Below are 72089 nucleotides of genomic sequence, written 5' to 3' on the forward strand. Positions count from 1 at the left end.
TCTATATAATTTTCTCTTCATAGCTTTTGTAGCTGATTGGAAAAGGTCTATATGATGCCAGCATTTCCATATCTCAGTATGACAGATTTTTTTCCTGCACACATTCTACAGTGAATCCTTTTGAGACATAGCAAAGACTTGTGAAAATGTGAAGATGTTGTAGCCACTGGTCTTCTCTCTTATGACAAATAATTTTCCACTTCTTCCATGGTGAGAAATTCTAATACTCCATTGTCTGTATCCCTTTGAGAAAAATCAGTGGCTGGCTTTCTGAGGCCAGATTAGAATAATGATAATTATTAAATTATCTCAAATATGTTCAACAATGCAGTAAGGAAAAATGTATCTAAAGGGGTAAAGGTGAAACATTCAGAAATAAAAACATTGCATTGGGGAAAAGCGGGGGGGAGGGGATGGATTCGGAGATTGGGACTGACATATATACACTAATATGTATAAATAGATAACTAATAATAACCTGCTGTATAAAAAATAAATAAAATAAAATTCAAATGAAAAAATAAAATAAAATAAAAACATTGTATTTTGTATCCAGGGACCAGAGCCGAGTCCCATCTGTGACATTAATGCTGGTTTTTGGACATAGTCACCTAAAACTTCTGAAAAATTGAGTTGAACTGGTTCTGTAAACTATAGAATGTTAGAACTTATTATATGAGTATATATACATATATGTATATATGTGTGTATATAAAAGTATGTGTGTATATATGTGTATATATAGTGGGTGTTATGTATATAATTTGCCATCAAAAAGCCCAAACTTTATATATGATTTCTTTGTAAGCTCAGGCTCTTTCTTTGGAAGACCCATGACTATGTGCTAAGGACTTTAAAACTCAGGCCTCAGTCAATGTCCATTAATCCATCCATCCATCTGTCTACCTATTCAGTCTCCCCTGAACTTTAAGATCTTAGATAGTGACATGGTGTGGTCTGATATCTGAGGTGAGAGGAAATAAGAAATCATTCCAGTTCTATTTTGTTGTTATTTGCTCCTCATTTTAAGTCCTGGTTTTCATTTTATGGAAGGGATGTTAGGTAATGTGTCCCTTAGAGGCAGTAGCATGTATCATTATCTATCCCCAGGAACTAATGGGGTACTCAAAAGTATTTGACGGCATGAATGCATGAACATATTTATGAATGTACTTCAGAGACTAAAATTCTGAAAGCTTCTCTATGATCCACAGCCTTTGAAAAGCTCCTGTCCAAGGTTTATTATGAAAGATAAAACCAGGGACTTGAAGAGTGGAATATTTTATATTCCTCTTTTGTTTAAACTTCACTATGTTTGAGCAGTGAAGGACAATGAAAAGAGGAGAAAGGAAAAGATGGAGGAATTGGGTAAAACACTCTGGAATGCTGCATGCATGGTAAAAAGAGGAAAAAAGTTCAAGACTCCAGATGGTCATCGGAGTGGCATTACCACTAGCTCTCTCAAGGCTTCCATCACTTCAAATCCAAATCTCTTCTCTTTTAAGAATAATGACAATGTTGTACTGATGACATGGATGAAGACTAACCCAGTTTAAATATCAATTTTGCAAAGAAATTTTAAATTAAAAACAATTCTATCCAAATTCCTCATTCCCATGGCTAGGTAAACATTTCCTAATTCTAAATTATAGCACAGGAGAGAGCAATATTTATAGCTGACTTTGTCATTGTGGGAACACATGTAACCTCAGCCTCAGTGAATGCTGGGACTTGAAAGGCAAGCTGGCATAAGGGAACTGGAGGGAAATGTGAACCAGGCTACTTGTGGTTGTCTTTGCAAAGGCATTTAGCTTTTAGGTCGTTTTTATTGCAACTAGCATCCAGTTACAGTGATGTGACCATGGGGAGCTTAAGAACTGAGCATTGCCATTTGATTCCAGAAATAAAAACATTGCACTGGGGGGCTTCCCTGGTGGCGCAGTGGTTGAGAGTCCGCCTGCCGATGCAGGGGACACGGGTTCGTGCCCCGGTCCAGGAAGATCCCACATGCCGCAGAACCGCTGGGCGTGTGAGCCATGGCCGCTGAGCCTGCGCGTCCGGAGCCTGTGCTCCGCAACGGGAGAGGCCACAACAGTGAGAGGCCCGCGTACCGCAAAACAAAAACAAAAACAAAAAAAATTGCACTGGGGAAAAGTGGGGGCCGGGGGGAGAGGATGAATTCGGAGATTGGGATTGACATATATACACTTAATATGAATAAATAGATAACTAATAATAATCTGCTGTATAAAAAATAAATAAAATAAAATTCAAATGAAAAAATAAAATAAAATAAAAACATTGTATTTTGTATCCAGGGACCAGAGCCGAGTCTTATTGTTGCCTATATGTTGTAAAATGGATGAGTTTGATGCCTAGACCTTTCAGTACATGATTTCTTTCAGAGGCATGATAGTCTCAGATCCTTTCATAAATGCCATCTAGTCATCCTCATTCAGCCATTTGGTGGAAGTCTATAAAATTATAAGAGATGGAGTTAAATGAAATACACATTGGATTTTAAAAGCTGCACCTAATTACCCATGAATATCTCCCCAGAGGTCTCTTTTTAGTAGCAAAAGAAATATCTCTTTTAGGCTTCTGGACAATAGTAGCCATTACAGTCCCTTATAGGGTAAAATTAGAACTTAGGTAAAATTTGGCCATTTTATAGGATCCTAAGGAGACTATGATGTTTCTGGTTATCAAAGAAGATTCTGAAAATCATCTATGCTGTTGACACCATGACATTTTAGATCCTGAAATGTAGCTAGACTCACTGCTGTTATAAACCTAGCAAACTAAAATCTTTTCATAGGTAGAAAGTACAAGAAGAAGAAATAGTTTCCAAATCTAAAAGTAACACAATTTGACAATTTCTACCAAGAGAAAATTAAGAAAATAAATGAGACTTTTTGTTTGATCTTGATCATAACATGAAGAATGCTGCCCCTGAGAAAAAGTGGCTTGAATTCCCCTCTTTAATGGCTCAGCAAATAGAAAATATTTGTGAGCAGTCAAGGAATAATAGCAATTAAAAATTAATCCTAGCATTTAAATAAGACCTGATCAAAACCTGCTACTGGAAATCCAGGACTTCCCTTTTAAAATCCTTCTTTTCAAAGGTTAATTTCAACAGAGGGTTGGATTCTTAGCGTTCCTTTGTAGAAATATTTCAATTAAAGTTAGGAATTTGTGCCTTTGGCTGAATTACCCCTGACATTTCTAAATTAAATCCATAGTAACAGGAATAGCTCTTTCTACGCTGGAACATATCGAACCTGGAGTCAAATCCTGCTTTAAATCTAACACCCTCTAGTAATCCCAAAACTTTCCCAAGCCATCTCTTTGAGAGACACATGGAGGCAAAAATAAGAATGCATTTTAGACAATAACTTGCCAAAAGTTCAGCAAGTTGGAAAGATCTTGAAACCTAGATGAAAAATTTCTGAAATAGAGCCCTGTGCCACTAAAACGTCTAGATGCCCGGTTAGACACATTAGCTATTGCAGTTGAGTCAGCAGTAGTGGTTCCTAAAAATGCAATTGCAAAAGAGTTTTGTTAGGCCGCGTGAATCTAAGATACTATTAAAGTCTGTCCAATTTGTTGTGCTCAAGGGGTACCAAAGTACTACACTGTTAATTTGCCTTCACCTTTTTGTAACTTGAGGAGCAATTTGGTTTGTTTTCATTCATCAGAATCCCAGCAAACCCTAAATGACAAAATGTTACAGAGGCCAGGTCAAATCTGGCAGGTTTAGAGCACGATGATAAATGAGAGATACCTTCTAGCTACCCAATGAGTGCGTGTATCTGTGAAAACTGTATCATACGAACCTTTGAGGTCACTGAGCCCAATTCACGGCCAAATCCCGGGATTCCCTCGACAGCAGCCCTTGACCTATTGTTTCGAAGTCTCTGCTTAGATACCTCAAGTGATTCATTGTACCTTGGCAGAGCAGAGAATATTAATATTAATTAATAAAGGTAAATTTCATTTGCTCATTTATGTTGAGCTGAAATCTTCCTCCTGCTAACTTCCATCCTGTAAATGGAAGAAAATAAATGGTGTATAGTTTTCAAAAATACAAGCAATGTTCTTTTGTGCTTGCTCCCTCTCAGACTTCTTACAGAATTGCTTAATTTGCATATTTACAGAATCCATTAAAAGCAATGCCAGGTGTTGATAGGAAGAGCAGCATGGCAATGCATCTCAAAGCTAGAGAGTGATAAATTTTGGCAATATGCATGGTGCTTGGAAGCATAGCAAGTGGGGCAAGACCAGCCCATTTTGAATCCCAGCACCGCCCCTTACTAGCTGTGTATGCTCTGATGAGTTACTTAACCTCACTGTGCTTCAATAAAATGGAGCTATTACTATCTACCTCATAGTGTTGGGAGGATCCAAAGAGCCATCTCTAAACTATTTAGAATCCACACCTTGCTTATAAAAGTAATACTTTGGCTCAATGTGAGGAAAAGTGGTAACCATCAAAAAAGAAAAGTAGATTTCCTGGCACAGATAGAAATATGAACAAAAGTGGGATATTTGCTTTTTAGGATTGAGTGTGTAGTCCTGCATCATGTACCTGTTTGAATTAAGATTGAATTAAGGCATCTCCCAAATTTAAGATCTCAATCTAGCTATAATAATTCAAAGCAAATTCATGGAAGATCAGGCTTATAACACTTGTCCTGCAAAGATTTAAAATATGTAAGGATTGGCAACAATGATACCTTATATAGATAATGCTTCACCTCATGCTTTAGGCCTTCTTTATTTGGACTTTGTGACCATTCAGACATTGAAAAATCCCTGTTGATAGGGAAGAATGGCTTGCAGAGCCAATGAAGAGTCACAATGCACGTACTTCATGAGCTTCTCATTAGGAAGCTCATGGTGCCTTCATCTGGGAATGGTATACGGCCACATCTGTTCACACCAGCAAGTCTGGCAGCTATAAAATTAAATGTTCTGAAAGAAATAAAGCTTTGTTTCTTTAAGCATATACTATAATTCATCAACTTTGCCACTAATTTTGGCTTTTTTTCCTTCCCAGCATACAAAAATAGTAATAATATTATTAATAAAGATATTCCAAACTGTCCTTTATTTTTCATGCCACTTTGGCAGAATCTGTGGACATCCTCTTTCAACAACTTGTCTAGAACTCTCAGCATTTTCAACTGATTTAACACTCCCACACTGGGCCTTTGTGGTGTCATCAGGCTGATTTCTTTTCCTTGCAGCTGCATTTCCAAATAATTCCATCCATTCACTGGATTCCACATGTGGCTTCTGATTTCTCAGGTTTGGAAATAGGCCTCCCATGAATGACATAATGAAGGCTCCCATGACTGGCTGTGAGGTTCCCTTTTAACAGTGGATTCTTAAGACTCTAAAATACTCTTCAGTATTTGGCATAGCAGACAGTCTACAGCAGCTATCTGGCTTTCTAAGAAGCAGAACAGGTTGTTTCAGTGCAAGAAGGAGCTGTGGTCTGAGGATGGGTGTGAAGTTTATTTTCCATCTGTTACTGAGAAATATGTGAGTACCTGAATGGGAATGAAAAGTTATGTCCTGCAGCTTTTCTATTGAATTACCAGTCAGTAACCTTTTTCTAGTGAAAGGTCTTAAAAATTAGGAATGTGTTCTTAATTTTCTATGGTTTATTTTCTTCTCTTATGCCTGTCAAGACAGAATTTTGGAGCTTATAAATTGTCTAGTATCATTAGAGGAGATACAAATGATGAAGATTCCAGATTACTCCCTCTTCTTAGAAACCAGACAGAAGGAAGGCAACCTCAGTTTCTAGACAAAATGAAGTTCATCTGAATTCTTATTCGCCAAATGGCTGCAATTAGCAGTACAATAAGACATGCCTGTGGTACCCACAGCTACATCCCTTTAGAATCATGGCTGCAATTTATATTCACCAAAAGGCACTCAAGGATGCTATATGGGGTCCTGTTTTTAACAAGGCCAAGGTTAATACTACCAAGATTAAAGGTCATGAAAAAGAAACACTGGATGTTGAAAAGCCACACACAACCCAAGATCCCTGGTCTGAGGGAGTTTGATGTAAGTCTGTTTAGCAGTGCAGTTTTATGTTTTGGTTTGTCTTCAAATTTAGCATAATGCTCCATGTGAGTAGAATAATCTTTCACCAAATAATGCCCAGTAATTTTCTTGATTCTCATTAGTTCCTCTGTTGTCACTTGTTCATCCTTTTTGTCTTTATACTGCAGGTCTGTCCCTGGGCTCAGGTGAAGATTATGAAATAACAAAATTTCCCCTGTGAAAATCCCCCAAGCAAATCTGAGAAAATATTTAAAAGAAAAATGAGTCATATTATGAAAATTGGTTAGTTATAACTGGGAAAATAATTCATTTAGAGAAATAATGTTGTGATGGTTGGTTGGTCAGTAGCTAGCCCCATCCACAAAAGCCTACCTTTTATATTTCCAAACTATCAATACTTCAGCAATTCATTCAATCAACAACTACTTATTGAGTACTTGTGGTGGGCCAGGCACTGTGCTGAGCTCTGAGGACTCTATAATGAGTAAAACACTGCCACTGTCCTCAAAGAATTTACAGTTTACTGGGGAGACCACAAGCACCAGACAACTGGGGAATAATAAGGTAAACTATGTCTCAGAGGCAGATTCAAAATCTGAATCTTTATGGCATGGTTAATCAAAATTGAGTCTTTACTTCCTGGCCCAAGCTCATTGCTTTTTAGAGAAAATGGAGAACAAACTTGTGAGACTGTTAGCCTTGCTGGTGACCTTCAAGGATCATTGAGAATGGGAATATTATTAGAAGACTCAGGACAGGGAAATATCTTCAGGTTTTCAAAAAGATCAAGATGTCATTTCTATAAAATATTAACTAGTAAGGTGATGTCAATCTCAATTAAGCTTTTAGGAAGCATTATTGAAGAAATAGTTGGTGAGCACCTAGAAGTAAAAGCAGAGATTACTAGGGATTCACCAAAAAGTGATGAATTCCTATTTTGATAGGGTTACTTGGTTAACAGAACAGAGAAAAGCAATTGATGGAAATCTAAATTTTAACAAGACAGTTGACAAAATCTATCATTATAACATTGCGTAAAAATAAACAATGGGATAATATGGTACTGTTTAAAGTACAATTAATTCAATTGAATCAACTTTTTTAAAAAATCAAAGTCTCTAAGCTTATAACAGGGTTCTGTCCTAGCCAATGTTTATCATGACTTGGAGAAGATATAGAAGGTATGCTCATCCAATTTGAGGATGAAGAAAATCAAATATGGAGGGTTAGAGAGTATCAAATGACAGACTCAGGAGCTCCAAAGATTTTCACAGGCTGTAAGGAAACAGATCAAAGCTATTAGAAAGAAGATGAACGATGTGGATAACAGATTAAAATTATCTAACATAAGGATAATGTTATTCTCAAAGTAGAAGCTGTAATAAGTGTAAAAAGAAATATGTGTAGAGCTAAATTTTATATCTCATTTTTTGAAACAGGGAGCTAAACTTTTCTTTACATTGTGTGCCAGGAAAAACTGAAGCAGAAAGTTGGACACTGAAACACATTTTAATTACTGAACGTCAAGGTTAATTTCAAAAGAATTTTAGATATCAAAACATATTCTAGTTACTGAATTTCAAAAAAGTAAGTCATCTTCAAGTGGGAAGAATCAGGCTGGCTCAGTTTTCTCTCTAGTGATGCTCACATCTCAAAGACAAAGGATACTTGTCCCCAAATTTGAGAAAATGATAGTGACCCAAGAATCTTAATGTCAGCCAAATTGCTGAGAAAGAATAAAGGCAGTAGCTTCATTCTGAGACATGATGTTAAGAAAACTCACACCTCTGAGTTCTCCTTGAAAATAAAATATTCACCTAAAGGATAATTTAAAATAAAGAACTCTACTTGGGAATGTATGAAGAAAGGACTGAGTTTGAGCATTGAATTCATTTAAACATAAAACCCACGAATAATACATTGGTGGATGAAGAATAGAATATAAATGTTATAAACTCTTTAGATTTTAAAAAATAGTTTATAAACATTTAGAATTAGGGAAAAGATACATAATTGTAAATTGAATAATCTATTTTATTTTAAAAATGTTTTAGATCTATTTTTGTTAGTTTTTTTTTTTTTTTTTTGCGGTACACGGGCCTCTCACTGTTGTGGCCTCTCCCGTTGCGGAGCACAGGCTCCGGACGCGCAGGCTCAGCGGCCATGGCTCACGGGCCCAGCCACTTAGTGGCATGTGGGATCCTCCCGGACCGGGACACGAACTCGTGTCCCCTGCATCGGCAGGCAGACTCTCAACCACTGCGCCACCAGGGAAGCCCTTTTGTTAGTTTTTGTTTTTAATTAATGGCCTTTAAAAAAAAAAGTAGTTTTAAGTTTACAGAAACATTGAGCAGAAAGTACAGAGTGTTCTCATATACCCCTCCCCTTAAACACAGTTTCCTCTATTTTTAACATCTTGTGTTAGTGTGGTTCATTTGTGACAACTGAGCCAATATTGATAGATTATTATTAAATAAAGTCTGTAATTTACATACCACTTCACTCTTGGTGTACATTCTATGGGTTTTGACAAATGTCTAATGACATGTATTGACCATTACAGGATCATATAGAATAGTTTTATTGCCCTTAAAATCTCCTGTGCTCCATCTATTCTTTCCTCCCCGCTCCATCCCCTGGCTCACTTTACAAATACTGATCTTTTTAATGTTCCATAGTTTTGCCTTTTCACGTAATTTAAAGCAGCAATTTAATTGATACTGTCTAAAATTGAAACATATAGTAAAAAATTCATATGACTCCATCCCTAAGAGTTTTCATTTCTTTTTCTTAACTTTAGAAAAAATTGTCTCCCAACTGAACCAAGATGGTGGAGTAGAAGGATGTGCTCTCACTCCTCTGGTGGGAACACCAGAATCACAACTAGCTGCTGGACAGTCATAGACAGGAAGACACTGGAACCCACCAAAAAAGATGACCCATGTCAAAAGACAAAGGAGAAGCCACAATGAGATGGTAGGAGGGCTGCAATCACAGTAAAATCAAATCCCATAACTGCTGGGTGGGTGACTCACAAACTGGACAACACTTATACCACAGAAGTCCACCCACCGGAGTGAAGGTTCTGAGCCCCACATCAGGCTTCCCAACCTGGGGGTCCGGCAAAGGGAGGAGGAAATCCTAGAGAATCAGATTTTGAAGGCTAGTGGGATTTGATTGCAGGACTGAGGGAAACAGAGACTCCACTCTTGGAGGACACACACAAAGTAGTGTGCGCATAGGGACCCAGGGGAAGGAGCAGTGACCCCAGGGGAGACTGAACCAGACCTACTTGTCGGAGGGTCTCCTGCAGAGGCAGGGGGTGGCTGTGGCTCACCGTGGGGACAAAGACACTGGCAGCAGAAGTTCTGCGAAGTACTCCTTGGTGTGAGCCCTCCTGGAGTCAGTCATTAGCCCCACCAAAGAGCTGGGTAGGCTCCAGTGCCTCAGGCCAAACAACCAACAGGGAGAGAACCCAGCCGACAAGGGGATTAAAGTTTTACTGACCTCTGCCCAGCAGAGAAACAGTCAGCTCTACCTACCACCAGTCCCTCCCATCAGGAAACTTGCACAAGCCTCTTAGATAGCCTCATCCACCAGAGGGCAGACAGCAGAAGCAAGAAGAACTACAATCCTGCAGCCTGTGGAACAAAAACCACATTCACAGAAACATAGACAAGATGAAAAGGCAGAGGGCTATGTATCAGATGAAGGAACAAGATAAAACCCCAGAAAAACAACTAAATGAAGTGGAGATAGGCAACTTTCTTGAAAAGGAATTCAGAATAAAAATAGTGAAGATGATCCAGGACCTCAGAAAATGAATGGAGGCAAAGATTGAGAAGATGCAAGAAATGTTTAAAAAAGACCTAGAAGAATTAAAGAACAAACAAACAGAGATGAAAAATATAATAACTGAAATGAAAACTACACTAGGAGGAATCAATAGCAGAATAACTGAGGCAGAATGGAAAAGTGACCTGGAAGACAGAATGGTGGAATTCACTGCTGCGGAACAGAATAAAGAAAAAAGAATGAAAAGAAATGAAGACAGCCTAAGAGACCTCTGGGACAACGTTAAACACAACAACATTCACATTATAGGGGTCTCAGAAGGAGAAGAGAGAGAGAAAGGACCAGAGAAAATATTTGAAGAGATAATAGTCAAAAACTTCCCTAACATGGGAAAGGAAATAGCTACCCAAGTCCAGGAAGAACAGAGTCCTAAACAGGATAAACCCAAGGAGAAACATGCCGAGACACATAGTAATCAAATTGGCAAAAATTAAAGACAAAGAAAAATTACTGAAAGCAGCAAGGGAAAAACAACAAATAACATACAAGGGAACTCCCATAAGGTTAACAGCTGATTTCTCAATAGAAACTAAAGGCAGAAGGGAGTGGCATATACTTAAAGTGATGAAGGGGAATAAGAACCTACAACCAAGATTACTCTACCCGGCAAGGATCTCATTCAGATTCGATGGAGAAATTAAAAGCTTACAGACAAGCAAAAGCTGAGAGAATTCAGCACCATCAAACCAGCTCTACAACAAATGCTAAAGGAACTTCTCTAAGTGGGAAACACAAGAGAAGAAAAGGACCTACAGAAACAAACCCAAAACAATTAAGAAAATGGTCATAGGAACATACATATCGATAATTACCTTAAATAAAAATGGATTAAATGCTCCAACCAAAAGACACAGGCTTGCTGAATGGATACAAAAACAAACCCATATATATGCTGTCTACAAGAGACCCACTTCAAACCTAGGGACACATACAGACTGAAAGTGAGGGGATGGAAAAAGATATTCCATGCAAATGGAAATCAAAAGAAAGATGGAATAGCAATACTCATATCAGATAAAATAGACTTTAAAATAAAGGATGTTATAAGAGACAAGGAAGGACATTACACAATGATCAAGGGATCAATCCAAGAAGAAGATATAACAATTATAAATATATATGTACCCAACATAGGAGCACCTCAATACATAAGGCAACTGCTAACAGCTATAAAAGGGGAAATCGACAGTAACACAATAATAGTGGGGGACTTTAACACCTCACTTACACCAAAGGACAGATCATCCAAAATGAAAATAAATAAGGAAACAGGAGCTTTAAATGACACAATAGACCAGATAGATTTAATTGATATTTATAGGACATTCCATCCAAAAACAGCAGATTACAATTTCTTCTCAAGTGCGCACAGAACATTCTGTAGGATACATCACATCTTGGGTCACAAATCAAGCCTCAGTAAATTTAAGAAAATTGAAATCATATCAAGCATCTTTTCTGACCACAATGTTATGAGATTAGAAGTGAATTACAAGGGAAAAAACACAAACACACAGACACTAAACAATACGTTACTAAATAACCAAGAGATCATTGAAGAAATCAAAGATGAAATCAAAAAATACTTAGAGGGCTTCCCTGGTGGCGCAGTGGTTGAGAGTCCACCTGCCGATGCAGGGGACACGAGTTCATGTCCCGGTCCAGGAAGATCCCACATGCCACGGAGCAGCTAGGCCCGTGAGCAATGGCTGCTGAGCCTCCGCGTCCGGAGCCTGTGCTCTGCAACAGGAGAGACCACAACAATGAGAGGCCCGCCTACTGCAAAACAACAACAACAACAACAAAAAAAACCTAGAGACAAATGAAAATGAAAATATGACGTTCCAAAACCTATGGGATGTGGCAAAAGCAGTTCTAAGAGGGAAGTTCATAGCTACACAAGCCTACCACAAGAAAAAAGGAAAATCTCAAATAAACAATCTAAACTTACACCTAAAGGAACTAGAGAAAAAAGACAAAAAAAACCCAAAGTTAGCAGAAGGAAAGAAATCATAAAGATCAGAGCAGAAATCTGATACAAAGAAACAAAGAAAACAATAACAAAGATCAGTAAAACTAAAAGCTGGTTCTTTAAGAAGATAAAAAAATTCATAAACCATTAGCCAGACTCATCATGAAAAAGAGAGAGAGGACTCAAATCAATAAAATTAGAAGTGAAGAAGGAGAAGTTACAACAGACACCACAGAAATAGAAAGCATCCTAAGAGACTACTACAAGCAACTCTATGCCAATAAAATGGACAACCTGGAAGAAATGGACAAATTGTTAAAAGGTGTAACCTTCCAAGACTGAACCAGGAAGAAATAGAAAATATGAACAGACCAATCACAAGTAATGAAATTGAAACTGTGATTAAAAATCTTCCAACAAACAAAAGTCCAGGACCAGATAGCTTCACAGGTGAATTCTATCAAACATTTAGAGAAGAGCTAACACCCATCCTTCTCAAACTCTTCCAAAAAATTGCAGAGGAAGGAACACTCCCAAACTCATTCTAAGGCCACCATCACCCTGATACTTAAACCAGACAAACATACTACAAAAAAAGAAAATTACAGACCAATATCACTGATGAATATAGATGCAAAAATCCTCAACAAAATACTAGCAAACAGAATCCGACAACACAATAAAAGGATCATACACCATGATCAAGTGGGATTTCTCCCAGGGATGCAAGGATTCTTCAATATACGCAAAACAATCAATGTGATACACCATATTAAGAAATTGAAGAATAAAAACCATATGATCATCTCAATAGATGCAGAAAAGCTTTTGACAAAATTCAACACCCATTTATGATAAAAACTCTCCAGAAAGTAGGCATAGTGGGAACCTACCTCAACATAATAAAGGCCATATACGACAAACCCACAGCAAACATCATTCTCAATGGAGAAAAACTGAAAGCATTTCCACTAAGATCAGGAACAAGAGAAGGATGTCCACTCTCACCACTATTATTCAACATAGTTTTGGAAGTCTTAGCCATGGCAATCAGAGAAGAAAAAGAAGTAAAAGGAATACAAACTGGAAAAGAAGAAGTAAAAGTGTCACTGTTTGCAGATGACATGATACTATATATAGAGATTCCTAAAGATGCCACCAGAAAACTATTAGAGCAAATCAATGAATTTGGTAAAGTTGCAGGATACCAAATGAATGCACAGAAATATCTTGCATTCCTATACACTAATGATGAAAAATCTGAAAGAGAAATTAAGGAAACACTCCCATTTACCATTGCAAAAAAAAGAATAAAATACCTAGGAATAAACCTTCCTAGGGAGAAAAAAGACCTGTTTGCAGAAAACTATAAGAAACTGATGAAAGAAATTAACGATGATACCAACAGATGGAGAGATATACCATGTTCTTGGATTGGAAGAATCAATATTGTGAAAATGACTGTACTACCCAAAGCAATCTACAGAGTCAATGCAATCCCTATCAAATTACCAATGGGATTTTTTATGGAACTAGACTAAAAAATCTTCAAATTTGTATGGACAAACAAAAGACCCCAAATAGCCAAAGCAGTCTTGAGGGGAAAAAAACGGAGCTGGAGGAATCAGACTCCCTAACTTCAGACTATGCTACAAAGCTACAGCAATCAAGACGATATGGTACCGGCACAAAAACAGAAACATAGATCAATGGAACAAGGTAGAAAGCCCAGAGGTAAACCCATCCACCTATGGTCAACTAATCTATGACAAAGGAGGCAAGGATATACAATGGAGAAAAGACACTCTCTTCAGTAAGTGGTGCTGGGAAAACTGGACAGCTACATGTAAAAGAATGAAATTAGAACGCTTCTCAACACCATACACAAAAATAAACTCAAAATGGATTACAGATCTAAACATAAGACCAGAAACTATAAAACTCTTAGAGGAAAACATAGGAAGAACACTCTCTGACATAAATCACAGCAAGATCTTTATTGATCCACCTCCTAGAGTAATGGAAATAAAAACAAAAATAAACAAATGGGACCTAATGAAACTTCAAAGCTTTTGCACAGCAAAGGAAACCATAAACAAGATGAAAAGACAACCCTCAGAATGGGAGAAAATATTTGCAAATGAATCAACAGACAAAGGATTAATCTCCAAAATATATAAACAGCTCATGCAGCTCAATATCAAAAAAACAAACAACCCAATCCAAAAATGGGCAGAAGACCTAAATAGACATTTCTCCAAAGAAGACATACAGATGGTCAAGAAGCACTTGAAAGCTGCTCAACATCACTAATTATTAGAGAAATGCAAATCAAAACTACAATGAGGTATCACCTCACACCAGTTAGAATGGGCATCATCAGAAAATCTACAAACAACAAATGCTGGAGAGGGTGTGGAGAAAAGATAACCCTCTTGCACTGTTGGTGGGAATGTAGATTGATACAGCCACTATGGAGAACAGTATGGAGGTTCCTTAAAAAACTAAAAATAGAATTACCGTATGATCCAGCAACCCCACTATTGGGCATATACCCAGTGAAAACCATAATTCAAAAAGACACATGCACCCCAATGTTCATTGCAGCACTATTTACAATAGCCAGCTCATGGAAGCAACCTAAATGCCCATCTACAGATAAATGGATAAAGAAGATGTGGGGGGGGGACCTTGAAGATGGCGGAAGAGTAAGACGCGGAGATCGCCTTCCTCCCCACGGATACACCAGAAATACATCCACACGTGGAACAACTCCTACAGAACTCCTACTGAAGGCTGGCAGAAGACCTCAGACCTCCCAAAAGGCAAGAAACTCCCCACGTAACTGGGTAGGGCAAAAGAAAAAACAGAGACAAAAGAATAAGGACGGCACCTGCACCAGTGGGAGGGAGCTGTGAAGGAGGAAAAGTTTCCACACACTAGGAAGCCCCTCCGCGGGCGGAGACTGCGGGAGGCAGAGGGGGGAGTTTCGGGACCGCGGAGTAGTGCACAGCGACGGGTGCGGAGGGCAAAGCGGGGAGATTCCTGCACAGACGATCGGTGCTGACCGGCACTCACCAGCCCGAGTGGCTTGTCTGCTCACCCGCCGGGGCGGGCGGGGCTGCGAGCTGAGGCTCGGGTTTTGGTTTTGGACGGAGCTCAGGGAGAGGACTGGGGTTGGCGGCTTGAACATAGCCTGAAGGGGTTAGTGCACCACGACTAGCCGGGAGGGAGTTCGGGGAAAAGCCTGCACCGGCCGAAGAGGCAAGAGACTTTTTCTTCCCTCTTTGTTTCCTGGTGCGCGAGGAGAGGGGTTTAAGAGCGCTGCTTAAAGGAACTCCAGAGACGGGCGCGAGCCGCGGCTAAAAGCGCGAACCCCAGAAACGGGCGCGAGCCGCGGCTGAAGGCGCGAGCCCCCGAGACGGGCGCGAGCCGCGGCTGAAAGCGCAAACCCCAGAGACGGGCACGAGCCGCAGCTAAAACCGCGGACCCCAGAGACGGGCGGGAGACGCTAAGGCTGCTGCTGCCGCCACCAAGGGGCCTGTGTGCGAGCACAGGTCACTCTCCACACCCCTCTTCCGCGGAGCCTGTGCAGCCCACCACTGCCAGGTTCCCGGGATCCAGGGACAACTTCCCCGGGAGTACGCACGGCGGGTCTCAGGCTGGTGCAACATCACGCCGGCCTCTGCCGCAACGTCACGCTGCCTCTGCAGCCGCAGGCCCGCCCCGCACGTAGTGCCCCTCCTACCCCCATCCCCCAACCCCCGGCCTGAGTGAGCCGGAGGCCCCGAATCAGCGGCTCCTTTAACCCCGTCCTGTCTGAGCGAAAAAACAGACGCCCTCCAGCGACCTACACGCAGAGGCAGGGCCAAATCCAAAGCTGAGCTCCTGTGAGCTGTGAGAACAAAGAAGAGAAAGGGAAATCTCTCCCAGCAGCCACAGAAGCAGTGGATTAAAGCTCCACAATCAACTTGATATACCCTGCATCTGTGGAATACCTGAATAGACAAGGAATGATCCCAAATTGAAGAGGTGGAATTTAGGAGCGAGATCTATGATTTTTTTCCCTTTTCCTCTTTTTGTGAATGTGTACGTGTATGCTTCTGTGTGAGATCCTGTCTGTATACTCTTGCTTCCACCATCTGTCCTAGGGCTCTATCCGTCCATGACTTTTTTTTAAAAATTCTTTTTCTTAATAATTAAGTTTAATTGTAATAACTTTATTATACTTTACCTTCGTTCTTTCTTTCTTTCCTTCCTTCCTTCCCTCCTTTAGACAACGAATCACCCCAAATTGAGGAGGTGGTCTCAGGGAGCAGGATTTATGATTTATCCCCCTTTACCTCTTTTTGTGAAGGTGTATGTGTATGCTTCTGTGTAAGATTTTCTCTGTATAGCTTTGCTTCCAACATTTGTCCTAAGGTTCTATCCGTCCCTTTTTTTTTTTCTAAATATTTTTTAATTCAATAACTATATTATACTTTATTTTATTTTTACTGTATCATCTTTCTTTCTGTCTTTTTTCCTTCTTTCCCTCCTTCCTTCCTTCCTCCCTCCCTCCCTCCCTCCCTCCTTTCTTTCCTTCTTTGCTTCTTTCTTCCTTCCTTCCTTTCCTCCTTTCCTTCTTTCTTTACTCATACTTCTACTAATTCTCCCTACTTTTCCTCCCTTTTATTCTGAGCTGTGTGGATGAAAGGCTCTTGGTGCTCCAGCCAGGAGTCAGGGCTCTGCCTCTGAGGTAGGAGAGCCAACTTCAGGACACTGGTCAACAAGAGACCTCCCAGCTCCACATAATATTAAACGGTGGAAATATCCCAGAGACCTCCATCTTAACACCAGCACCCAGCTTCACTCAACGACCAGCAAGCCACAGTGCTGGACAACCTATGCCAAACAACTAGCAAAACAGGAACACAACCCCACCCATTAGCAGAGAGGCTGCCTAAAATCATAATAAGGCCACAGACACCCCAAAACACACCACCAGACGTGAACCTGCCCACTAGAGAGACAAGATCCAGCCTCATCCAGCACAACACAGGCACTAGTCCCCTCCACCAGGAAGCCTACACAACCCACTGAAACAACCTTAGCCACTGGAGACAGACATCAGAAACAACGGGAACTACGAACGTGCAGCCTGCAAAAAGGAGACCCCAAACACAGTAAGATAAGCAAAATGAGAAGACAGAAAAACACACAGCAGATGAAGGAGCAAGATAAAAACTCACCAGACCTAACAAATAAAGAGGAAATAGGCAATCTACCTGAAAAAGAATTCAGAATAATGATAGTAAGGATGATCCGAAATCTTGGAAGTAGAATGGACAAAATGCAAGAAACAGTTAACAAGGACCTACAAGAACTAAAGATGAAACAAGCAACGATGAACAATGCAATAAATGAAATTAAAATCACTCTAGATAGGATCAATAGCAGAATAACTGAGGCAGAAGAACGGATAAGTGACCTGGAAGATAAAGTAGTGGAAATAACTACTGCAGAGCAGAATAAAGAAAAAAGAATGAAAAGAACTGAGGACAGTCTCAGAGACCTCTGGGACAACATGAAACGCACCAACATTCGAATTATAGGGGTTCCAGAAGAAGAAGAAAGAAAGAAAGGGACTGAGAAAATATTTGAAGAGATTATAGTTGAAAACTTCCCTAATATGGGAAAGGAAATAGTTAATCAAGTCCAGGAAGCACAGAGGGTCCCATACAGGATAAATACAAGGAGAAACACGCCAAGACACATATTAATCAAACTGTCAAAAATTAAATACAAAGAAAGCATATTAAAAGCAGCAAGGGAAAAACAACAAATAACACACAAGGGAATCCCCATAAGGTTAACAGCTGATCTCTCAGCAGAAACCCTACAAGCCAGAAGGGAGTGGCAGGACATACTGAAAGTGCTGAAGGAGAATAGCCTGCAACCAAGATTACTCTACCCAGCAAGGATCTCATTCACATTTGATGGAGAAATTAAAACCTTTACAGACAAGCAAAAGCTGAGAGAGTTCAGCACCACCAAACCAGCTTTACAACAAATGCTAAAGGAACTTCTCTAGACACGAAACACAAGAGAAGGAAATGACCTATAGTAGCGAACCCAAAACAATATATAAATTGGAAATAGGAACATACATATCGATAATTACCTTAAATGTAAATGGACTAAATGCTCCCACCAAAAGACACAGATTGGCTGAATGGATACAAAAACAAGACCCTTATATATGCTGTCTACAAGAGACCCACTTCAGAACTAGAGACACATACAGACTGAAAGTAAGGGGATGGAAAAAGATATTCCATGCAAATGGAAACCAAAAGAAAGCTGGAGTAGCAATTCTCATATCAGACAAAATAGACTTTAAAATAAGGACTATTAAAAGGGACAAAGAAGGACACTACATAATGATCAAGGGAACGATCCAAGAAGAAGATATAACAATTGTAAGTATTTATGCACCCAACATAGGAGCACCTCAATACATAAGGCAAATACTAACAACCATAAAAGGGGAGATCAACAGTAACACATTCATAGTAGGGGACTTTAACACCCCACTTTCACCCATGGACAGATCATCCAAAATGAAAATAAATAAGGAAACACAAGCTTTAAATGATACATTAAACAAGATGGACTTAATTGATATTTATAGGACACTCCATCCAAAAACAACAGAATACACATTTTTCTCAAGTGCTCATGGAACATTCTCCAGGATAGATCATATCTTGGGTCACAAATCAAGCCTTGGTAAATTTAAGAAAACTGAAATTGTATCAAGTATCTTTTCCGACCACAACGCCATGAGACTAGATATCAATTACAGGAAAAGATCTTTAAAAAATACAAACACATGGAGGCTAAACAATACACTACTTAATAATGAAGTGATCACTGAAGAAATCAAAGAGGAAATAAAAAAATACCTAGAAACAAATGACAATGGAGACACAACGACCCAAAACCTATGGGATGCAGCAAAAGCAGTTCTAAGGGGGAAGTTTATAGCAATACAAGCCCACCTTAAGAAGCAGGAAACATCTCGAATAAACAACCTAACCTTGCACCTCAAGCAATTAGAGAAAGAAGAACAAAAAAACCCCAAAGCTAGCAGAAGGAAAGAAATCATAAAAATCAGATCAGAAATAAATGAAAAAGAAATGAAGGAAACAATAGCAAAGATCAATAAAACTAAAAGCTGGTTCTTTGAGAAGATAAACAAAATAGATAAACCACTAGCCAGACTCATCAAGAAAAAAAGGGAGAAGACTCAAATCAATAGAATTAGAAATGAAAAAGGAGAAGTAACAACTGACACTGCAGAAATAAAAAAAATCATGAGAGATTACTACAAGCAACTCTATGCCAATAAAATGGACAATCTGGAAGAAATGGACAAATTCTTAGAAATGCACAACCTGCCAAGACTGAATCAGGAAGAAATAGAAAATATGAACAGACCAATCACAAGCACTGAAATTGAAACTGTGATTAAAAACCTTCCAACAAACAAAAGCCCAGGACCAGATGGCTTCACAGGTGAATTCTATCAAACGTTTAGAGAAGAGCTAACACCTATCCTTCTCAAACTCTTCCAAAATATAGCAGAGGGAGGAACACTCCCAAATTCCTTCTACGAAGCCACCATCACCTTGATACCAAAACCAGACAAGGATGTCACAAAGGAAGAAAACTACAGGCCAATATCACTGATGAACATAGATGCAAAAATCCTCAACAAAATACTAGCAAACAGAATCCAACAGCACATTAAAAGGATCATACACCATGATCAAGTGGGGTTTATTCCAGGAATGCAAGGATTCTTCAATATACGCAAATCTATCAATGTGATAAACCATATTAACAAATTGAAGGAGAAAAACCATATGATCATCTCAATAGATGCAGAGAAAGCTTTCGACAAAATTCAACACCCATTTATGATAAAAACCCTCCAGAAAGTAGGCATAGAGGGAACTTTCCTAAACATAATAAAAGCCATATATGACAAGCCCACAGCAAACATCATCCTCAATGGTGAAAAACTGAAAGCATTTCCACTAAGATCAGGAACAAGACAAGGTTGCCCACTCTCACCACTCTTATTCAACATAGTTTTGGAAGTTTTAGCCACAGCAATCAGAGAAGAAAAGGAAATAAAAGGAATCCAAATCGGAAAAGAAGAAGTAAAGCTGTCACTGTTTGCAGATGACATGATACTATACATAGAGAATCCTAAAGATGCTACCAGAAAACTACTAGAGCTAATCAATGAATTTGGTAAAGTAGCAGGATACAAAATTAATGCACAGAAATCTGTGGCATTCCTATATACTAATGATGAAAAATCTGAAAGTGAAATCAAGAAAACACTCCCATTTACCATTGCAACAAAAAGAATAAAATATCTAGGAATAAACCTACCTAAGGATACGAAAGACCTGTATGCAGAAAATTATAAGACACTGATGAAAGAAATTAAAGATGATACAAATAGATGGAGAGATATACCATGTTCTTGGATGGGAAGAATCAACATTGTGAAAATGACTCTACTACCCAAAGCAATCTACAGATTCAATGCAATCCCTATCAAACTACCACTGGCATTTTTCACAGAACTAGAACAAAAAATTTCGCAATTTGTATGGAAACACAAAAGACCCCGAATAGCCAAAGCAATCTTGAGAACGAAAAAAGGAGCTGGAGGAATAAGGCTCCCTGACTTCAGACTATATTACAAAGCAACAGTAATCAAGACAGTATGGTACTGGCACAAAAACAGAAAGATAGATCAGTGGAACAGGATAGAAAGCCCAGAGACAAACCCACGCACATATGGACACCTTATCTTTGATAAAGGAGGCAGGAATGTACAGTGGAGAAAGGACAGCCTCTTCAATAAATGGTGCTGGGAAAACTGGACAGGTACATGTAAAAGTATGAGATTAGATCACTCCCTAACACCATACACAAAAATAAGCTCAAAATGGATTAAAGACCTAAATGTAAGGCCAGAAACTATCAAACTCTTAGAAGAAAACATAGGAAGAACACTCTATGACATAAATCACAGCAAGATCCTTTCTGACCCACCTCCTAGAGTAATGGAAATAAAAACAAAAATAAACAAATGGGACCTAATGAAACTTCAAAGCTTTTGCACAGCAAAGGAAACCATAACCAAGACCAAAAGACAACCCTCAGAATGGGAGAAAACATTTGCAAATGAAGCAACTGACAAAGGATTAATCTCCAAAATTTACAAGCAGCTCATGCAGCTCAATAACAAAAAAACAAACAACCCCATCCAAAAATGGGCAGAAGACCTAAATAGACATTTCTCCAAAGAAGATATACAGAATGCCAACAAACACATGAAAGAATGCTCAACATCATTAATCATTAGAGAAATGCAAATCAAAACTACAATGAGATATCATCTCACACCAGTCAGAATGGCCATCATCAAAAAATCTAGAAACAATAAATGCTGGAGAGGGTGTGGAGAAAAGGGGACACTCTTGCACTGCTGGTGGGAATGTGAATTGGTTCAGCCACTGTGGAGAACAGTATGGAGGTTCCTTAAAAAACTACAGATAGAATTACCATATGACCCAGCAATCCCACTACTTGGCATATACCCTGAGAAAACCAAAATTCAAAAAGAGTCATGTACCAAAATGTTCATTGCAGCTCTATTTACAATAGCCAGGACATGGAAACAACCTAAGCGCCCATCATCGGATGAATGGATAAAGAAGATGTGGCACATATACACAATGGAATATTACTCAGCCTTAAAAAGAAATGAAATTGAGCTATTTGTAATGAGATGGATAGACCTAGAGTCTGTCATACAGAGTGAAGTAAGTCAGAAAGAAAAAGACAAATACCGTATGCTAACACATATATATGGAATTTAAGGGAAAAAAATGTCATGAAGAACCTAGGGGTAAGATAGGAATAAAGACGCAGACCTACTGGAGAACGGACTTGAGGGTATGGGGAGGGGGAGGGGTGAGTTTTGATAGGGCGAGAGAGAGTCATGGACATATACACACTAACAAACGTAGTAAGGTAGATAGCTGGGGGGAAGCAGCCGCAAGGCACAGGGATATTAGCTCGGTGCTTTGTGACAGCCTGGAAGGGTGGGATGGGGAGAGTGGGAGGGAGGGAGACGCAAGAGGGAAGACATATGGGAACATATGTATATGTATAGCTGATTCACTTTGTTATAAAGCAGAAACTAACACACCATAGTAAAGCAATTATACCCCAATAAAGATGTTTAAAAAAAAAAATAAATAAATAAATAAATAAATAAATAAATAAATAAATAAAAAAGAAGATGTGGTACATATATACAATGGAATATTACTCAGCCATAAAAATGAACGAAATTGGGTCATTTGTTGAGACATGGATGGTAGAGATTGTTATACAGGGTGAAGTAAGTCAGAAAGAGAAAAACAAATATCGTTTATTAATGCATATATGTGGAACCAAGAAAAATGGCACAGATGAACCAGTTTTCAGGGCAGAAATTGAGACACAGATGTAGAGAACAAACGTATGGCCACCAAAGGGGGAAAGCGGTGGGGGTGGGGGATTGGGGGGTGTGATGAATTGGGAGATTGGGATTGACATGTATACACTGATGTGTATAAAATTGATGACTAATAAGAACCTGCTGTATAAAAAAAGAAAATGTGCCTTCTTGACAAAATGTTTAAAAAAAAAGAAAAAAGAAAAAATTGTCTTGCATAAAGAAATACTTATTTGAAGTTCACAATTAACTTGTTTTAATTATTTTCCTTTTTAAAGGTCAAAATATATTTTTATACTGTTAATTTTAAAATAGTATGCATAGTATTATATTTCTACTAATTTTTTTCTGAATATATCTAGCTATTCATTTACCCAACTGCACATATACAGAGCTATATTTGGAATCATGTTTAACAAATATCATAATGTTGTTCTGGGGTATTGAGATTTTATATAATTTGTAGCTGTTGTTTGGTGATTTATTTATATTCTTCATATATATGTCATGTGCATCTCTATTTTTAATAAGAATTATTATTTTTTAAAAGCAAATAAAATTTATTGAAATAAATGTAATGGGATTATGTAAAAATTTTAATTTGGGTCAAAAATGTATCTCATAGCTACAAGACATTTGGGGTTTTGTGGGGCTTGAGCCACTTGTTCTCCTTGAATGGCCCTGCAATAACCCTTTCTCTGCTCAAAAAAAAAAAAAAAGAAAAAATAGGGAGTGAAAGCTAAGAAGCTTAAAAAATACTTTTAGTATAGATAAAAGTGAGCTTAATGAGTGTACTTCAGAATTTAATAAAACAATAGATTGTATTGTTTGTCAAAATGAGGAAGTCCCTATGTGCTCTAAAGACCACACCTGGAATTTCTGGATGCAAATACAAATGTTTTCAGAGAAAGAACTAACAGGTAGTTATTAACATGGAGAGAAATAATTTGATTTGGTGATACAAAATCCTCCTGGAAGGACTCTCCACCATCAATGTCTAGGTACAAGTTGGTCCAACTTTTGGCATGGATGTTGTGGTAAGAATTCCAACTTCAGGTGGGTTATAAGAGTGAAAGATCTACATGTCTCCAAAATGTTATCAGTTTTAAGACCTAGGTTTGGAAACAAGCAGTGATGATGTGATGAGCGCAGATTTCCCACAATCAGATAAAGCCATTGAAAGCCATATTGATGCTACCTTGGGAATCATCACCAAGTGTGAACCACCAGCATTTCAGCAAGCAGTTGTTCGCCTTCATCTCTCCAAATGTTTGGGAAGATTTTTCTTCCCAAGGGGCAGTGGTAGAAGAATGGGGAAAGACTATGTGCTAATTAAGATGTATATTTTTTGAAGAATGCTTTTATGATTGATGCAAAAAAAAAAAAAAAACATTGTGTGCATCCCAATATTTCTTCTTAGAGTCTCAAAATTCAAGCTGAGGAAAAATTTAAAATGTGTGTGTACATAACATATGCAAGTATATGATTAAAGGGAAATGTTTGTGAAGCTAATTTGGAAATGTCTGCTTCTATGTCTCTATCTTCTACACCCTGTACCTCTTTCTGTCTAGATTGTAGAGCTTTATAGCTCAAAGCAGTCTTAGCAATCATTTAATCCAACCACTACATTGAACCAATGAGGAAAATGAGGCTCAGAAAGGTTAAGCAACTTTCTCAAAGTCACATAATTGGTTCCTAACAGTGATGATCCTAAACATCAGTACTCTTGACTCCCCGCCCAGAGGTTTTTTTAGCTCATATCAGAGACTGAACTCTATGTGCCTTTATGGTCCCTCTTCATATTGGCTTTCTGATATAGTACAATGCTTTGGGCAAAAGCCTTTTTCAGTACATACCTGTCACAGACATTTTGGATAAGCTACAATCTTTGTCATTCTCCTGTTTTTGTGTCTATATACTAGAGTGAGGTCCTTGGGGTTCTTTGCAAAAACCATTCATCTTTCATCGTCCTCTGTTCAAGGAAACATGATTTAAGGAAATACACGGGGGGTTTTTTGTTTGTTTATTTATTTGCTTGAGAATATTGAGTAGAAGAGAGGAGCCCTTCATAGGTCAAGGTTCTGGTTTGCAAACAATAAGATCCATTCTGTCTGATTTAAGCAGGTTTAAGAAGTAAGGAATTTACTGCAGAATATTAATTAGCTCATATAATCTCCAGGAAGACTAGAGGCTTGTATGCTACACAATTTGTATGCTACACAACTAGGAACAATGAAGCCAGGAAAAATGCCTTTTAGACAAGAAACTATTCCAGTAAAAACCATGCTGCCACTGCACACCACTTAAACTCTCCATCAGCCAGGACTCTACTGCACAGTGAACAGAGATCCCATCCCTTTATAACCATTAGAACCACTTTCATTGTGGTGAAAGGGCTCCCTTCAGGGGTCCCTGGAGCTTCCAGAGCAGTTAACTCTCATTTTCAGGAGGTATCCACAACAACTTCAAGACCTCTGCACAGAGCATGACTATTCAAAGCACAAAATAATGGAGCCTAAGAGACTGGTTCTGGGCCATGAAACCTCATCATGAGTTTCTCTTGATTCTTTGAAACCCCCTATCTGAAGCCTGAGTCAAACCCCCAACCTGCAGCCCTCTCAAGTGTGTTCCTTTCTCAGACCCATCACATTCACAAAGGATGCCCTTTATGGTGCAATGGAAGGACTTCTGTCTAGATGGCTTTCTGTTTCATTAATGGAGACATTCACTAGCAGTGGTGTTGCATATACATAAGAATTCAATAAAGTTTTTCTAATGACATTGTTTAGTTAAACAGGCACCTTTGTATTTTGTGGGGGTGGGGGGGCTGTTTGTTGGTTAACCTGGAGCATATTTTCTAAATTAAAATAATAAGCATACTTTATAATTATCACTGTTGGTCGTCCCAACTTAGATGAATTTACATGAAGTTCCTACCATTCATGGTTAGAGATGGTTTAAAAAATAATAGCTGAAAAAGCTTTTCTAAGGTCAATGAAGACTTCCTGGTCACAAAGTTCTCTTCTGAGGGAAAGTTAGGAGATCCACCAGAGATGATAACATCACAGTCCTGTACATCAAGTGAGACTTGGAAATAATATAAAGGGATATGCTTATCCTGGGTTGGATTTTATTCAAACACCATGCAGATAACATATCTAAAATGTCTAAAATGATTCTCAGCAAAGAATGATGTAGATCTGAATGCATTCCAGATGGGAACAGGGTTTATTTACTGGACTCAGAAGCTGAAGAGAATTTAAATATATTTGCTCAAAAATAAAAAAGGAAGGAAAGGAAAAAGACAAGAAAAGATATATAGAGAGGAAAATTCTAGGGCTGAATTTGTAGATAATTTCTGCTGTGAACTAAGTATACATGTTTAAAAATCTGTCAACCACCTAATCACACAAACCTCTGTTTTAAACCTGTTGTCTCTATTCAGTCACTTTTTGGCTGATTGATCCTTCAAAATTTGACCCAATCTCTAAAAGAATGTTTTGATTAGGAATACTAACCTCACTGGAAGACTACTTTGTTTTTTTTTTTTTTTTAATTGTCAGTTTCTTGAGCCTCTGGGAACACAAGATAAGCTGAACTTTAAAAAAATAAATCTTAACTATTCTGTTTGCTAATCCAATTTGTTGGAACTCATTCCATTCAACTGAGAATTTGGAAGCCTCATTATCAATGGTATTATCTCAGAACACAAGACAAAATTTCTGACATATAATTGGAATCCAGTATGCTCCACAAAGAGTGCCAGATATTTTTTGGTAGAAGAAATAAATGAGTGGCAACAGTTGGGGAGGTAAATTCACTTCTGAATAAGTAATGTATTTACCATCCATACACAAGTTTTGGCATCAATTCATTACAAAAATATGTCATCTCATAGCCCACAGGATTGCAAATGGAAATAGATTAGTATAGATCCAGAAAGACATGAAAGGTCATTTGTACAGATATTGAATATGTCCATTATTAAATAGTGTTTCTTTTTTTTTAATATCTATTTATTTGGTTGTGCCGGGTCTTAGTTGCCGCAGGCGGGCTCCCCAGTTGTAACATGTGAACTCTTAGTTGTGGCATGCATGTGGGATCTAGCTCCTTGGCCAGGGATTGAACCCGGGCCCCCTGCACTGGGAGCACAGAATCTTAACCACTGCACCACCAGGGAAGTCCCAATAGTGTGTTTCTATTATGTGATGTCATCAATGGGAGTTTGGAGGTGGATGGGCAGTTGTTGGCTTGAATAATAGTAGAAAACTTATGGACAGTTTCCTCCTTTCCTGTTATTTGTGAGAGGCTTAAATTTTAAAGAGAACCTTGAATGAATATACAAGAGTGGAAAGATATTCCAAGTCTGACAGAGAAACCGAGAGTTGGCTCAGAAACACTTATAGCAGAAAATGCACATATTAGTCAGCTTTGCTCCAATAACAAATGATCTCAACAACTCACAAAGATTTATTTCTTGCTCTCATCACATATGGGCTACAGGCAGGCTTGGCTGGGCTTAGCTTCATGCATTTTCTCATCCTAGAACCCTGGCTAAAAGAGTAGCTATCACCTAGGAAGTGTTATTCTCATGGGGGGAAGGTTATGGAAGAGGGTGAGCAGAAACTTGGGATGCCTCTAAAGCCTCTGTTCAGAACGCACACACTGATATTTCTACCTACTTTCTATTGGTCAAAGCAAGTCACATGGCCAAGCTCAAAGTCAATGGATGAGGATGCATATTCAACCCACTGGAAGGCACAGAAAAAGGTGTGGGTGAATAATTTTATCACAGGGAGGGAGAGAATAGTTGGGAATAATCTAATCTACCACAATGTATCGAGAAGAATTGTTTTAATAGGCCTGATGAGACAGGATGGGGCAGTAATAAGGGTTAGATTATCTAAGGCTTTTTCAAAAACAATCTGGAAGTACAGGAGAAGTTTGTCCTGGTTTGGAGAGCAACCTCAAGCAGGGTCAACCAGATACAATCATAGTTAGAAGTGGTTATTTGTCTTAGATACCTCAGGACTCTTCTTTCCTTTCCTCATCCCATCTTAAAACTTGCAGTCACTTTATAAGCTCCAAACTCACAGCATCAAATCTTACTTAGGATGAGGACCTATGAAAGTGAGACACTCACAATGGTCTTCAAACTTAGCATTTTGAGGTTCTCTCCAAATGACAGTATATATAGAGTCACATTGACAAATTAAACATTTAATAAAAATTGAACCATATCTTGAGCAGTTTTTTCATTTTTTAATGTAATAGGGCCCTGAAAACAAAAGGACCGGGCTCAACTTCTGACAGGCTCAGCCTAAGAATGTATCTGATAGTGTACATCTAGTTGGAAGAGTATTTTTTCGACAAAATTTTATAGGGATACCCAGTGGATAGAAATGTTACATTCTGATTTAGGCAGCGCAAGGGAAAGCCCAGAGTTACCTCCACTTTCAAATCCATTCTCCCCTGCTACATCTGAGGACTGCTGAGGAAGCCCTATCAATTTTTGAAGCACCGCGGGAACACCACTGCTATAGGTTTCTGATAAGACCTAATGAGTCACATCTTTTGGAACTTTTAAACAGTCCCCAGTTTGGTCAGAAAAGGGAACAGAGCTCTAACCCTGGAATACATGGCTCCATGGTTGATCAGGCAAGCATTTGGGAGCAGGAAGCATTTCTGCCATTCCAGGAATCATGACACACAGGAGGCCACTACTCATAAGGTAAACTGTAATGCAAAGTACCAGAGAGGGAGCGAAGAAATCTCTGAAGTAGGAAAGAGAGAAGTATCTGTGCTTGATATAAGAGAAGGCAAAGAGGAAGGAGAGGTGGAGGAAATCAGAGCAAGGTTGGTAGTTTGATCAGCATGGGATGAAAAGGAGAAGGTTCTGACATTCCCACACTTAACAAATGTTGAACTCTTCAGCTCAGCTCTTTATGCTTCCATGGGACGGTTGCCTCTGCGATCCTCAGTTCAGCTGCTCAGTTAGTTCTCCGTATACAAATGATGGTGAGACATTCATATACAGGAAAGAGCATTCCAACTAGTGTATCTTATTTAAAATATAATCCTGCCTTTTGTAATGGCACATAAATATCTATTTTTTTCTAGCATAAGAGAAGAAAGAAATATAAGCTTCTTAACCCTAGTCAGGTACCCCATCAGTGCCCTGCTACCAAACAATAACTTACTCAACCATTTATTTCATTAAGAACGGCTAGATTCATTTATTACAATTTATTGATCACTGTAATGAAGACGATGTTGATGGTGATGTTAGCTAATAATTATCAAGACACTTATTGTATGTTTAGTACTTTACATTGATTACCTCATTGAACCCTCACAATAACCGTGAGAGACAGGTATTATTATTATCTCCATGTATAGGCAAAGAGAGGTTAAAAGATGTCTCCATGGATTTGAATTATACCGTCCCATGAAAGCTTTACAACAATGCTGTAAGATGAGTATTATTATTCTTATTTTACAGACAAGCAAGCTGAGGTAAGCAATTTAACCAAGATCCTGCAGCTAGCTAGTAAGTGGTAGAGAAGAAAGGTAAATCTGGAATTGCCTAACTTCAAAATCCATGTTACAGGCTACATATCAGTGTAAGTAAAATAATTTTACAGGGTAGAAGAATAATCATCAGTTTATATTTACATCTCTGCTCTGCCACATATTAGCTAGGTAATATTTAGCATCAATTTCCTCACCTGTAAAGTGAAGACAATGATATGCATATTATACTTCCGGTTCTTGTGACAATTAATTTAAATAATGACATAATTTGAATGTTGGTGCGTTTAATGTTGTCCCAGAGGTCTCTGAGACTGTCCTCATTTCTTTTCATTCTTTTTTCTTTATACTGCTCCTTGGCAGTTATTTCTACCTCACACTGGTCATAATGGCCATCATCAAAAAATCTACAAACAATAAATACTGGAGAGGGTATGGAGAAAAGGGAACCCTCCTACACTGTTGGTGGGAATGTAAACTGGTACAGCCACTATGGAGTACAGTATGGAGGTTCCTTAAAAAACTAAAAATATAGCTACCATATGATCCAGCAATCCCACTCCTGGGCATATGTCAGAAGTAAACCATAATTCTAAAGGATGCATGCACCCCGATGTTCATTACAGCACTATTTAAGATAGCCAGGTCATGGAAGCAACCTAAATGTCCATCGACAGAGGAATGGATAAAGAAGATGTGGTACATATATGCAATGGAATATTATTCAGCCATTAAAAGGAATGAAATAACGCCATTGGCAGTGACATGGATGGACCTAGAGATTTTCATACAGAGGTGCAGTAAGTCAGAAAGAGAAATGCAAATATAGTATAATATAGCTTCTATGTAGAATCCAGAAAAATGGTACAGATGAACTCATTTGCAAAGCAGAAATAGAGTCACAGATGTAGAAACCAGACTTGTGGTTACCAAGGTGGGAAGGAAGGTGTGGGATGAATTGGGAGATTGGGATTGACATATATACACTACTATATATAAAATAGATAACTAAATTATATTATTTAGAAAAAATATGCAAACAGATCTGTAAGTTGTTCACTGTTACAGTAGTACAGACTCTCTGTCCAGGAAAAAGACTCAGTATCAATAGATGCAAATTATCTATCAATCAATAAAATATGATTAGCATTTTACTATTCATGAAATAATGTGAACAATAAAAATCAAAGCCAAAAACTTCAATGCAAGATATAAAAGAGAATAAAAGAAAATATACCAAATATAGACGTTGATTGTCTTTGGTTGTAAACTAAGGGTGATTTTCTTTTGCCCCTCTTCATGCTTCCCTTGTATTCTCCAAGATTTTTTATTATGAATATGCATTCTTGCAGTCATAAACAAAAACTTAATATACTTCATTAAAAAATTATTGCAAAGGCTCAAAAAATAAACAAATAAATAAATAAAGACATAAAGTCTTGCTACAAACTAAGCTCTTTATAAGTGTTAGCTGTCTCTCTTCCTAACATTATTCTCCCCCGCTACTGTCCCCTACTACATATGTTAATTTACTCTCACAAGATTCCACCAAGCAGATGTGCTTGACATCTCTGTATATAATTTTAATTTACTTCTCTGGGTCCTTCTCCAAGGCATGAAATAGCAGTTTGGAGAGCCCTGATCTTTAAAAGGGCTGCATATTATTTTTTCCAATATTCAAAAACATATGTGAATACCACAGAAAAATTATTTTCAGTACTAACAATGTTACAACATAGGAAACCACACCTGTGTACCATTAGATTAGAATGAAACTTATAAGAATCAGAATTCCTGTGGATTCCTGTGACCCATTAAATAATGGGTATTTAGATGTTTTCCTAGTTGGTATTGTACTCTCTCTGACACAACCGTCAAGTTATGCCAAGTTGTGTACACACAACTTATCTTAATGTTTATCTCAGATGAAAATATTTGACTTTTAGCAGTCTCAGTCTGAAATAAAACAAAACAAGTACATACACACACACACACACACACACACAATTTATAGGTTTAAATAAAACCCTAAAATTACTCTGAGAGCTCATAAACAAGAGTGATGAATGATCCATGAGTCATTACAGAGGTCATTTTGGTTGAACCAGAACCATGTAATTAATTTTAAGAAGAAATGGCTCTTGCATAAAAAAATATGAGGAATACATATTAACTGTGTGCAATCAGAGACATCTCTGAAGTTTTCAGTTTGATTTAGTGTCATCCCTTATTATCTACATATAGGGCCTTAATCTCCTCAATTAAGGATTATGACTCTTCATTCAAGAATTGTATTCAACAGAAGCACTGGGGAATCATTAGCTCAATAAAATAATAGTCATGTATATGGGGCTTAATGAATAAAAGGAGATATTCATTAATCTCTTTTTGAGCGTCAATTATGTGCAAGAACTGTGCTGAATCCTAGGCATACAAAAACAAACAAAGCATTATCTTCCCCCAAGAAATTTACAGTCTAGTGGGAAATTCAAATGCATAAATTATTACAACATATAAGGTGCTCACCTAATAGACCTAGGCACAATGAGCATGCAGACCATGTCACAGCCATCACGTGGTTGAAACATAAAACAGAACTTGTTGCTGACAAATTTGCTAGCAGAGAAGTGGCAGAACCACATGATCCTCTAGGTTCTAGTTGTGTCATGGGGTGGTGTGCCTAGGCCAGCCCCAGTGTGATAGGACAGACCATGGGAGTCTGCCCCTGAAACACTCTTCATATTTATAAAGGGAGGGACTCTCTAGGTGACTAGGTAACAGTGGGCTATTCTATAAGGGAATGGCCTTGTTATAAAGGAGCAGCATACAAAGATAGGGCACTACATCCATCTGTTCTTCAGGGGAGTTACTCATACTTGCTGAGCCAGCAACTTGCCAAACTACAAAGGAGAAGACTATTAACCTCAAGGGCCATCTGAACTTGCTTCTTGTTCTGGAAGTGCAGAGAAAAGCATGGAGATTCAAAGAAGGCTTCCTGGAGGAGGATGTTGGTATTGAGTTCTGAAGGAGTTAGCAAAATGAGGAAGGGGAAGATCATTCTGGTAAAGAGAAGAGCAAGTAAGAAGGAATAGCATGAAGGACACAGCACAGCATATTCCTGGAACTGCAAATGGTCCAGTGTGGTTGGATAAGAGTTAGTAGTGAAGCTACAAGGCAAGTGGATGCCAGACCAGTGCATCATGCAGCTTCTAAGAGCTCAAAACAATGAGGAATTTACCTGCATTTATTCTTTCTATTTAGCCTTTACTTGCTGATGTTGGGGAAAAGGGATCACTGAATAACCAAGTAAGCAAAGATGACAAATCCTACCTCTTAAGTTTAAAAGCCACTGGTCTAGGTGTAAACATGAAATATTCAGATGCATATGTACAGACAGAATATTCCTGTTCCTTATCTAGATAAAAAGTGTTTGCTAGTGGAAGGGAGACCAAGTAGAGAGAAGAAAGCTTCAACCCTCAAGAAGATACCAGGAGGGTCCAGAGACAAGGAACTAAGTGGATGTAAAACAGAACTGAGAGTCCAATCTAACTATTCAGGGTTGTGGCGACCTGAATCTTTTGTTTCCATCTAATGAGAGCTGCCAATCAACAGTAACCCATCACCCATTGATTGTACAGTAGGAGTAAAGTCCTCTTGTACCCTAAGGCTATGCTTGACTCTTCAAATAGCTCACACCTTTAAGACAACTGCACTTTTAAGAGCTTGGGATATTATAATTTCTAGGTAGCAGTATTCCCAGAGAGATGGGGATGGTATGGAAAGGAGAGTGTTTCCAATGGTCAAAGTGGAACTAAATATGTGGTAGTGTAACAGAGAAGAACAAACCTGACTCCATATTGGATCTGTTTCTTTAGCTCTAATCCCTGTGCTCTGTTGGCTGAGCTTAGTCATGCTGGCTCTGCACTTTTGTAGAAGAATGTTGCCTAGAGCCTGAAATATATATGATACCTCATTTGCAGGGCTCTGGCCTTTAAAGGTATAATAATTTTCCATTCATATAGAAATAAAAAGTTTCAGAGCAGAAAATAATTGTTTTGTTGGAGGTTTATAGCATGGATGGCTGCAAGAACAAAGGATTCCTGCACAAAGAAGTTTGCAACAACCAGCTTCACTGCCTCCCCTTTTAGTATAAAAGAAGCCTGAATTCTAACTCTGATAAAGTGGTTCTTTGGGACACGAGTCCACCATCTTCTCAGTCTGTTGGCTTTCCAGCTAAAGTCACTATTCCTTGCCCCAACGCTTCATCTCTTGATTTATTGGCCTGTCGTTGGGTGACCAGTAGAGCTTGGACTCAGTAACAGTAGAATATCAGATACAGAGTCCATGAGAGGCTGTGGTAAGTTGGAAAGACTAAAACGTTTATTTTACAGAGTGAAATATCCAAAGTAAGGCAGGTATAGACAACTATAAGGAAGAACAACCATGGTATGAAATCATGACCAAAACAAATAAGACTCTAGAAATCCTTTAATACCTGTAAAAATCTGCATTGCAAAGTCCTCTTTATATTTATTTGTTAAAAACACTGAAAAACAACAAGAAAATTTTCTTTGGAAGCCTGCATAAATGTATTTTTTTAAGAATTATTAATGTTAATTTCTTCTGTTATTATTTTACTATTATGTAGTATAAATATCATTAAATGAGACTGAAAATTCTGAATTATACTATTTTAACCTGTGTTTACTGCACTGACATTAGCCTTTCGGAATCAGTTTTTTCGTTTTTTTTTTTCCTTCCTGATTATCAGAGTACTGAAAATACCTTAAAAGAAAGGAAATACAAATTTCAGGAAAAAATAGTAAAAAAAAAAAAGTAGGAGAAAATCATATGCCATCCTACCACTACAAAGAAACTAGTTTTCACATTGTTAATCTCAGGGCTTTATTCCTTCCATTTTTTTACCAAGTAATATTTTTTCATATAGTTAACATTATCCTATTGATAAAAATTTTCTTTTACTCTTAACTCTATGTTATACCAAAACATTTGTACATATTCTTGAAACCAAGAAACAGTCTATTTTCTAAATTTGTTTTATTGGTGGGTTTTTTTTTTTTATATAAATGTATTTATTTATTTATTTTTGGCTGTGCTGGGTCTTCGTTTCTGTTCGAGGGCTTTCTCCAGTTGCGGCGAGCGGGGGCCACTCTTCATCGCGGTGCACGGGCCTCTCACTGTCACGGCCTCTCCCGTTGCGGAGCACAGGCTCCAGACACGCAGGCTCAGTAGTTGTGGTTCACGGGCTTAGTTGCTTCACGGCACATGGGATCTTCCCAGACCAGGGCTCGAACCCGTGTCCCCTGCATTGGCAGGCAGATTCTTAACCACTGTGCCACCAGGGAAGCCCTTATTGGTGGTTTTAATCATATATTTGTCTCCACATCCCCAGGCAGACAGCAGGAACAGGGTGGAATTACTGGGAATGGGACCAACCCCTGGGGATGTAACAGTACTGGAAGGAAGGGACTATAGGAAAGTATGCCCTAGTTCAATGAAAGGTTCTTTAGTGGGAAGCAGGCTTTCAAGAATTGTGCCTTGGATAACAAATAGAGCAGACATTTTTATTTAGTCTGGAGCTAATCTTCAGGGAGAATTAAAAGGAACATAAAGACAAAATTCCCTGTGTATGTTACTAAGTCCAAGCTCATACTGCTTGCCACATGACAGGCCAATAAATCAAGAGATGAATTGTTGGGGCAAGGAATAGTGATTTTATTTGGAGAGCTCACAGATTGAGAAGATGGTGGATTAGTGTCCCAAAGAACCATCTTGCCTCGGTTTGGATGCTAACTTTTTTCATAGAACAAAGAGGGGGGAGGTGAGGAGGTAAAGTACAAAGGGGAAAAATTGTTGCAAATATCTCCTGGTTCCAGTCAGACTCCTAACCTCTGTTAATTTCTTCTTTCCTGCAGCCATTCACACGTGGGCCTGGTCAGGATGTTTTTTTGTGAGCTAAACAAAGGTATTTTAGCTTAATGTTCAGGCATGGGAGGCAGGGTTCCCAGAGATGGGCCATTATGTATACTTTAAGCTATAGGTAACACCCCTTTAGTGATTAACTTGTAGCAAAAGCACTAGAATACAAAGGTTACAGCAAAAGAAACAGATCCAATATGGAGTCAGATTTGTTTTTCCCAATACATGTGCAAGGAAAATTACCTACCTACAGCAGTGCTTTCCTAGATGTCAAAACCAATGCTGTAGTTCACACAACCGGTTCTGACTAGCTGAAGCTGATAAATGACTATGAATGTTGAGCTACCCCAGCAAACTAGATTCTCAATGAAGCTAACAGAAGACTTTTTCTTGACAAGTAAAAAATGAGACTTATTTTAACAATTACAATTAGAGGTAGGGATTCATTTCAGTCTATCCAGAGTACTAGTTTTAATTAATTGGCATAAGTGCGGTGAATGCCCCCTATATTTCAACTCTAAAATTACATTGACATTTTGCTTTTAGAGTACTACTGAGTGAATTTCTTCACAGTGTGTGTTCCCTGGCAAATAAATACATTCAGCTATTGTTTTGATTCTTTAGTTTTGCTTCGTTTGCTTTGTTGTGGCTGCTGTTGTTGTTATTCTTTTTTTTATATCTTTATTGAAGTATAATTGCTTTACAATGTTGTGTTAGTTTCTGCTGTACAACAAAGTGAATCAGTTTCGTATATACATATATTCCCATATCCTCCCTCTTGAGCCTCCCTCTCACCCTCCCTATCCCACCCCTCTAGGTCATCACAAAGCATCTAGCTGATCTTCCTGTGTTATGTAGCAGCTTCCCACTAGCTATTTATTTTACATGTGGTAGTGTATATATGTCAATGTTACTCTCTCACTTTGTCCCAGCTTCCTCTTCCCCGCCCCCAGGTCCTCAAGTTCATTCTCTACATCTGCATCTTTACTCCTGCCCTGCCACTAGGTACTGCCATCAGTACCGTTTTTTTAGATTCCATATATATGCATTAGCATATGGTATTTGTTTTTCTCTTTCTGACTTACTTCCTGTTATTTTTTTTTAATTTTACTTATTTTTTAAATTGAAGTATAACTGACTTCCAATATCATTTTAGTTTCAGGTGTACAACAGAGTGACTCAACATTCTATACACTACAAAACAGTCACCATAACAAACCCAGCTACCATCTGTCACAATACAAAGTTATTATAATATTATCGACTGTATATTACATCCCTGTGACTTATTTATCTTATAACTCTAAGTTTGTACCTTTTAATCTCCATCACCTATTTCACTCATCTCCCCATCACCCTCCTCTCTGGTTTGTCTTCTGTATCTAGGAGTCTGTTTCTGTTTTGTTGTCTGTTCGTTTGTTTTGCTTTTTAGATTCCACGTATAAGTAAGATCATATGGTATTGTTTTTCTCTGTCTGACATTCACTAAGTATAATACACTCTAGGTTCATCGTGTTACCACAAATGGCAAGATTTCATCCTTTTTTATGGCTGAGTAACGTTCTGCTATATATATATAATGTTCTGCTATATATATATGTGTGCTTATATGTATGTGTGTATATATGTATATATATATATCACATCTTATTTATCCATTCCTCTGTTGATGGACACTTAGGTTGTTTCCATATCTTGGATATTGTAAATAATGCTGCAATGAACATAGGGGTGCATACAATCTCCTCAAATTAGTGTTTTTGTTTCCTTCAGAAAAATACTCATAAGTGGGATTGCTAGATCGTATGGTAGTTCTATTTTTAATTTTTTGAGGAACCTCCATACTATTTTCCATAGTGGCTGTATCGTTTTTATTCTTGTACCAACAAATCAATGAGTTGAGTGAAGTTGTATAATGTGCACAACAGTAACTTTTCCTATTTGCTTTTTGTATTTTAAATCCATTAGATGTGTTTCAAAATGTCTCTTTTGAGTGAAATGAGAAGTCTTCTCAACTGCCCACAATATTAAGAATGACAGAAATGCTGAAGAGTTTGTCAGGTTTGTGTCGGTGACGCTTAGCAAACTGTTCTGATAGGGCATAGTGTGGGGAATACAAGGAGGCAGGAAGAATAATAGCAAAGAAAGGCTTTAAATAGACATGCAACCCACTCAGTCATTCCATTAAGCATCTCTGGAAAAGATGAAGTATTTGGTCTCTAGGGTCCCATGTATTTCCCAGCAGTGCACATTAAAAACCAGTGATGCTATAAACTTCTGCCTCCTTACATTCATACAGAATTTATTATCTATGTACAGATTATACGATTATTAACATCAAGGCATTAAAAACTAATAACTCAAAATGGGAATAGACCTTGGCCAAATCACGAAGTATACAAAATTTGTCTTCATCTCCCCTTTACCTCAGATACCCAAAGGATGTCCTCCCCTGGGCACCACATTTGATACTATTTCCAACAGTCAACTTCCCAAGCTCCAGACTCTTCTTACTCCTTCCTCTTATCAGAATGCAGTTACAGGTTTACCATTCTCCTGGACATGGCTCATTTTTGGCTTTTTTTCTAAAATGGTGGCTAATAGGGGAAAGCAGCTGCAAGGCACAGGGATATTAGCTCGGGGCTTTGGGACAGCCTGGAGGGGTGGGATGGGGAGAGTGGGAGGGAGGGAGACGCAAGAGGGAAGACATATGGGAACATATGTATATGTATGGCTGATTCACTTTGTTATAAAGTAGAGACTAACACACCATTGTAAAGCAATTATACCCCAATAAAGATGATAAAAATAAAATAAAATAAAATAAAATGGTGGCTAATTTCTTGGTACACTGATCAAACTTTCAAGTCTAATTAAGAGCAACAAAGAATGCATGCTATTAGTCACCCTTTCAACAGGAGTTTTCTAGTGCCATGGTCTTCAGAGAAACGGATGTTTGAAAGGGTATGCCCCACACAGCAATATGCTGTTGGACAAGGAGCTTAGGAGACAATTCTCAGGAGGACCCCTTCTTGGGGCTCCCAGGTCATAGCCACCAGATGACTGTTTACACCTGTCGTGTAAAGCTCTTTCTTAAGGTATGATTTGAATATTTATGCTTGTGAAACACTGCCAGTTTGGCGCCTAACATTGTTTTTTCATTACTTTGTAGAGTTATAACATATATCTTTTATTCAATGGTGGCCTGTTATTTTACTTTTAAAATTATTATCAGTCTCATCATCATCCTAGCAAAAATAATCACTACTTCTACTTTCACAACCATGATGACTATGTTCATGTTTTGAGTCTTCAGTATGTGTCATATGTTTGGGAAAACTGCCCTCCTGTTTCCATGAGGTGAGGAGGGAACCTTAATGAGATAACACAGTCCTCTCCTATGGGAGAAGTATGCATCTATCTGATGTTGAGATGGAAAGATTCTGACATCTTTTGGATGATGTTTCTTCATTAGATGGAGTGAAGTTGCCAGACCCCTAAATACATGTCCTCACTTGTTCTATTTCCACTTACAAAGCTCTAAGGACATTAAAGCTGCCTATGGAGACTCCATCTCCAAGAGGAATTATGAAAGATCATTGTGGTTTAACCATGGTTATCAGATTTATCAGTCATTAGGTCCCTATTTTTATTCTTTTCTAATGTCAGTTGGTTCAAAACTGTGAGGGACAACAGTAAAATTACCTCTCAAAGGCTGAAACCCTTAACACCAGGCTCTATTCTCAGAGTTTCACATGCATTATCCTGATTAACTGTTACAACAACGTTGAGAGGTAGATATTATTACTCTCATTTTACAAATGATAATGAGAATTTCAGTAGCATAAGTAGCAGGTAAGTAGGAGAGAAAGGATTCAGGTCTAGGTATATCATGTTGCTTCCTAGTCTTTATGCTTTTACCATCCAAATACTCATCCTTAAACACCTTATAGTGTAGTATCACTTGATTTTGAAATTTAGGTAAATGGAATCATGCTTTATGGTTTCTTTTGTATTGTTCATGAGATTTTTCCCATGCTGTTCCATATGGCTATAGTTCATTCATTTATATATTAAATAAAATTCAATTGGCAAAATTTATTTTTTGTACTTCTAATGGACATTAAAATTGTTTACAGTTCTTCATTATTTGAATAATATTACTATGAAAATTCTTGCACATGTCCCTAGGTACACATGTGCATTTCTCTGTATTAAATCTTGCTTCACAACTAACACTCGATATTCAGTCTTCTAATTTTAGCCATTCTGGTGAATGAGTAACAGTCTGTTCTTGTGGTTTTATTTTGAATTTCCCTGATGTTTAATGAGGATGAGCACCTTTTCAAGTGACATTCTTGGTTGTTTTGTTTTCCTAATTTATGAAATGCCTTTTAAATTCCCTTGCCATTTTTTTTCTACTGGATTCTACTGGGTATCTGTCTTCTTATTGATTTGTAGGAATACAACATATGATGGAAGCCTTATGTCAAGTATATATGTTGCAAATATCTTCTACCACTGTCTGGTTTACCATTTCACTCTCTTTTGATGAAAGGAAGTTTTAAAATTTAATGTAATCAAATATATTGGTTTTTTCTTTTGTTGTTAGTCTTTCTTGTGCCCTTTTTAATAAAATCTTCTCCTACCTGGTATAATGAAACTATTCCCCTATATTAACTTCTAAAAACTTTATTTTGCTGGTTTTCACATTCAAGTCTCACTTGGAATTGTTTTTTCTGGTGGTATGAGGCAGAGGTTGATTTATCTGATTCATTTTCTTTTTGCTATAGGGGAATTGTCCCAGTACAATTTATGGAAAATATCATGTTTTACTCTTTGCTCTGTAGTGTCTCCACTGTCAAGTGTTTATATGTGTGTGGGTTTCTGGGGGTCTTCTATTCTCTTCCATTGGCTGATATTTCTAATCTGGTGCTACTTCCACGCTATAAATAAAGCTTTATTTGAACACAGCCATGGTCACCCATTAATGTATTTTTTTATGGCTTGCTTTGGCACTGCAAGTGTAAAGTTGAATAGTTGAGACAGAGACAATATAGCTCAACAAAACCTACATATTCACCACCTAGCCCTTTACGGAAAAAGGTTGCTGACACTTGTTCTAACCTATACAATAAGATTTTTCTTTAAATGAAACAATATATTAAAATTGGTAAGAAAAAAATGTAATATTATTGTCTACTCAGGAAGTCCAATTAAATCAGTGAAAAGAAAAGTACTAGCACTGATGACAAAGTTCAGTAAAATGCAAGATTATAGGCAACTACAAAAAAGAAACACTTTCTTGTAGCTCATTAATTAGCTGACTAGAAAATATTATGCAAAAAAGGTACCATTCTCAAGGGTAATAAAAGTTTTATTATCCACTAGCAATAATCTTAAAACTGTGAAGATTTTAAGTAAAATTACTACAATTTATACATTAGTGGGGATGTACCCTCATGTTTGTGATGTAGTCTTTCCATTAAGAGAAGTCGCTCTGGGCTTCCCTGGTGGTGCAGTGGTTGAGAGTCTGCCTGCCAATGCAGGGAACACGGGTTTGTGCCCCGGCTCGGGAAGATCCCACATGCCGCAGAGCGGCTGGGCCTGTGAGCCATGGCTGCTGAGCCTGCACGTCTGGAGCCTGTGCTCCGCAACGGGAGAGGCCACAACAGTGAGAGGCCCGCGTACCGCAAAAAAAAAAAAAAAAAAAAAAAAAAAAAAGAAAGAAAAGTCACTCTATTTATACAAGTCTTATTTTATATTTTTCACAACAGCCAGGACTCCAGATGGTGTCTTTAGATGAAGTGTGCAGGAGCCCCTCTAGGTATCATCATCTGTAATATGGGGAGAAAAAAATCTTTCCTACTCACCTCATACAATAGCTAATGGGATAAAATGGAATATTAGATGAATTAAAAATTCGAAGTGCCAAATGAAAAAAGTGATATTAGCATTTATGTTTAATTCTATGTGAAAAGGAGAATGAGAGCAATGAAATCAGAATACATGTAGAGGGTGTAAAGTGAGTAACACAAAAGGAAACTAAGTATGCAAGGTTTTAAAGAAAGATGATAGGTTAAGCTATCCAAAGTCATCTCATGTTTACTGCAGTCTTTGGAAATTAGGTAATTTCTTGTGATGTGCATTTAAGTCATGCTGTGGTGTAATGCATGGGATTTGCTTGGAAATCATATTTAAGGTCCAGAAATGGATCAGTGATGAACAGCAAGTAATATTTGGGAAGCAGTGACACTTAAAGTAGGCAGTTAGAAAGTACTAAGTAGAAGTGTTCAGAAGAGAAAGGCTGAGAGAAAGTGATTATTGCTTCATGCTAAAAGCTGCAGTAGAAATATGCACCCAGGTGTTGGGCATAGAAGCTAGAAACTATACCTCAGACTGGTTCTGGGAAAGAGCACTGGTGCTTCTGTGAAGTACAATAATCTTACTGTGACAGGGAGTGAGAGAGGGTGATACTGCTCCTTCCCTTCTTCCCCGTGTTTTATTATGAATAGTGTGGTCTTCAGAGATAAATAATATTGGAGAGATAGGCTTTTAGACCAGAATGATGGTCAGATTACCTGGGAAGATTTTAAATCATACATATCCACAGACCCAAATCTGCGGAGGATGGAGTGGGGACAGGAATTCATATCTTGAAAAGTTCCACTTTTGATCTCCCCAGTTTGAAAGTTCCAGAAATATTAGGAAAAGGACCCTTGTTGTCTTCCTGTCTATTTAGGAGTGCTTAAATTTAACAACTCCTGTCTATTTCAGAGCTGTTAAAATCCTGTGAGCCCCAGTCTGTTCCTCTGAAGATTAGATCAGAGTACCTTTAAGACTCCCTTCAGATCTTTGCCTCTGTGAAGTTTTAGAAAATCAATCACATAGAAGATTTGCTATAGAGCTCAGTTTGAACATTTTAAAAGAGATTTTCACCATTAAAGTCAGTTAACCAAAGGACTGTCTCATCTTGAACATCTCAGAGGAAGAGTAGATCTAATATATGTCAGTTAAGCCTTGACTGAATTCATTCATTTAACATTCAAGAATTCACCAAGAGGCCTTTTTATGACAAGCACTGTCACATGCACTGGGGATAGAGAACAGAACACCACACACACAATCTCTGTCCTTGTGGTACTTAATTCTGGAAGGTGGGGGGCAGCAGGTAGAACAATAACAGCCCAAACAAACAATTACACGTTAGGATAAGTGCCATGAAGGACACAGACAGGATGAGATGATAGAAAGTAGTCTGGTGGGGATGGAATCAGGTGTCTACTTTGCATAGGATATTCATGGAGGGCCTCACTGTACTGGCCCCCGAAGGAGGACAGGGAGCTTGGCATCCAAAGGGGAGGGAGAAGCGTTTTCTAGTTAGAGGCCCAGTGAGTTACAGAGATCCTGAGGGGTAAAGAACTTGGAATGTTCAAGGATTGAAGGGAAGAGAAATAGTGACTTGAATAGGGCCAGTGGTGGTGGAGACCCAGAGAAATGGCCAGGTTTGAGAGCTGTTTTGGATGAAGAAAATAGATCTTCTTTAAAGGAGAATAACACTCACCTCCTTGGTATGACAGAGAAATACAGAAACTTCTGAACACTGAGCCATTCTGTGAAATACTCATTGCATGATCTTAGTCAAATTGTGTACCCTCTCTTTGCCTCAATTCCTTCATCTACAAAATGGAGATAATAATACCTACCTTATGGGTTGTTATAAGGATTAAAACTAGAAAGTAGGTATAAATATTTTGCACAGTGTTTGGAATATATTACATTGTTGATAAATGTTAAGTAATGTTATAATTATTATTATTAATTTTTTTATCATATGGTTTTATAGAAGAGATGAGTCTATCAGTATCCTAAATAAAATAAGCCTCCATCCTAGGTATTTAGGTTTACTCCTCACTGGAAAAACGAAAGACTCCTAAATCAATATAGGAAATTTATTTTAAAATACTTTGTTACAGACAGTATAATATTATACAGGGACCAGTTAAAATTTTATATCTAGAGGTAGTCAGTTAGCATGTGATCAAGAATGTACTGTTTAGGAGAGGTCAGCCAGCATTGTGTCAAGTACCAGAAGCCACGCTGGTTATCAATAAATTTATCGATATGTTTAACATACTGAATGTAAAAAAAATAGGTTTCATTGCTGAAACCAACGTCTTGCTAAATAACATAATGGATGTTATATGTAGCTCTTGTTGGTGAAATGAGGCATTCCCAATCTTGCATTATCTAGACAGAAGGATTCACCAAGGTCTGTATCCTGTACCCATTAAGAACATCACCCGTGGCTTGATCCCTAATAGATCCTATATCCAGCTGTCTGGGTATATCTGTTTGCCTCATGCCCACTAGAGGACACAGACTTGGGAATCTGTCTCATATGAATCTCTAATACCAAGTATGCTTAAGTAACTTAAAGGACATAGAAATGGAACTTCATCAAGCTTACAGAATATATTTATTAACTGTGATACTTGCCTTCTTAATAAATATTTATCTAATAAATGTTATATGTGTGGAAAATTTTATTTGACACTGGCTTTCATAGTAAAACATGTAGCAAGACTGTGGGAGATTAGCCCTTTCCTCAAATTTTATTGGTGGATGCTTTCTTCTACCAAGAAGAATATAAGAAAACTGAATTGCTTGGGAAAGCTTGCAATAATACCACGATTCCAGTGAATCACTTCCCCAATGCCCAATGTAGAGCCTTGCTTCCCCATAACAGCTTCTTTGGTATAGAAGCTGTGACTGCTACTTTAGTTTCCCTAAGATCTGTGGACCAGGAGTGGCCATGGGAAAACAACAGGTGCTCTGTTAACAAATTTTTGTTGTCACCAGGGATGGCTATGGTATCCCTGCTGCTACCACCATAAAAACTGCTCAAATGACCTTTTCTTTACCGTTGCTATCCAAAAGGAATTATAAACGGGGGGCTACACTAAAGGTCATTCCCTTGCCTCTCACCACCTCCCCGATTCCACACCCTCACACAAGAGAAATATCTGGACCTAGAGACTTATACATTCAATGCCTGGTCCCACTCAGGGGATTCAATGGTAACACTACTTTTCTTCCTTCTTTCCTAGTCTCTTACATAACAATCTAAATGATACAGATCTTCTTTTTCCCCATTGGTAAATACAATCTAGACTATTTTCCTTGGGCAGATGGATAAGATTTATATTCAGTACCTCTAATTTGTTCAAGCCTAGTATTTAAGTAGGGATAATATTCAGATGTCCTGAGAAAATTTTTCAAAAATATATATATACATATGTATATATGTGTGTGTGTGTGTGTGTGTATATATATATATATATATTATGGCTGAGTCACTGTGCTGTGCACCGGAAACTAATGCAACATTGTAAATCAACTGCACTTCAATAAAAGTAATAATAAGCCAACATCACATCTCAAAGATAACTTTTACACAAATATCTATATATATAGTTGTGAGGCAAATTTGGCTATATTAATATTATTGAGTTCTGCAGGTGAGCAAGGTGAACATGAGGTTGGTTTGGTCATTGGAACATCCTGATAACTCATCAGTGAACTCTGAGTTTGTCTTTCCCTCTTATTCCAGAATAACTTTTCATGATAATGACAAATTAGGTATTGATATTTTTTTGTTGTTGTTGTTTTGTTTTGTTTTCTTTTTCGTGGTATGCAGTCCTCTCACTGTCGTGGCCTCTCCCGTTGCGGAGCACAGGCTCTGGACGCGCAGGCTCAGCGGCCATGGCTCACGGGCCCAGCCGCTCCGCGGCATGTGGGATCCTCCCGGACCGGGGCACGAACCCGTGTCCCCTGCGTCGGCAGGCGGACTCTCAACCACTGCGCCACCAGGGAAGCCCTATGTATTGATATTTGATGTAGAATTATTTCTAAGAAATAAAATAAATTTAATATTTAATAAAATATATACGTGCATATGTATGTATCTACATATATATATATTTACACACAGACACATACCTAGTCCCCATCGCCATAGAATCAGACTCCTTTCTCTGGGTGGACCCAAGCATGTATAATTGGAAAAACTCCAGGCTATTTACATATATAACCACATTTCAGAGCTACTGCTTAAGTTTCTAAACAAATTGAGTGTGGCCCAGGTTCACTAAATGGGTAACTAGGCTTGCCTTGATACATGTTTTCAAAACATTTCATTCCCTAAAACTGTGGAAGTGTAGCTCTTAGAAGTTCCCAGCTGTTTCTCTTGCATTCTTGTCTGTCATATTCAAATGGTTCTTAAGGACTGGGGTCATATCTCTTCCCCTCCTCTCTTGTTAGGTGGTCCAGCATAGACCAATCAAGACACTTTTAATCACATTTTTATAGGTCTTGGATTATACTGGCAATTTGGAGTATTGGGTTGGAGTACTAAATCTTCTGGTTCCACAAGCCCATTCTCCAGGTCTGAGCTGCATGCGGAAGTTCCCCACCTCGTGCCAGGGGTCAGGGAGCACATAGCTAAAGAGGCAGTGTTACTCAATCTGATGGGGGCAAAATGGAATGGGTGAAGAATCAGGCAGGTCAAGAATCAGAGTTGCTGAGGGGCTCATACAGGAGGATGTTTCCAGTTGACAAATATTAAGCATTCATGGTGTGCCTGCCCTGTGCTCTTCTGGGGTAGGTGGGAAAGATTTGACCTGTGTTTTCTTGTAAATCAGGAGATTCTAAACTTTCCTCAAAATAAGTGAAAGTTTTAAATTATGCCACAGGGTTTTATCTCCCAAGGGTACTCATTAATTATTTGATCCAAATTCCTTGCATGGTAGCACAATTTCAAAATTGCAAACTATGAATTTTTCAAGAGAACACTGGAAACCAGTTGTAAACACTTGAAAAACACGTAGTTAAATTCACAACTCAAAAGCAAGTGTTTTGTTTTTCATATTCACATTATTTTTGTAGGAGTGGGCAAACTGTGTCACCTTGCATACCTCCCCTCTTTTTGTACTTCATTAGTTCATTTCCACCTTCATTCATCATTCATTCAATAAATATTTATTGTATGTTTGCTATGTGCCAGGTACTGTGTTCTGACCTGGAGATAAAAGGGTGAACACAAGTGCTCACCATTCCTACTTCTTGGAATTCTTAGTCTGGTGAAAGACAGGCATTAATGAAAATATCATACATCCTTATAAAGTTGCATTTTAAGTGTTAAGTGTTACAAAGGAAAATGATAGCATACTATGAGTGGGTATAATATAACCTAGTTAGATGAATCAGAAAACACTTCCTTAAGGATAGGAAGTGGGCTGAGATCTACAAAATAGGTAGGATTTAGCCAGGCAAAAACATGCAACAAAGGGAACAGCATGGGAAAAGTCCACGTGGCCAGAGGACCATCTGAGTTTAAGGAACTGGAGTAGCTGGAATGAGAGAGCAAAAGGAAGGGCAACAGGAGATAAGGCTGAGAAGATAGGAGAAGGCAAGGTGAGGAGGGCTCCCCTCATACACATCGTCTTACCCTCTCTGATTTTCCCTTTACCCAGTTCTCTCAACTGAAAGAGTTCATTTAACATTCCCAACACTTTCCCTACATCCACTACTTTCACCTAGAATTTTCTCCCCTAAGTCCATTTTTTCCATGAATCTTTCAGTGATGCCTCAAACAGAATTTATCTGATACTTTCTGTTTCCATGAACTTTGCATTTTTATTAAAATTGATATTTCAGGTTACCTCATACTTTTTTTAAACATATATGTCTCTCTTTCCAGATTTTATGACCTACATAGCAGGAATCTTGTTCATTTCCTATGGGTCCTAGCCAAATATCTTGTGTCTAGCAAGAGTCTCATAAGTTCTTATTGAATCATGTTAACACCAGGCTTCTGTAGAAAACAAAAAGTCAAATACATTCCTTTGTTTCCTTTCTTTTAAAGATTTTTTTTTTTTGCTCAAAAAAAAAGGCATCAGAGAACAGAAAAGGTATTATGTAACATTGCAGACAGAATCCAAAAGTCCCCTAATATTTTTAAAGATTAACTTTATTTTAAAGAAGAAATATGCCACATGAAGTCCAGATAAGAACCTCCTGCTATTTGGGGAGATATTATTATATTATTCTGGAAAACTCCAAATAGTCTGAATGAAGATCTCAATCTTTTACCAAAAAAATGGTATCTTATAATTAAAGCAACTTTCTGTAAAAATTAATGCTGTTTATAAAACATTTGGAAAATAGAGAAAAGTGGAAAAGAGCCATATCTGATGAACTTTGTTTCATCCTGAAGTCTTGATCTTCCTTCATATGTATGTAAAGTTCTCTGATTTTACTTTTTCCCCACTATTTTTGAGAACCTTGTGGAAGCTTTAGACTCTATAATATGTCCTCTTAACTGAAAAGGATTGGCACAATGCACAGCCATTAACTTTTATACGTGTACTTTCTGTAATCTTTTCTAATGCAAATGCTTATGCCTCCTGCACTACTGACTTTCTTAGAAAATGTTATTTCTTAATTTACAGTTATGACTTAGGCTGAACACGGACTTACTGTTTGCCAGCTTTAACCCTGATGGAGTGGATTTAGGTATTGAGGTGAAATGGTAGGCAATTGAGAAAAATGAAACTTAGGGATTAGTGTTAAGTGTTGACAACAAGCATTGTAACAATTTGAGGCAGTGTGAAACTGCCCTTTTCAGTGATTATGACAGTAAAGAAAGGCACCACAGGGTCATTGCTAAGTAAGGAGGACTGAAGCAAAGTTGGGAGAACACAAAAGGAGCCTGCATCTCCCTGCTTGAAGTTGATTCAACAAAAAAAGAAATTGCAAAAGTTGAGTATGTTTTCAACAGCACTTATGAAACACTGAGATTTTAACTTTTAGACAGAGGCAGGGTGGTCTAAGCTAAAATGAAATTGAGAGAGACAAAAATTATGAAGAGTAATGCCTAGCACTTATGGACAGATTTTTAACCTGGGATCCACAGATCATTTCCAGGAGCCTGTATGCAAATTTTACATCTGTGTGTATTTTCAGGGGTTCACTAAAGTTAAGAAGCTCTGTGTATGGTATAATTTTCTACCCATTTAATCGAATTTATAATCTATTATTTACTTTTGAATACTTCAGTTTAAATGGTGTGATATAACTGTGTCTATTCCCTAGTTTTAATTGATATTCTGATGTAGCATTTCAGAGAGTATTGTCGCATACCCCTATGGGAACTCCACCCAAGACCCATTTAGATCAAACCTATTTTCATGATGATATTAAAATGTTATTTACCTTTGTTACTGTGTTTACACTTGTACTGATAATGCAAAAACAGTGGTCAGTAAAACTGCTGGCACTTCAGCATGAATCAGGCAGAAGTACTTAAACTAATAATTATATTCCTCATTACCATGTATTCACAGGAAAAAAAAGTTTTATTTAAGAATATTCTTGATGAAGTAGTAAAAAACAAAAACAAAATAATTTATTAAATCTTAACCTATGATCACACAATTTTTTACTATTCTATGTGAAAAAAATGGACATTACACATAAAGCACCTCTATCACATACCAAAACTGATGACTATTCAAGGAAAGTATAATTTTTGAACTTTGAGATAAACAAGCAATTTTTTTCATGCAATTACTTTTACTTGAAAAAAGACTAAAACAAATTATGGTAATTCAGATTATCACTTCACAGAAAACAACTGACAATATTTATTGCCAGCGATAAAATCCAAGGTTACAAGAGAAAATTAGAATTTTGCAAAATATCTGTCTGCCACTATTAGCATAATAGCCTACCAATATTTAAAGAATTTTTGATGAAATCAGTGCTGATAATAATAAATGCAGCAATTTTTTGTATTGTATAAAATATGTCAACATTTGGAAGATCTGCATGACACAGTGAGTATTTTTCAAATGAACAGTGCTTGATTGACAGAATCATGCATGGATAAAAGATATACTCAGAGTGAGAGGTAGACTGGAGGACTTTAATGTAATGGAATAGGAAAAATTTATCAAGCTTTACAATAGTATCAAAAAAAATATCAAAGAGGAAACTTGCACAAGCCTCTTAGATAGCCTCATCCAGCAGAGGGCAGACAGCAGAAGCAAGAAGAACTACAATCCTGCAGCCTGTGGAATGAAAAACACATTCACAGAAAGATAGACAAGATGAAAATGCAGAGGACTATGTACCATATGAAGGAACAAGATAAAACCCCAGAAACACAACTAAATGAAGTGGAGATAGGCAACAGTCCAGAAAAAGAATTCAAAATAATGATAGTGTAGATGATCCAGGACCTCGGAAAAACAACGGAGGCAAAGATCGAGAAGATGCAAGAAATGTTTACCAAGACCTGGAAGAATTAAAGAACAAACACCTAGAAGAATTACAGAACAAACAAACAGTGATGAACAATACAATAACTGAAATGAAAAATACACTAGAAGGAATCAATAGCAGAATAACTGAGGCAGAAGAATGGAAAAGTGACCTGGAAGACAGAACGGTGGAATTCATTGCCGCAGAACAGAATAAAGAAAAAAGAATGGAAAGAAATGAAGACAGCCTAAGAGACCTCTGGGACAACATTAAATGCACCAACATTTGCATTATAGGGGTCCCAGAAGGAGAAGAGAGAGAGAAAGGACCCGAGAAAATATCTGAAGAGATTATAGTGGAAAACTTCCCTAACATGGGAAAGGAAATAGCCACCCAACTCCAAGAAGAACAGAGAGTCCCAGGACAAATAAACCCAAGGAGAAACACACCAAGACACATAGCAATCAAACTGACAAATATTAAAGACAAAGAAAAATTATTAAAAGCAACAAGGGAAAAAAGACAAATAACATACAAGGGAACTACCATAAGGTTAACAGCTGATTTCTCAGCAGAAACTCTACAAGCCATAAGGGAGTGGCATGATATATTTAAAGTGATGAAAGGGAAGAACTTACAATCAAGATTACTCTACCCAGAAAGGATCTCATTCAGCTTTGATGGAGAAATCAAAAGATTTACAGACAAGTGAAAGCTAAGAGAGGCACATATATACAATGGAATATTACTCAGCCATAAAAGGAAATGAAATTGAGTTATTTGTAGTCAGGTGGATGGACCTAGAGTCTGTCATACAGAGTGAAGTAAGTCAGAAAGAGAAAAACAAATACCGTATGCTCACACATACATAATATGTAAACTAAAAGGAAAAAAGGTGCTGAAGAACCTAGGAGCAGGACAGGAATAAAGACGCAGATGTAGAGAATGGGCTTGAGGACACAGGGAGGGGGAAGAGTAAGCTGGGGTGAAGTGATAGAGTAGCACTGACATATATACACTACCAAATGTAAAATAGATAGTGAGTGGGAAGCAGCCACATAGCACAGGGAGACCAGCTCCGTGCTTTGTGACCACCTAGAGGGGTGGGATAGGGAGGGTGGGAGGGAGATGCAAGAGGGAGGGGATTGGGGGATATATGTATACATATAGCTGATTCACTTTGTTATACAGCAGCAACTAACACACCAATGTAAAGCAATTATACTCCAACAAAGATGTTTAAAAACAAAAAAAGCTAAGAAAATTCAGCACCACCAAACCAGCTCTATAACAAATGCTAACAGAACTTCTCTAATTGGGAAACACAAGAGAAGAAAAGGACCTACAAAAACAAACCCAAAACAATTTAAAAAATAGTCATAGGAACATACATATCAATAATCACCTTAAATATGAATGGATTAAATGCTCCAACCAAAAGACACAGGCTCGCTGAATGGATACAAAAACAAGACCCATACATATTCTGTCTACAATAGACCCACTTCATATCTAGGGACTATATAGATTGAAAGTGAGGGGATGGAAAAAGATATTCCATGCAAATGGAAATCAAAAGAAAGCTGAAGTAGCAATTCTCATATCAGATAAAATAGACTTTTAAATAAAGAATGTTACAAGAGACAAGAAGGACACTACATAATGATCAAGGGATCAATCAAAGAAGAAGATATAACAATTATAAATGTATATGTACCCAACATAGGAGCACCTCAATACATAAGGCAACTGCTAACAGCTATAAAAGGGGAAATCGACAGTAACATAGTAATAGTGGGGGACTTTAACACCTCACTTACACCAAAGGACAGATCATCCAAAATGAAAATAAGTAAGGAAACAGAAGCTTTAAATGACACAATAGACCAGATAGATTTAATTGATATTTATAGGACATTCCATCCAAAAACAGCAGATTACACTTTCTTCTCAAGTGCACACAGAACATTGTCCAGGATAGATCACAACTTAGGTTAGAAATGAAGACTCGGTAAATTTAAGACAATTGAAATCATATCAAGCATCTTTTCCAATCACAACACTATGAGATTAGAAATTAATTACAGGGAAAAAATGTAAAAAACACAAACACATGGAGGCTAAATAATACTTTACTAAGTAAACAAGAGATCACAGAATAAATCAATGAGGAAATCAAAAAATACCTAGAGACAAGTGACAAAGAAAACACGATCCAAAATCTATGGGATGTAGCAAAAGCAGTTCTATGAGGGAAGTTTATAGAGATACAATCCTTCCTCAAGAAACAAGAAAATTCTCAAATAAACAATCTAACCTTACACCTAAAGGAACTAGAGAAAGAAGAATTAACAAAACCCAAAGTTGGTAGAAGGAAAGAAATCATAAAGATTAGAGCATAAATAAATGCAATACAAACAAAGAAAACAATAGCAAAGATCAATAAAACTAAAAGCTGGTTCTTTGACAAGATAAATAAAATTGATAAACCTTTAGCCAGACTCATCAACAAAAAGAGGGAGAGGACTCAAATCAATAAAATTAGAAATGAAAAAGGAGAAGTTACAACTGACACTGCAGAAATACAAAGCAACTGAAGAGACTACTAGAAGCAACTCTATGCCAATAAAACGGTCAACCTGGAAGAAAAGGACAAATTCTTAGAAAGGTATAACCTTACAAGACTGAACCAGGAAGAAATAGAAAATATAAACAGACCAATCACAAGCACTGAAATTGAAACTGTGATTAAAAATCTTCCAACAAACACAAACCCTGGATGAGATGGATTCACAGGTGAATCCTATCAAACATTTAGAGAAGAGCTAGTACCGAGATAGTACAAAAGAAAGAAAATTACAGACCAATATCACTGATGAATATAGATGCAAAAATCCTCAACAAAATACTAGCAAACAGAATCCAACAACACAATAAAACGATCATACACCATGATCAAGTGGGGTTTATCCCAGGGATGAAAGGATTCTTCTATATATGCAAATGAATCTATGTGATACACTATATTAACAAGTTGAACAATAAAAACATATGATCATCTCAATAGATGCAGAAAAAGCTTTCAACAAAATTCAACACCCATTGCTAATGAAAACTTTACAGAAAGTGGGCATAGAGGGAACATACCTCAACATAATAGAGGCCATATACAACAAACCCATAGCAAACATCATTTGCAATGGTGAAAAACTGAAAGCATTTCCTCTAAGATCAGGAAGAAGCCAAGATGTCCACTCTCACCACTATTATTCAACATAGTTTTGGAAGTCCTAGCCATGGCAATCAGAGAAGAAAAAGAAATAAAAGGAATTCAAATTGGAAAAGAAGAAGTAAAATGGTCACTGTTTGCAGATGACATGATACTATACATAGATAATCCTAAAGATGCTACCAGAAAATTATTAGAGCTAGTCAATGAATTTGGTAAAATTGCAGGATACAAAATTAATGCACAGAAATCTCTTGCATTCCTATACACTAACAACGAAAGATCAGAAAAAGAAACTAATGAAACAATCCCATTCACCATTGAAACAAAAAGAATAAAATACCTAGGAATAAACCTACCTAAGGAGGTAAAAGACCTGTACTCAGAAAACTATAAAATACTGATGAAAGAAATCAAGGATGACACAGATAGATGGAGAGACATACCATGTTCTTGGATTGGAAGAATCAATATTGTGAAAATGACTATACTACTCAAAGCAATCTACAACTTCAATGCAATCCCTATCAAATTGCCAATGGCATTTTTTACAGAACTAGAACAAAAAATCTTCAAATTTGTATGGAGACACAAAAGACCATAAATAGCCAAAGAAATCTTGAGGGAAGATAACAGAGCTGGAGGAATCAGACTCCCTAACTTCAGGCTATACTAGAAAAGTACGGTAATCAAGACAATATGGTACTGGCACAAAAACAGAAATATAGATCAATGGAACAGGATAGAAACCCCAGAGGTAAACCCATGCACTTATGGTCAACTACTCTATGACAAAGGAGGCAAGGATATACAATGGGGAAAAGACAGTCTCTTCAGTAAGTTGTGCTGGGAAAACTGGACAGCAACATGTAAAAGAATGAAATTAGAACACTCCTTAACACCATACACAAAAATAAACTCAAAATGGGTTAAATACCTAACTGTAAGACCGACACTATAAAACCCTTAGAGGAAAACATAGGAAGAACACTCTTTGACTTAAATCACAGCAAGATCTTTTTTGATCCACCTCCTAGAGTAATGGAAATAAAAACAAAAGTAAACAAATGGGACCTAATGAAACTTAAACGCTTTTGCACACCAAAGGAAACTATAAACAAGATGAAAAGACAACCCTCAGAATGGGAGAAAATATTTGCAAATGAAACAATGGACAAGGGATTAATCTCCAAAATATATAAACAGTTCATGCAGCTCAATATCAAAAAAAGAAACAACCCAATCAAAAAATGGGTGGGAGGCCTAAATAGACATTTCTCCAAAGAAGACATACAGATGGACAAGAGGCACATGAAAAGCTGCTCAACATCACTAATTATTAGAGAAATGCAAATCAAAACTATAATGAGGTATCACCTCACACCAGTTAGAATGGGCATCATCAGAAAATCTACAAACAACAAATGCTGGAGAGGGTGTGGAGAAAAGGGAACCCTCTTGCACTGTTGGTGGGAATGTATATTGATACAGCCACTATGGAGAACAGTATGGAATTTCCTTAAAAATCTAAAAATAGAATTACCATATGACCCAGCTATCCCACTACTGGGCATATACCCAGAGAAAACCATAATTCAAAAAGACACACGCACCCTAATGTTCATCGCATCACTACTTAATATAAACAGGTTATGGAAGCAACCTAAATGCCCATCAACAGACGAGTGGATAAAGAAGATGTGGTATATATATATATATATATATATATATATATATATATATATATATACACATACATACAATGGAATATTAGCTATAAAGAGGAATGAAATTGGGTCATTTGTATAGACATGGGTGGACTTAGAGACTGTCAGAAAGAAGTAAGAAAGAGAAAAACAAATATATTAACACATATATGTGGAATCTAGAAAAATGTTATAGATGAACTGGTTTGCAAGGCAGAAATAGAGACACAGTTGTAGAGAAAAAAACGTATGGACAGCAAGGGGGGAAGTGGGGGTGGGGTCGGGTGGTGGTGGTGGTGGGACGAATTGGGAGTTGGGATTGACATATATACACTAATATGTATAAAATAGATAAGATATAAAAACCTCCTGTATAAAAAATGAGTAAATAAAATTAAATTAAAAGAAAAGAATATAATAACTATCAGAAATGGTTATTAAAATATTCTGCCCTATTTCAAATGACATATCTCTATGGGACAAAGTTTTCTTCCAATATTTCAAACAAAATATTATATTGCAACAAATTTAATACAAAAGCAGATATTTGAACCAACTTGTCTTCTATTAAGGCAGATATTAATATAATTTACAAAAATGTAAAATAATGACACTTCTCACTAATTTATTTCTTGTTTTGGAAAAATAATTATTTTTCATAAAATATGTATGTTAATGTGTTGGGTTTTATATTGTTATTTTTAAATGAAATAATATATAGATTTTTTAAATTTGCAATTCTAATTTCTAAAATGGCAAATATTATTTGATATAATACACAAAAATGAGAGCACTTCAAGGGTTCTGGAACCAGTAAATGCTATCATGTATATAAGTGTTTGAAACAATTACTTTCTAAAATTGAACCATAATGTCCACATTTTTCTGTACTTGGCTTTATCACTTGATAACTTAGAGATCTTTTATATCACCACACATAGATTTACCTCATTCTTTTAAATAGCTGCATGATATTCCATTCAAAAGGGGTACTGGAATTTATTTTATCAGTTCCAAATTGATGGACCTTTAGTTTATTTTACAGTATTTTGCTTTATAAACATTACTGTAGTGAATATCATTCTACTTGATGTAGTCTTGACTAATATCTGTCATTTACCTCCAGCCAAAGACCACCAGGAACATATATACAGGTCAAAAAATTGGGTTTATTATTCATTGCAGTCAGGGAGAAAACACACCATGGGTGATTTTGTAGAAGGTCCAAAGAAGGGGGATTAGCTCTAGATTGGGTGCTGTCAAAAATCATGAATAATTCTGTGGCTGGGTATCTCAACAAATCTTATCTACAGAAGGGGCTTACTGGAAAGAAGTTAAAGCTATAGGTGGGTAAGAAGCAGCAGTCACTTACATTAGCTGGGAGAGGGGGATATTTGGTATTTTGCACAGTGATAGTTTTTGTCTACACTTACACAAAATTACAAAGTAGCTTTATTTTGCCTCATTTTTCAGGTTCTCAGAATGACCTTGTCCAACTTTGGTATTTTGTGAGAATGTGTATGTCCCACAGGAGAACATGATCTAGCTGTGAGCATCAGGCCAATTCCTAACAACCCAGAGTTCTAGCTACATGTCAGTTGGGATGTCAGGAGCTGCTTTTCTCTTTCTCATATTTAGAGTGTATGTTCCTGGTATTGTAAATGCTAGGTCAAAGGGGATGCCGAGGCAGCCACAGAAAACTTCGTTTTGTCCTGTCTCCTTCCCTTTCATTCCAAGCTGGCAGCATTTCTGCTTAGATGGCTGATTGATTGGTTCCATAAATCACACCCATAATCTCTTTAGAGCAAATGATTATCCAGCCATACCCTTGATTTTTCCTCTAGTACACACTTTATCCATTTTTGCAATAAGGAAACACAGAATTTTCTAAATTTTCAAGTTTTGGTTCCATTTTCATAACAATTTCTTTTTCAATTTACCTCATTCCTCTCACATTTTACTATGAGCAGCAATGAAAAACCAGGCAGTGCCTTCAACACTTTGCTTAAAAGTCTTATCAGCTAAATATCAAATATAATCGCTTACAGGTTCTACCTTCCACAAAACACTGGAATACAAATCAGCCAAGTACTTTCCCATTCTATAACAAGGATCCTCTTTCCTCCAGTTTCCACTAACATGCTCCTGAATTCTATCAGAGACTTCACCAGAAGAGCTCATTATTCATATTTCTACCAACAGCCCTTTAAAGGGAATGTAGGTTGTATTCTAACATGCACCTCAAACTTTTCCAGTCTCTAACCATTACCCAGTTCCAAGCCACTTTCACAATTTTAGGTATTTGTTATAGCAGCACCCCACTTCCAGATACCAAAATCTGTATTAGTCAGGGTTCTTCAGGGAAACAGAACCAACAGGAATATAAAATTAGAATTTCTACTTTTATTTTAGATCTATTTCTGAATTCTGTTCTATTAATCTACCTGTTTGATCTCCAGTATCAAACTGCTACCATTTTTCTAACTCCATCAAAATATTTAAAATATGGCAGGATTAGATAAACTACATCCCAAGTTTGTTACTGACTCCTTTAAAATTTTTTCACATCAATTCTCAGATGTTTAATCTTCCAGATAATTCCCAGTATTATTTTGTAAAGTTTCCTTTGATTCTCCCACCATAAAAAATTCTTAGTACTATATTAATTGGTTAATATTTAATACAAAATTAAACTTGGAAAGAATTCACATCATTAAAATATTGTCTTAAGGGTTCTCATTATGATCTTGCTGGATTAGCTTATAAAAGACTAACCCTCCTGAAGAGAACAACTAGAAAAACTGGGTAAAAAATTTTTGTTTAATGTTTGAAGGCATTAGAGAACTACTACTACCACTATCAAGACTTAAGAAGCCAAGATATGATATAGAAGGTAAGTAAAAAGAAGTTAACCAAACCATGTGACCTTTCTTTTCTCCTACAACTGGGAAGTTGAAAAGCTGAGTAGAGTTTTTGGCAGTCTTAGAGTTTTAGTGACACAATTTTAGAGTTCAAGTTTTGCCAAGATAGGATAGCCTTGGCAAATACCCCAGTATATTGCATTTGAGACCCCAGAAGACTGGATCCTAAGAGTAGGAGAATCAGAGATAGATCAGCCCTCAAAAAAATGAAATAGAGCCTTGAAGCATGGTAGTCTCTGATGGGATTACAGTAACTTGCCCTAGATAAGCTGCAACCCAGAAATAAGAGCAAATTCTCTCTGGAGAAAGATAGGATCTCTGACTTTGAAATGAATTTTTATAAGCAAAGTCCTGCGTTCAATCTAAACCATCTTTGTTGTTCAGCAGTTTGACTATGATGTGCCTAAAGTGTGATTTTATTTTTATTTCTTAGTGTCTCTTTAATCTCTGGTTTGATGTCTTTCATCACTTTGGACATGCCAGACGACAAGACCAAATGACTGAAAACTAGGAGAAAGATCTATAGGAGATCCAGATATTGAAGTTATTACACAGGGATACTGAATATTATTAATACATTCAAGAAAACATAGGAAAAGATGAAAAATTTCATCCAAGAAGTAGAATCCATTTTTAAAATGTCCACACAAACACTGGAATTTAAAGATACAATAAATGAAATTAAGAAGTCAATAGATGGATGCAAGGACATGGCCAAAAAAAAGGTTAGAGAACTGGAAAAAAATGTTAAATCAGAAACTAATGAAATTGGTTATCTACATGGAGTGTGTGGAGATGAGAAGAAAGGAAAAGGGAATGTAACCTCTTCAAGTATTCCTTTTAATATAGTTTGGTATTTTGAATCTTATTATTATTCTAAATATTTGAAAAAGTTAAAACTTAGCCATAAAAAGGAATGAAATTGAGTTATCTGTAATGAAGTGGATGGACCTACAGTCCATCACTTACAGAGTGAAGTAAGTCAGAAAGAGAAAAACAAATAGCATATGCTAACACACATATATGGAATCTAGAAAAACAGTACTGATGAACCTAGTGGCAGGGCAGGAATAAAGACGCTGATGTAGAGAATGGACTTGAAGACACAGGCAGAGAAGGGGAAGATGGAACAAAGTGAGAGAGTATATTGGCATATATACACTACCACATGTAAAATGGATGGCTAGTGGGAAGCTGCTGCATAGCACAGGGAGATCAGCTCAATGCTTTGTGACCACCTAGAGGGATGGTATGGGGAGGGTGGGATGGAGGCTCAAGAGGGAGGGGATATGGGGATATATGTATACATATAGATGATTCACTTTGTTGTACAGAAGAAACAGCACAACATTGTAAAGCAATTATACTCCAATAAAGATATTAAAAAATATATAAAAAACAAAAAAGTTAAAATCAAATATAAGGGGAAAATAAGGTAAAAACAAATGAATAGGCTTTCAAGATGGCAGAGGAGAAAGACTTGGAGATCACCTTCCTCCCTACAAATACATCAAAACTACATCTACATGTGGAACAACTCCTACAGAACACCTACTGAATGCTGGCAGAAGACCTCAGACTTTCCAAAAGGCAAGAAATTGCCCACATACCTGGGTAGGGTAAAAGAAAAAAATAAAACAAAGACAAAAGAATAGTGATGGGACCTGCACCTCAGGGAGGGAGCTGTGAAGGAGGAAAAGTTTCCACACACTAGGAAACCCCTTCACTGGCTGAGATGGGGGGGTGGGTGGGGGGGATGCTTCAGAGCCACAGAGGACAGCGCAGCAACAGGGGTTCAGAGGGAAAAGTGGAGAGATTCCTGCAAAGAGAATTGGTGCTGACCAGCGCCCACCAGCCTGAGAGGCTGGTCTGCTCACCTGCTGGGGCGGGTGGGGGCTGGGAGCGGAGGCTCGGGCTTCAGAGGTCAGATCCCAGGGATAGGACTGGGGTTGGCTGCGTGAACACGGCATGAAGGGGGCTAGTGCACCACAGTTAGCTAGGAGGGAGTCCGGGGAAAAGTCTGGAACTGCCTAAGAGGCTAGAGACCATTGTTTTGGGGTACTGGAGGAGAGGGGATTCAGAGCACCGGCTAAATGAGCTCTAGACATGGGAGCTAGCCGCAGCTATCAGTGTGGACACCAGAGACGGGCATGAGATGCTAAGGCTGCTGCTGCAGCCACAAGAAGCCTGTCTTCAAGCACAGGTCACCATCCACACCTCCCCTCTTGGGAGCCTGTGCAGCCCGCCACTGCCAGGGTTCTGTGATCCAGGGACAACTTTCCTGGGAGAACACACGTCGTGCCTCAGGCTGGTGCAATGTCACACTGCAGGCTCACCCTGCATTCCGTACCACTCCCTTCCCTGCAGCCTGAGTGAGCCAGAGCCCCCTAATCAGCCACTCCTTTAACCGCATCCTGTCTGGGCAGGGAATAGTTGCCCTCAGGAGACCTGCACGCAGAGGCAGGGGCAAATCCAAAGTTGAACTCCAGGAGCTGTGGGAACAAAGAACAGAAAGGGAATTTTCTCCCAGGGGCCTCAGGAACAGCAGATTAAATCTCCACAGTCAACTTGATGCACCCTGCATCTGTGGAATACCTGAATAGACAATGAATCATCCCAAAATTGAGGCAGTGTACTTTGGGAGCAAATGTAGACTTGGGGTTTCCTTTCTGCATCTAATTTGTTTCTGGTTTTATGTTTATCTTAGTTTATATTTCAAGCTTATCATCATTAGTAGATTTGTTTATTGATTTGGTTGCTCTCTTCTTTTTTTATACATTTTTTTTCCTTTTTCTCTTTTTGTGAGTGTGTATGTTTATGCTTCTTTGTGTGATTTTGTCTGTATAGCTTTACTTTTGCCATTTGTCCTAGGGTGCTGACTGTCCTTATTTTTTTTTAAGTATACTTTTTAGCGCTCGTTGTCATTGGTGGATGTGTTTTTTGGTTTGGTGGCTCTCTTCTTGCCCTCTCTCTTTCTTTGTTTTTTAATACTTTTAAATTTTTTATTTTTAATAATTTTTTCATTTTAATAACTTTATTTTATTCTTTTTCCTTTCCTTCCTTCCTTTTTCTTTTCTTTCTTTTTTTCTTTCTTTCTCTCTCTTTCTCTCTCTCTCTTGCTCTCTCTCTTTCTTTTCTTTTCTTTTCTTTTTCTCTCTTTTCCTCTGAGCCATGTAGCTGACAGGGCCTTGGTGCTGTGGCCAGCTGTGGTCAGGCCTGAGCCTCTGAGGTGGGAGAGCTAAATTCAGGACATTGGTCCACCAGAGACCTCCCAGTCTCTTGCAAAATCAAATGGCGAAAGCTCTCCCAGAGATTTCCTTATCAATGCTAAGACCCAGCTCCACTCAAAGACAAGGAAGCTACAGCGCTGGACACCCTATGCCAAACAACTAGCAAGACAGGAACACAACCCCATCCATTAGCAGAGAGGCTGCCTAAAATCATACTAAGTTCAAACACACCCCAAAACATACCACCAGATGCGGTCCTGCCCACCAGAAAGACAAGATCCAGCCTCATCCACCAGAACACAGGCACAACTCCCCTCCACCAAGAAGCCTATACAACCCACTGAACCAACCTTACCCACTGGGAGCAGACACCAAAAACAACGGGAACTATGAACCTGTAGCCTGAAAAAAGGAGACCCCAAACACAGTAAGTTAAACAAAATGAGAAGACAGAGAAATACACAGCAGATGAAGGACAAAGTAAAAAGCCACCAGACCAAACAAATGATTAGGAAGCAGGCAGTCTACCTGAAATAGAATTCAGAGTAATGAGAGTGAAGATGATACAATATCTTGGAAATAGCATGGAGAAAATACAAAAAATGTTTAACAAGGACCTAGAAGAATTAAAGAGCAAACAAATAATGACAAACAACACAATAAATGAAATTTAAAATTCTCTAGAAGGAATCAATAGCAGAATAACTGTGGCTGAAGAACGGAAAAGTGACCTGGAAGATAAAATAGTGGAAATAACTACTGCAGAGCAGAATAAAGAAAAAAGAATGAAAAGAATTGAGGACAATCTCAGAGACCTCTGGGACAACATTAAATGCACCAACATCCGAATTATAGAGGTCCCAGAAAAAGAAGAGAAAAAAAGGGACTGAGAAAATATTTGAGATTATAGTTTAAAACTTCCCTAATATGGGAAAGGAAAGAGTCAATCAAGTTCAGGAAGCATAGAGAGTCCCATACAGGATAAATCCAAGGAGACACACACCAAAACACATATTAATCAAACAATCAAAAATTAAATACAAAGAAAAAATATTAAAAGCAGTAAGGGAAGAGGAACAATTAACATACAAGGGAATCCCCATAAAGTTAACAACTGATCTTTTAGCAGATACTCTGGAAGCTAGAAGGGAGTGGAAGGACATATTTAAAGTGATGAAAGGTACCTACAGCTAAGATTACTCTACCCAGAAAGGATCTCATTCAGATTCGCTGGAGAAATTAAAACCTTTAGAGAGGGCTTCCCTGGTGGCTCAGTGGTTGAGAGTCCGCCTGCCGATGCAGGGGACACGGGTTCGTGCCCTGGTCCAGGAGGATCCCACATGCCACGGAGTGGCTGTGCCTGTGAGCCATGGCCACTGGGCCTGCGTGTCTGGAGCCTGTGCTCCGCAATGGGAGAGGCCACAACAGTGAGAGGCCCGGGTACCGCAAAAGAAACAAAAAAAAAAACAAGAGACAACCAAAAGCTAAGAGAATTCAGCAGAACCAAACCAACTCTACAACAAATGCTAAAGAAGCTTCTCTAGGCAGGAAACACAAGAGAAGGAAAAGGCCTACAAAAACAAAAACAAAACAATTAAGAAAATGGTAATAGGAACATACATATCAATAACTACTTTAAATGTAAATGGATGAAATGCTCCAACCAAAAGACATCAACTGGCTAGCTGGATACAAAAAAAAAGACCCATATATATGCTGTCTACAACAGACCCACTTCAGATCTAGGGACACATACAGACTGAAAGTGAGGGGATGGAAAAAGATATTCCATACAAATGGAAATCAAAAGAAAGTTGGAGTAGCAATTCTCATATCAGACAAAATACACTTTAAAATAAAGACTATAACAAGAGACAAAGAAGGACACTGCCTAATGATAAAGGGATCAATCCAAGAAGAAGATATAATAATTGTAAATATTTATGCACCCAACATAGGAGCACCTCAATACATAAGGCAACTGCTAACAGCCATAAAAGAGGAAATCGACAGTAACACAACAATAGTGGGGGACTTTAACACCCCACATTCACCAATGGACAGATCATCCAAACGAAAATAAATAAGGAAAAACAACCTTCAAATGATACATTAAACAAGATGGACTTGATTGATATTTATAGGACATCCATGCTTAAACAGCAGATTACACTTTCTTCTCCAGTGCTCATGGAACATTCTGGAGGATACATCTTATCTTGGGTCACAAATCAAGCCTTTGCAAATTTAACAAAATTGAAGTCGTATCAAATATCTTTTCTGACCACAGCGATATGAGACTAGATATCAATCAAAGGAAAAAAAACCTGTAAAAGATACAAACACATAGGGGCTTCCCTGGTGGCGCAGTGGTTGAGAGTCTGCCTGCCAATGCAGGGGACACGGGTTCGTGCCCCGGTCCGGGAAGACCCCACATGCCGTGAAGCGGCTGGGCCCGTGAGCCATGGCCACTGAGCCTGCGCGTCCGGAGCCTGTGCTCCACAAGGGGAGAGGTCACAACAGTGAGAAGCCCATGTACAGGAAAAACAAAAAAACAAAAAACAAACACATGGAGGCTAAACAATACACTACTAAATAACCAAGAGATCACTGAAGATATCAAAAAGGAAATAAAAAAATACCTAGAAACAAATGACAATGAAAACCTGACAACCCAAAACCTATGGGATGCAGCAAAAGTAGTTCTAAGAGGGGAAGTTTATAGCAATACAATCGTACCTCAAGTTATAAGAAACATCTCAAACAAACAACCTAACATTACACCTAAAATAATTAGAGAAAGAACAGAAAAACCCCAAAGTTAGCAGAAGGAAAGAATTCATAAATATCAGATCAGAAGTAAATGAAAGAGAAATGAAGGAAATGATAGCAAAGATCAATAAAACTAAAAGCTGTTTCTTTGAGAAGATAAACAAAATTGATAAAAAATTAGCCAGACTCAGCAAGAAAAAAAAGGAAGAAGGCACAAGTCAATAGAATTAGAAAGGAAAAAGGAGAAGTAACAACTGGCACTGCAGAAATACAAAGGATCATGAGAGATTACTACAAGCAACTATATGCCAATCAAATGGACAACCTGGAAGAAAAGGACAAATTCTTAGAAAAGCACAAAGTTCTAAGACTGAACCAGGAAGATATAGAAAATATAAACAGACCAATCACAAGCACTAAAATTGAAAGTGTGATTAAAAATTTTCCAACAAACAAAAGCCCAGGACCAGATGGCTTCAAAGGTGAATTCTCTCAAACATTTAGAGAAGAGCTAACACCTATCCTTCTCAAACTCTTCCAAAATATAGCAGAGGGAGGAACACTCCCAAACTCATTCTACGAGGCCACCATCACCCTGATACCAACACCAGACAAAGATGTCGCAAAGGAAGAAAATTACAGGCCAATATCACTGGTGAACATAGATGCAAAAATCCTCAACAAAATACTAGCAAACAGAATCCAACAGCACATTAAAAGGACTATACACCATGTTCAAGTGGGGTTTATCCCAGGAATGGAAGGATTCTTCATTATACACAAATCAATCAATGTGATATACCACATTAACAAACTGAAGGAGAAAAACCATATGATCATCTTAATAGATGCAGAAAAAGCTTTTGATATAATTAAACACCCATTTATGATAAAAACCCTCCAGAAAATAGGCATAGAGGGAACTTACTTCAACATGATAAAGGCCATATATGACAAACCCACAGCCTACATTGTTTTCAATGGTAAAAAACTGAAACCATTTCCTCTAAGATCAGGAACAAGACAAGGCTGCCCACTCTCACCAGTATTATTCAACATAGTCTTGGAAGTTTTAGCCACAGCAATCAGAGAAGAAAAAGAAATAAAAGGAATCCAAATCATATAAGAAGAACTAAAACTGTCACTGTTTGCAGTTGACATACTATACATAGAGAATCCTAAAGTTGCTACCAGAAAAATACTAGAGGTAATCAGTGAATCTGGTAAAGTAGCAGGATACACAATTAATGCACAGAAATCTCTTGCATTCCTATACACTAATGATGAAAAATCTGAAAGAGAAATTAAGGACACACTCCCATTTACCACTGCAACAAAAAGAAAATACCTAGGAATAAACCGACCTAAGGAGAAAAAAAACCTGTACGCAGAAAACTATAACACACTGATGAAAGAAATTAAAGATGATGAAAACAGATGGAGAGATGTACAATGTTCTTGGATTGGAAGAATCAACATTCTGAAAATGACTAACTACCCAAAGCAATCTACAGATTCATGCAATCTCTATCAAACTACCAATGGCATTTTTCACAGAACTAGAACAAAAAATTTCACAATTTGTATGGAAACACAAAAGACCTGGGAAGAGCCAAAGCAATCTTGAGAAAGAAAAACGGAGCTGGAGGAATCAGGCTCCCTGACTTCACACTACACTACAAAGCTACAGTAATCAAGACAGTATGGTACTGGCACAAAAACAGAAATAGAGATCAATGGAACAGGATAGAAAGCCCAGACATAAACCCATGCACATATGGTCACCTTATCTTTGATAATGGAGGCAAGAATATACAATGAAGAAAAGACAGCCTCTTCGATAAGTGGTGCTGGGAAAACTGGACAGCTACATGTAAAAGAATAAAATTAGAACACTCCCTACCACCACACACAAAAATAAACTCAAAATGAATTAAAGACGTCAATGTAAGGCTAGACACTATCAAAGTCTTAGAGGAAAACATAGGCAGAACATTCCATGACATAAATCACAGCAAGATCCTTTATGACGCACCTCCTAGAGAAATGGAAATAAAAAGAAATATAAACAAATGGGACTTAATTAAACTTCAAAGCTTTTGCACATCAAAGGAAACCATAAACAAGACGAAAAGACAACCCTCAGAATGGGAGAAAATATTTGCAAACGAAGCAACTGACTAAGGATTAATCTCCAAAATATACAAGCAGCTCATGCAGCTCAATATCAAAAAAAAACAAACAACCCAATCCAAAAATGGGCAGAAGACCTAAACAGACATTTCTCCAAAGAATATATACAGATTGTCAACAAACACATGAAAGGATGCTCAACATCAGTAATCATTAGAGAAATGCAAATCAAAACTACAATGAGGTATCACCTCACACCAGTCAGAATGGCCATCATCAAAAAATTTACAAACAATAAATGCTGGAGAGGGTGTGGAGAAGAGGGAACCCTCTTGCACTGTTGGTAGGAATGTAAATTGATAGAGCCACTATGGAGAACAGTATGGAGGTTCCTCAAAAAGTAAAAACAGAACTACGATATGACCCAGCAATCCCACTACTGGGCATATACCCTGAGAAAACCATAATTCAAAAAGAGTCATGTACCACAATGTTCACTGCAGCTCTATTTACAATAGCCAGGACATGGAAGCAACCTAAGTGTCCATCAACAGATGAATGGATAAAGAATATGTGGCACACATATACAATGAATATTACTCAGCCACAAAAAGGAATGAAATTGAGTTATTTATAGTGAGGTGGATGGACCTAGAGACTGTCATACAGAGTGAAGTAAGTTAGAAAGAGAAAAACAAATACTGTATGCTAACACATATATAGGGAATCTTTTTAAAAAAATGGTTCTGAAGAACGTAGGGGCAGGCAGGAGTAAAGACGCAGACATAGAGGATGGACTTGAGGACACGGGGAGGGGGAAGGGTAAGCTGGGACGAAGTGAGAGAGTGGCATGGACATATATACGCTACCAAATGTAAAATAGATAGCTAGTGAGGAGCAGCCGCATAGCACAGGGAGATCAGCTCGTTGTTTTGTGTCCACCTAGAGGGGTGGGATAGGGAGGGTGGAGGGGAGACGCAAGAGGGAGGGGATATGGGAATATATGTATATTTATAGCTGATTCACTTTGTTATACAGCAGAAACTAACACACCCTTGTAAAGCAATTCTACTCTTATAAGGATGTTAAAAAACAAAGAAACAAAAAAGTGAATATAACCATATATAACTGAGATTTTAAAAAATCTAGTATCACGGGCTTCCCTGGTGGCGCAGTGGTTGAGAGTCCGCCTGCCGATGCAGGGGACATGGGTTCGTGCCCCGGTCTGGGAGGATCCCACATGCCACGGAGCGGCTGGGCCCGTGAGCCATGGCCGCTGAGCCTGCGCGTCCGGAGCCTGTGCTCCACAACGGGAGAGGCCACAACAGTGAGAGGCCCGCGTACCGAAAAAAAAAAAAAAAAAAAAAAAAAAAAAATCTAGTATCACAACCACTGATTTGATTGAGAATTGATAATATATTTTAAGTTTGAATAAAACAGCTTATACAAAACCACCAAAGAAGACAGGGTCTCTTATGTTATCCATTCTCTTATGTCAGGTTCCTTAAAAGCAGAGTGTGAGATGGGAATTTGCATGCAAGTCATTTATTGAGAGAATACTCTCAGGAAAATACTATGTGGGAGTGAGGAAAGCAGGATAGTGAAGAAAAGCAAATTAGCAAAGAGGTGATTTCAGATAAATCTTAGTCTCAGCCTGATCCCAATGGGAGATTTAGAGGGTCATTGTACAACAGAGTTTGTTCTGCCTAGAGACAAAGAGGCTGGGATTTTATACCCCTTTATCTGTCAGTCATTGGATACAGCCATTCCTGGGGGAGGCATGAGACTCTCAGGTAACCTAGGAATGATGGGTCCAGTTGCCCATGATCAGCCCTCCAGAAAAAATTGCTAGCAGCAACATCTACAACAGCTAGATATCGGGACTATCAAAGCAGCAAAAAAGATTCCTGAGATCTGAGCTTGGCTACAACAGCCTCTGCAGCCCCCATGTATAAGTACCATGGGTTAAGTTTCTCCTATAATTTAGTTCTAGGGGAAACATACTGTGCAGTCTATCATGGCCTGAATAATTATCATTATAGGCTATAACGATGGTGATGATGATAATGTGGTGCACACTGTGTGGCATTCATCTCCCATAAGGGTTTTTTCACGTATTAACTAATTTAATTCTTATAACAACCTCATGATAGAGATACTATTATTACTTTTACTTTTTCAGACAAAGAAACTGAGACACAGAGAAGGTAAGGTTACACGGTTAATGGCAGACTGGGATTTGAATCCACTCAGTAAAGCTCTAGAGTTTCTTACCTAGTTAAAAAAGAAAAACACAGATTCTCTTTAAGTTGTCTTAGGCTACAACTTTGTTCATAACTGACTCCACTGAGAATTAATGCTGGACTCAAAGTTAGCTCTCTCTAGTCCAGACATGAGGAAGGCCAGTAGGCTATCAGAGGCATTAGAAGAGAAATCTATCCAGTGATGCTGTATTCTGAATACTGGCCAATCAACTGAATCACAATGTTTGAATGTGACAAAAGAGACAGAGTCAGAGTAGAAGTCAGAGAGTCTCAGACAGAAGCCTGTAAGCAGAAGGCTTCAAAGGATAGGAACGGGAGCAATAGATGGAAGTGGAAAGAGAAAGGAGGTGATGAGAGGGTGAATCGTGCCCGTATATGACTGGGCATAGAGTTGGGGCAGGAATTCTGTAGAGACTGAGAAGGGAGCTGAGTCATTAGCCCGGGGCTGCTTCTTGTCGTTATGGGGACTCTTGTCTTGCTGTGCCACATCAAATCACATTTTAGCTCTTGCTAAATGTATTAAAAAATTAATATGTTTTTAATGATAATAAATCTTTACCAATATATTATTCGTTTTGGCCAAATGAACTGAAGGAAAAGGTAAGTCCCACATGGTGACCTGGGATACCTCATTTTATCAAAGAGGCCAAAATATCCATCATGCTTCCTTTTGTGACTTAAGTGTTCAATGGCATAAAGCTAAATTTAGTTTCAAGAGTGGGAACAATTTTATTCCTAGATTCTGATAAAATATTATCTGTATAAGGATTGCACATGGCACTTCATCTTTCAATATTTAATTGGTCTGCTTTAATATAGATTTGATATTTTAAGCCTCCTCTTTGAAAGCAAGCACAGTATAAATTTCAAACAACAATGTGGGGAAGATGGAAATAATACTCCATATCATGTCGTGGTATAGGAATATATGACAAAGTAGGTCAACAGACATGAAATAAAACATTATTGAGTAAGAGAATGTGACAAAACACAGCAGATTGATTTATAAATTTAGAAAAGCACACAGTCCATTAGAAGGAGGCCAAGAGTGGCCAAGAATGCCAAGGAAACCATTTCCTTACATAGCAAAAGCAAAATGCTTGGTGTTGGGAAATAGGAAGGTGAAAGTTCATACTGTCTATGACTATTCTTATTTATGTAACTTTTTGTAAAATAAGGTATTATAAAAAGTTTACAAAATGCAAAAACTAAAGTGTGAGAGTAAATAAAAAGTAACTGAATAAATACATCAGATGGTACTTAACTAGATTAGAACTTTGTCACTTAATGCAGGAATTATCAACTCTAAATTTTTCTCCTTGGAAATCTGTGAAACATCAATAATACGTAGCCTCAGCTAAAACTACTTCATAGCCTGGAAGTTTCCATATGATCTATATAGACCATTGCAGAAGTAAAACTAAAACCTCCCAAATCTCAACTGATCTGAATTCTTAGGGAATAATTGCATTCAATGCTTTAAATGTTTTCTATTAACTAAGAGTTCACCAATTAGTACATTTTGTTTCAACTCTTTGCAGCTAAAAGTACCTATAATATAATACGCCAAGTATCAATTTGCAGTGTAGTTAAGAGGAAAATATTTGACAAAACGTAAATGTTATGACTGTAAGTGTTTTTAAGGAAAGAAATTTACAGGCAGTTCTGTAAAACACTCAGTATAGTGTCTGACCCACAGTGAAAATGCTCTGTGCATGTAGCCAGCAGTAGTACAGATGTCATGAGTGGTCTATCCATTGTAAGGTAGAATGCAGAAAGACTACTAAGTGATTGAAGATTTCCTTTATTTTCAACCCAGTTTATTTTTTCTATTATAAAGTTTTTAATATTATTGTACATTTTTCTTTATAAAAAGAAGGAAAAATAATATAAATAAATAAATAGCTGGGTAACATTTAGCTGTGTTTCAGGAAATTGAGGTTTTAAATTTCTCCTTTTCTTTAAGAAGTGCAAAACATTTCCACACATATTCATCATCTATCTGCACAATAGTTCTGTGTAATAAAGGGCAGTTACTGTTCCCAGGGCATAGAAAGAAAAACATACAAAGGTTAAGTGACTTGCCTGCTTAGCAGGAACAGAATTAGGATCTCTGTCACTTGCCACTTGATTCTCCCACCATGTAGCTTAAGACCATTTTGCTACCAAACAAAGTTAATTACTAATCACTAAGATATTCACGAACACTGATCACCACATGGATTGGTTTAGGTCCTTAAAATGTGGTGAGGAAGAATTTCTCACCTTTTTCTCCTAATGACTAAAAGCCCTGATTAGCGAAGATGGGCTTTTTCTTAGTAGTTTTAAACTTTAAATTTTCACCTGTGATAGTCTTTGAAAATATCATTTAACTCTGAAACAAATGAGACTGAAATAAATAGATGGATACAGTCTTGCAAAGAAAATGAGAAAAACATAACATCTTACTGTCAGACAGCTCTCCCTAGAATATACTGTTTACAAATGAACACAAAGCTGGTTACTAGTAGTAGTCATGGAGATGGTGAGAGGGACTGGATTTAGGATATACTTTGGAAGTAGAGCTGGCTGGTTTTGCTGATAAATTATGTAGGTAATTTATCAGCAAAAGAGGCTAAATCCCAACTCTTGGGTCTGAACAGCAGGGTGAATGTGGAATCATTTCCCAAGATGAGAAATACAGGAAGAACAGGTTTATGGGAATGAAATACAGAGAATTTGATCTTGAAAATGTTAAGCCTAAGGTGCCTCATATTCATTAGGTGGAGATATCATATAAACAATTACATATCTTAGACTAAGACTCATGAAAGTGATCAGAGCCAAAGATAGAAATGTGGGTGGCAGGGAACTAAACGGGATCACTGGATAGAAGGTGCAATTGAGAAGATTTCTGAGGACTAAGAATTGGAAGCACTAAGTCAATAGGATCCCATAGGAAAAAAAGGGTTCAGTCAGGGAAGTAGGAAAACAGCGTAGTGCCCCAGAAGCCAAGGGTAGAAAGCATTTCAAGACGTTCTCAAAATAATGATCAAATCTATCAACTGCTACCAAGAATTCTTATAAGATGACTAAGACTAGATCATTGGGTTTTGCAACATGCTGTTCGTTAATGGCTGTGAAAAGTGAGATTTCTATTGGACATAAAGTTCTAATTGAAATGAGTTGAGAAGAGATGTGAAATGAGAAATTGAAGAAAGAGGGTAAACAATGAGTTCTAGCACTTTTGTCAAACAGTGAAGTAAACAAATAAAAAGTAGCTGGAAGGGCATATGGGATCAAGCTCTTTGGTTTTGTTTGGTTTTACTTGTTTAGATAAACTTGGTTTGTTTGCTTTGTTAAACATGAGATATAGTACAGCATGTCTGTATGCTATTGAGAATAATACAATAGAGGGAGAAATACTGATGGTACAGAAACAAGAAGGAATAACTACAGGAGCAAAGTCCTTGAGTTAAAGAATGGCATCATATACACACTACTATATATGAAATATATAACTAATAAGGACCTACTGTATAGCACAGGGAACTCTACTAAATACTCTGTAATGACCTATATGGGGAAAGAATCTAAAAAATAGTGGATATATGTATATGTATAACTGAGTCACTTTGCCTTACAGCAGAAACTAACACAACATTGTAAATCAACTATACTGCAATTAAAAAAAATTTTTAATGGCATCAAGTGTACAAGCTATATATTGACCACAGTTGGAAGCATGGAAAATTCATGCACTGTAATAGGAGAGAAGTAGGGAGCACCAGCATAGAGGCAGATAATTTTGTAAACTTTAGTGGTAAAATGGCGAGGAAAGTCTATTCCGCTTACCCCTATTTTGTTAGTGAAATGAGAAGAAACTGTATCAGAGTGATTTGACAGATTGGGAAGTTGGAGACTGGAGAAGAGAAAGGTGTGAAAAGTGGTCTTGGAAAGAGGAAGAATGAACTGACTAGGGAAAATTGTAGTGTTGCCATATGGTGTTTGGGAACTATAGCTTGGTTCTGGGTTTTCTTTTTGCCATCTCCAACCATTCAGCCAGAGACAGAGAATGCAGACAGTTGGATTTAACCAAGATTGGGGTTTGCCAGTGAGTATGACAACAGGAGAGAAAAGCAGCAGAATTAGGAGTCTATGAAGAGGAGTGATTAAAGTAATGATTATGGGATCTAAACTGGATAAGGAGGGAATTAAGTATATATACAGATTAGTGTAAAAAGCAATAGTAAATACATTAGAAATATCAGCTGGTAAAGAATGGAAACTATACTTTTTATCCCCCCCCTTTCTCCATTGTTACTATTTTCAAAACATAAGGTTTCTTAGGAATGTTAACTATCATATAATATAGTGTAACAGTCTGCATTAAAATGATACTAATTTGATGGAAATTCAAAGTTATATGGTTTTTAGACAAACTTTCATTCATGTATTTCAAAACCTAAATTAGAGGAGAGTCCACTGAAACCAGCATTGTCTGTTGCATTTGCTTAGTACCTAAATCTTTTTTGACTCATCCCCTCAAACTGTATCCAGATGAAACTCCAAGAACTT

The sequence above is a fragment of the Phocoena sinus genome, chromosome 3 (genome assembly GCF_008692025.1).
Source record: "Phocoena sinus isolate mPhoSin1 chromosome 3, mPhoSin1.pri, whole genome shotgun sequence".
Taxonomy (NCBI): domain Eukaryota; kingdom Metazoa; phylum Chordata; class Mammalia; order Artiodactyla; family Phocoenidae; genus Phocoena; species Phocoena sinus.